Source organism: Pelecanus crispus, chromosome 2 (assembly GCF_030463565.1).
Source record: "Pelecanus crispus isolate bPelCri1 chromosome 2, bPelCri1.pri, whole genome shotgun sequence".
NCBI lineage: Eukaryota > Metazoa > Chordata > Aves > Pelecaniformes > Pelecanidae > Pelecanus > Pelecanus crispus.
In genome coordinates, this window is record NC_134644.1 from 18,955,801 (window position 1) to 19,012,732 (window position 56,932).

At 38.7% G+C, this 56,932-nt stretch overlaps 3 protein-coding genes across 4 annotated transcripts in view; 2 read left to right on the forward strand and 1 right to left on the reverse strand.

Annotated features, from left to right (window-relative positions):
• PTCHD3 (patched domain containing 3) overlaps nt 1-3,518 on the forward strand; it is a 7,525-nt gene extending 4,007 nt beyond the window's left edge. The window contains exon 4 of the mRNA XM_075705168.1: nt 1,918-3,518. Within this exon, the coding sequence (XP_075561283.1) occupies nt 1,918-3,518 (1,601 nt within the window). The remainder of the gene's footprint in view (nt 1-1,917) is intronic.
• A 2,724-nt stretch (nt 3,519-6,242) lies between these two features.
• On the reverse strand, nt 6,243-30,647 carry YME1L1 (YME1 like 1 ATPase). Its single transcript, XM_075705171.1, has 19 exons — nt 30,550-30,647; nt 27,274-27,405; nt 24,570-24,732; nt 22,298-22,396; nt 20,407-20,516; nt 19,192-19,342; nt 18,988-19,095; nt 18,077-18,159; nt 17,111-17,201; nt 15,287-15,439; nt 13,810-13,942; nt 13,245-13,307; nt 12,633-12,745; nt 12,099-12,254; nt 11,225-11,376; nt 10,226-10,352; nt 10,052-10,125; nt 9,338-9,424; nt 6,243-8,166 (listed from the first exon to the last, which is right to left on the reverse strand). Exons 1-19 carry the CDS (start codon nt 30,577-30,579, stop codon nt 8,023-8,025), a joined length of 2,169 nt encoding a protein of 722 aa, XP_075561286.1. The 5' UTR covers nt 30,580-30,647; the 3' UTR covers nt 6,243-8,022.
• Nucleotides 30,648-33,952: 3,305 nt separating this feature from the next.
• On the forward strand, nt 33,953-52,878 carry MASTL (microtubule associated serine/threonine kinase like). 2 transcript variants are annotated; one of them, XM_075705823.1, is made up of 13 exons: nt 33,953-34,141; nt 36,378-36,515; nt 37,949-38,088; nt 39,655-39,743; nt 41,083-41,189; nt 41,526-41,658; nt 42,237-42,409; nt 43,577-44,824; nt 46,447-46,585; nt 48,063-48,077; nt 49,652-49,765; nt 49,857-49,958; nt 52,721-52,878. In XM_075705823.1, exons 1-13 carry the CDS (start codon nt 33,953-33,955, stop codon nt 52,876-52,878), a joined length of 2,745 nt encoding a protein of 914 aa, XP_075561938.1. The 2 variants fall into 2 exon arrangements, with proteins under 2 accessions (XP_075561938.1, XP_075561937.1); XM_075705822.1 differs by lacking the exon at nt 48,063-48,077.
• Nucleotides 52,879-56,932: the final 4,054 nt, after the last annotated feature.

Consider the following 56,932-nt stretch of genomic DNA (forward strand, 5'->3'; position numbering starts at 1 on the left):
TTTAAGAACATCTTGAGAATTAAACAGGAAACTGTTTCTATTAGTTAATTATCTCAAGAACTTTTGAGGCTTCCTGGATACCTTCAAGTTGATTGTTCCTTGTTCTTCTACATACATGGAAGATAGTTGATTTTATCATTTTTTTTTAACAGTCTTTTATTCATTAGAGGACTGTTATTGTGCTGTCTTCCATAGTGTTGAATATTCAAGTATGCAAACAGATTAATATCAAAGAGATGATACAGCCCCTGTCTGGTCCACCTTTTTTCTGGACACTATCTTGCTCAGTAGGGATAGCTGAACTTCACTTAGAGCAGCTTCTGATTTGCTGTATTTTTAAAGCTAGACATAGTAGGGTAACTCCAAGTTTGGAGTTACTATATCAGCCATTATGTTCAGCTGTAGCTGCTATGCAGAATGCAGTTTCCGGAAGAGGTTCAGGGAAGACAGCCAAAGGTAAAAGTACTTTCAGCCACCTGCCACTAATCTACCCATGTTCTTGGACCAGCATCTATCCATATGTCTTTCCTGCTAATGCATTCTAACCATCTTTTGCCCATCATGCTCTTTTCTTAGTTGTTTCTCAACTAGCTCTCCATTTCCTGTCCTTCCTCCCTCCACCCAGGTCTTTTTTGGCCACTTAACCAGTCATTTTCCATTTTGTATTTGTGCAGTACTTTTTTTTGTTTGTTTCTGGAGTACTTTGTTCATTGACTTGCTTTAATTCTGAAAGCAATTAAATTAGTATTTCTCCAGTTTATTTCCCCAGTTTATCAAACTTGCTGTGAATTGATCATACCCCTTGAAGTGCTTGGAACTTTTCCCAGACATCATCAGGAATTTAAATGTATTTTCTGTTTTCTCAGTTAGAACATTGACTAGCACTGTACTAGTGCTTTCCCTGAATGCCTTTGATCAAGACATCTCCCTGGTTTTACAAATAATTAATCTTGGCATGTTTACCGGCAATTGATTGTTCAGGCAGCAGATAGTGATTTCATCTGTTCTTTTATGCTTAGCTACATAATTTTTGCTTGCTCCTCTGTTCATGCCATCTTGCTTCCCTTTTTTGTGCGATTAATTTTCAGGGAATAGAGGAGCCCTTGACATAGTAGTATTGGCAAAATACTGAAAGGTCGGTGATTAAAATCTTGAGAGTTAGCAGAGCTGAGAGAAGCACATTGGCTCTTCCGTTTTGAACTTCAGCTCGCTTACTCTTGTGTCTTAGCAAAAACTAGCCCAGGACCCAGTCTTCCTTGGCAGGGTTTCCCAGGACTCTGGTGGGTAATATATGCAGGCACATCAGTATTAATGTGAAGATAAATGAAGAATAAATCATGAATAAATGCTCAAAGATGAACTGGAGAGAAGGTAAGTGGAGAGCAAAGGGCATAAAAAAGCGAGCTGCTGGAAAACTGGGATCACTGTTCTCCCATGTGATAGCAACTGCTCTCCCCGTCTGCTGAACGCAGAACAAGAAATTACTGATCTAATTTGCTGCAGTGATGAAGAAGAGATTCCAGAGATAGTGAGGGACGGTTCTAGTGATAAGGATAGTTGAGCATCAGAATAAGTGATGTATTTAAATGTATGTAGTCACTGGACACTTGGACAGCAGATGCAACACACTTGTCACAGATGGACTAGGTGTGCTTGGTCCTTCAGCAGAGTAGGGTGAGGGATCAACAACCCATCAGGTCACCAGGAATTTCTGAAATGTAATTAAATTCAGCTCCACACAAAGGATCTGTTTTCCTCTATTGGTTTCACTTGCATCAGCACTAAAGCAATGTTAATAGCCTAACTTTCTTTTTCAAAATTTTATGCAGACCTAAATGTGATTCATTTTGTACTTTTGTTGGGTGTTAGTGGAAGCTGCCATTTGCAATACAGTGTTAACTTTTTCTCTTCCTGCAGGAGTTGGTGTTGATGACATGTTCATCATGATCGCTTCCTGGGAGCAAAGTTCAAAAAAAAAAGGGAAATCTGATGCTAGATCTCGGTTGGCCGAGACTTATGCAGAAGCAGCACTCTCTGTGACCATCACCACTCTCACAGATGTTTTGGCCTTCTTCATTGGCACCTGGACTGCTTTTTCATCTGTGAGATCATTTTGCCTCTACACAGGCACTGCTTTTGTTTTCTGCTATATATATACCATGACCTTCTTTGGGGCAATCATTGTATTAAATCATAAAAGGGAGCAAGGAAACAGACACTGGCTAACTTGTATGCCTGTGGGAGTAGATAAAGATCAGGCTCAGAAGTCCTGCTTGTACAATGCTTGCTGTATAGGCAACTGTTCTGGGCCATCAGCTCAGTCAGAAGATGAACATCCAATGAGCATATTCTTTAGAAAGTATTATGGTCCGCTTTTTACAAATAAATGGATCAAGCTACTTGTGGTGTTGCTGTACGGAGCGTATTTGGGTGGCAGTATTTATGGATGTACTAAGATCAGGGAAGGCATTGATCTTCGAAATCTGGCGAGTGATGGCTCTTATGTTATTCCATACTATGACGACGATGACAAATACTTCTCAGAATATGGACCCAGGGTCATGGTTGTCATTACTAAAAGTGTAGATTACTGGAATGAGACTGTTCGTCTTGACATTGAGAACTGCACACAGAATTTAGAGGCCATTTCCTATATAGATAAGAACCTCTCAGAGTCGTGGCTGAGAGTATACACACAACTTGCCAAAGGGCTTCCGATAAATATAAACAATAAGAGTATTTTCATTGAAAACTTAAATACACTGTTCCAACATTTTCCCAGTTTTAAGTGGGACATTGACAAGACTCGGGATAAAATAGAAGCTTCACGTTTCTTCATCCAGACGGTGAACGTGACCTCAGCCATTGATGAGAAGAATCTTGTCAGTCAGTTAAGGGAGACAGCCAAGCAGTGCAGTATTCCATTAATGGTGTACCACCCAGCATTCATCTACTACGATCAGTACCTGGTAATAGTGCAGAACACCATTCAGAACGTGGTCATTGCTGCCGGGGCGATGCTCGTTGTCTCGCTTTTGCTTATTCCCAACCCACTGTGTTGCTTGTGGGTGACTTTTGCTATAGCTTCTGTTATCGTTGGTGTTGCTGGTTTCATGACATTTTGGAATGTCAATCTAGATTCCATATCCATGATCAACCTGGTCATCTGTATAGGGTTTTCAGTAGATTTTTCTGCTCATATTTCCTATGTCTTCGTTACAAGTGGAGAGTCATCAGCCAATAAAAAGGCAGTCGAAGCTCTGTCCCTGCTAGGTTACCCAGTATTACAAGGTGCAGTTTCTACTATATTAGGAGTAGTTGTCCTGGCTGCAGCAAAAGCCTACATCTTTAGGACATTTTTCAAGATCATGTTCCTTGTTATTTTGTTTGGGGCTCTTCACGGTCTTGTTTTTATTCCAGTGTTTTTAACCTTTTTTGGAAGCCTTGGCACATCACCCCACAATACCCAATCTAAAAAGCTAGAGTTGAGGTTTAGAGATGATAAAGATTGTCCATGACTAAGATAAATGTAATTTATTATATATTTATTATATGTAGATTAAAGTGCAGTGACTTTCGGGGAATGTAAGACATGGAGAAAATGAAGGACAGAAAAATAAATACAACAGGGAAGCAAAGGCTTCAGAAAAGCCAGGCAAGAACAGAAGAAATGAAAATGCAGAGAATGGATTTGCATTTGTCATTTTTGTGTGTGCTTGACTAACACTTTAATATTGTTAAACCTTTTTTGGTGACTTACTGAATGTATTAAAATTATTATAAACACTGACCACTGCATCAGCTTAATGGACTATGTTACAGGTTTGTCAGGCAATGTGCATGGGAGGGAAGAGTAACTCCCCCTGGTTTGCATTTCCTGCCTGCTCACCTTGATGCTGTAACTCAGCCCAGCGCAGAGCCTGAAGACAATTTTCCCCCAAGGGGCTCAGACCTGGAGGTTTTACAGCAGGATTACAAGAGGTCAGAACTGCCTCAGACTGCAGTGATTCATAAGCGTTCAGGAGATGAAGTCTGCTTAGGCTCCTAACGCAGCATGAGAAACCCTTAGGGAAGACAAACTGACTCACATTTTCTGTTCAAATCCTTCTTTTCTTGGTGTCCCGTTTCCTCACTAAGATTAAACATGATGTAGCTTTAAGAAGACTGTGTGTGGCTTCTGTTTGCTGCAGTTTGTGAAGGGATAGGCTGTAGGCGATTGAACTTGTGTAGACCTCCTGGGTAACCAGCATGGAAGACGCTGTGCCATGGCATGACAGGGCAAGGATTCACTAGAGATAATCACGCCCCGATTCAGGACAAAGTGAAAAAGCAACTCAGGTTTAAGCCACTAGTCCTAAAACTCTAAACCCATAAATTCTATTGTGTTCATCAGTGACAACCCATCCTGTGACGTGTCGATAGAGCAGAGGAGCTTTCACTGAGTAAGAGCTAAGAATATATGGGGTGGTCTTTTAACCTGTAGGAACAAGATACTGGATGAAGAGACAGCATGTAATTTGTTACCAATTCAATGAGCTATCTGTTGGAAATCGAATGATGATAACTGATGTTTGTAATTATGGAAAAATTGGTCTAGGAGTTATTAAAACCATTCGGTCCAAATCCGCAGCTGTGGAGTGTTCCTTCCGAGAGATGCAGCAAGCATGACAAAGCCAGGGCCTTCCACGTGGGTTTCTGACCAGTTGCATGAGTCCCAGTAGACAGGGCAGAAACCTTCTATTTCCTTCGTGCTGTCTCTGTTTATGGGGACAACAGACTGGAAGACAAGTCACTCAGAAACTAATTACTAACTTTCAGGATAAACAAAGTACTGATACTAATTTTCAGAGCAGTGAATCCTAGACTACAGGCATTAAACTAATTTCCATTTAGAGTCACTATGAAAGCTACATAACAAAGCTCAAGATAAATCACTGACAGCCACGAAGAAATTGTGCAACCAGTTACTCAATACTGGCTGAATCTGGAATGGAACAAAAGCATTTATCAAAGAACACTAGCAACTTTCTGTCCAAAAAACATTATTAACCAAGTTACCACAAAAAAAGGAAACTAAAATCGAACCCCAAAACTTCTCAGAAAATTTTGATTCTGTGCACACCCTCTCAAATTGAGGGGGCGGGGGGGTGCCAGCAGCCACATGGAGAAACTTTGCTGTGAATATATGAATACTACTTTATGTTAGTTGCTCAGATACTACAGCAATGGATGAAAATAAAACCTTTAGAGAGATGCTCAGAAGAGCAACAACTACAGTTGTCATTAAGACATGTCATATATCCCTTTGTAAAAGCAAAATTTGAAATCAAACATGAAGCTGTTTTTTGGAGGAGTACTTAATGTGCATAAAACCAGAAGTGCTCTCCAGCTGATGTGTTTTTCCATACCTGCTTTCATCCCTAGGTCCTAGAGCAATAGGCTTCTTTTGTTTTGTGGCGATTAAAACAAACAAAACCACCAATCACCCTACCACCCACCCCTCTACCTACGACAGCCTGAGAATTCTTATATGAAATTCTGTGCAAGAGGTATCCTGAACTTTACTGCAAATTTCTATCTCCAAAGAATGTTATGTTTCCTTCTCATCATACTTTTTCTGTGGAACCTTCCTACCTGGAAAGATACTCAAACCAAATCTGGGTGTGTCATTTCATCACTAAGTCAGCTGAATATTCTACTGTGAAAGTAGCTCTGTAATAATGGGTAAATGTTTATCACAAACATTACTGGTCTTGCAACGCTCCAGAGTTGAAGAGCAAGTTTTGTTCACAGAAGGGGAAGCAGTTCTTGAAATAGTAGTCAAAGACTGAAAACTAGTATCAATCTTAGAAGAAATCTGTTCTTGAGGTGGAAGTCAAAAGCCAGTGCTGCTACAGCCCATATGGTACGTCACTGAATTTCAGCATTATAGCCAGCAGCATTAAATTTCCAGGACAGGGCACTAACCACAAAACTAGATTTAAGAAAAACAAAATAGAACTCAAAAAACCCAACCCCATGCACCAGAGTCCTCGCTTCTCCCATTAAATGTGTCCTGAATTTGCGTGGCAAGGTTTCAATAGCTGGGGGGGCTGCAGGGGTGGCTTCTGTGAGAAGCTGCCAGAAGCTTCCCCCAGGTCTGACAAAGCCAATGCCAGCCGGCTACAAGAGGGACCCGTCACTGGCCAAGGCCAAGCCCATCAGTGATAAAGAGTGCAATTTTACCATGATTCTTAAATTTATTTACAAGTTTAAATGTTTTATACACCTCAATTTACATAGTAGGGAACTTGGTATTACATTTCATAACAATTTACAGTGAATAAAAAGAAAACCAATATGCATAATTAAAATTAACCTTTATTACTCCAAAAACAGATGCCAAATATGCAGTATATTCCTGTTTCTGTTGGCATATTTCTAAAATACATGTACAACTGTAACTAGTCTGCCTAGACATTTGGTATACTGTTTTGTAACATTTGGAAGTTCTCCCACACTGCACTGGGATGTCACTGTAGTAAGCTGACAAAAATAGGCAAATAGAAAGTTATCCTGGTTTTGAAAGAAAAAAAAAAATGCATGTGCTCATACTAAAAAACTAGGTTATAATCAAGCATTGCACTCAGAAAATTCTAAAATACTATGTTACTTCTAGTTTTAAGTGTAGTTACCAATTTCCATTCACATTCATTGGCACCAGCCCAACTATTTTAATGTCCAAGTATGGTAACCTTCAACATTAATATGCTAATAAAGGCCCTCTCTGCAACAGAAGTCTATAGTCCCAAGAGTCTACAATTAATTGTGCAGAAAGATTATGATCAAAATGTGTTACTCCTAAAAAACAGTTCCATGAGATCAGAAGAATACTGGCTTATAATTGCTAGCAATCACTTCCACTTGACTGGAAACTGCTTTCGTTTTCAAAAACTTTTTCTTATTACCTTAGAATTTCCACGGATTTCTGTTATGGTTGAGAGAAAAGGTTTTATTTCCCTACTTTTACTGTAGAACAGAACTGGGAATGTTATTTGAAACAACACGTGCGTCAAACATTTTCTGAACTACTCTTCAGTGAGCAACGTTGCCCTCCTTGAAGAAATGATCTGTTGGATTATCAAACGCCCATACATAGTATTAGTAGAAACTAGTTCTGTAGAATCTCCAGCAGTGTAAAAGCACTGTCATCAAAGCACTGTTATCCATCTACTGCAGTAATAAAAAAAATCTAAGAATCTTGTCAGCAGCACATCAGAGGTCACAGGTATTTCTCTTATCCCTGCCATGATTCTGCCCAAAACATGGTCCAAAGAGGCTTAGGCATGTTTAGCCTGTTGTTATTGCATGAAAGTTTCTCTCCCAGCCATACATGTGTGTATTTTAACCCCAAGAGCACTGAGAACAACAACTAATGTTTTTGTCTAACACGGAGCTCCCACAACTCCCTTTAATAGAGATGCACTGTGTAGCCACTTCATTCTTAGAGATGTTTTGTTACATTTCTAAATAAGAAGTCTTCTTTAAAAGTGATCTCTAGCCTCAAACAGAATATGAGCACTAGTGAGACTACATACTACTGTTTTACAAACCAGTCTGTCACTCTCCATAAAACATTCCATAGCGCATATTGTGGGGTATCACTTCAAATGCACATGTAGCGGCATGACCCAGGAAGCTATACCAAAACACACCAGTATATCTGCTTTTTCTTCTCAGCTTCAACACGTTTGACTAAACCAAAGCGCTGAATTCAACCCTGAGATTTATCCTTCTGAATAACTTCTTGTGGGAAGCGTATAGGGAGCAGAGGATGAGGAACTTGCTTTATTTTGTGTGTCTTACTCTGATGAGACACAACAAATAGATGAGTAACAGAAGCTCACAGGAGACAGAATAATATTAAAGTGCCACTAATGCCATACACACATCAGGAAGGGAAAAAAAGGCTATGCTGCATAAGACTACTGCATTGCTAGATGTACATTCTTCGAATTATCAGTTACTGTATCACAGAAGTTATCATCTTACTTCTAGTTTTTTTCCCTCTAGAACAATTTGGATTTCTTTGGCATCCAAAGTCTCATATTTCAATAAAGCTTCTGCTAAATTCTTGTGTTCTTTTGCATGAGTCTTCAGGATGTTCTTTGCTCGCTCATATGAGTCCTAATATTAAAAAAAGTGGAAAGAGATTTTAAGACTTTAGAACAAAAACAGCAGCAAGATTGCACTTTAAAAATTGTTTCCAGGTAAATACAGCTTGAAACAAACATTTAAAGTTGTGCCTTACATTTCACAGCTAGCACAGCTCCTGTCCTACGAAGATTTAAAATCTAGCTGGCATAATTAATTAAAAAAAAAAAAAAACCAACCAAACTTTATGCCACCTTTGCATTTTTCAGAAGTTGAACTAAAAATAAAATCCTGAGATAAACATTAGCATTTTTATGTATGACTCAGAAAAGACTTACTGGATTTGAAAAGTTGCTGATTAAATGAAATATATTTGATTTTACACTATGAGCAGTGCTCCAGCATTCAAGGAATGTTACTCAAAGACTAAAGCATTTAAAAGCTTATAAAACTCTCGAAGTGTTACGTACTTTTAGAAAGCTGAAAGCTATCCAGCAAGTTACCAGTTGCTGCAAGTAGATGCATGTTGATGCATTACCAGCTTCAACTTTTAGTTCTACACAGATAGTTCTTACATGACCAAGTCAGTTCAAAAACAGCTACAGCAGAAGTGTTAATCGTTCAAATGTTACAATATAAATAATTCTCCTGCCTGTACCAAACTAATTCAGATTACCAGAATAGTGATCGGAAGTTCTGTGATTATCGAATGTTACAAATTTCCCTAGCCATCTGATACTGATCACTGTGAGAAACAGGATACTGGAAAAGGCAACTCTCCAATCCAATATGGCCATTCCTGTGATTCTGTACAAAATCATTTAGCTGCAAGTTATGAAACATGTGAGTAACACATTCACATCTGTTCTGAACCAATTCATAGCCATACTTTTTTTCCTGTGAATTGAATAGGCAAAATACAAATCCTGACCAAACGTAAGAGGAAGTGTTAAAGTGTGTATTAAAGAACCTAACACCACCAACTTGTTTCTCACTACTTGTGCATGGCTATCACCAAAAAACTTTGATATGCAGAGATTCAAAGTTGCAGCTACGTTAAATACTTGGGAATACTTCCATCCTGGTGTATTTCCATACTGGTGTATTTTCACCAGTGTACATTATCAAACTGAATAATCAAGGAAGCTGATGCTCCGCTCATCTCAAAATAAATGTATTGGAGCGAAGGGGGAGAGAATCTTACCCGTAGAAGCGTTCTTACTTCCTGTTCAATTGCAGACTGAGTTTCAGGGCTAACTTTCCCTGTGTCAGCATAGGTCATAACACCAAGCTAAACAACAACAACAAAAATGCTTATCTTACCACTGTTGCAGTAATACACATAAAACACTAAGAGCTTCATCACCTATTGCTTCTACGAGCAAACAAATAAAATCATTAATCAAATGCTTGCTGAAGTGCTTGCAACAGAAGCAAAACAAGCCTATTCATCAACTACGTAGTCACTGCAGAGTTCTGTTTCAACAGGTAACAGTACAGATCCCGATTAAGCATTTTCTTATTTAAAACAGAACAAAATCCCCAGACTACTAACACTTGATGGGTAATAAAGATGACTAAAGAAGTTTCTTTAGGAGACTAGAAAACTCAATGCTGTTGTCATGTGTCCCACCCAAACCCCAAGATTATCCTCAATTCCAAAATGTTCGGTTTTATTATAAACATTTTCTGCAGACATTAGTAACTTTCAATGCAATTTTGAGGTGAAGATCTTGCAAGTTAATTTTTAAACTGTCAAACATACAGGTTTTCTAGTTGAGTTCAATATAGCAGAGCCAGTCAGAAGGCTTACTTTCTTTTTTGCCGGAACTACTTAGTCTCTCTGATCACTGACAGCCAAATAGGCATTTAGTTATTTCTTTGTACCATATAAATATTGAACGATTGATGATACTACCTTCTCGCTCATTCCAAATCTAGTCACCATCAGTTTTGCAATTTTAGTAGCATTGTCAAAATCACTGGAAGCACCTAGATAGCAAACAGATGTAAATTATGTTATTGAAACCAAATTAAACATGCCAGTCCGCAAGCTTTGATCAAGAATTCTTTTAACTAACAACCAGCTGACCTGTTGTGATGTGATCACTTCCAAATATGAGCTCTTCTGCTACTCTTCCTCCCATACAGACATCCATCTGTGCAAGCAACTGGGATCTAGTTTCACTCCATCTGTCATTTTCTGGGAGCAAAGATACCTGTAAGATACAGAACTGTGGTCAGGTAACAATAAATGGAAGAAATACCGAAATAATCTGAAAAATATTCTTGTTTATATCCAAAGCAGATATAAAGGCTTCTATGCAACAATTTGAATGCTCTGGGCCTCCTCCTAGTCTACACACTCATCAGGTTTGCTTGGAAGTCCTTAAGTCTACCAGCTGAAATAGCCTCCTACGGGCCGTGACCACCACATAAAATTAAGCAACTTAAACCTACCACCAGAAGAAACAGAATAATCTGTTCTATCCATTTCTCCTTATTCCCTACACTTGTACTGACCACAAATCAACTTGCCCAGAGGATTCAGGCCAATGATTTTCTTTAACTGAAGACACTAACTTGGATGAAGTTCAACAGAAACAAATATTTTTTTTTTGTTCAAATGCTTGGCAGCTAAAGGCAGAATAGAAAAACTTACGGGTATCTATGCTACAAACAAGGTAGCTAACCAATCAGGTTTAGAAAAAGTCACATAGGGCAAAGAACAACTTCATAAAGGATGTTTGTGTTCAAACTACAGCTGAGCAGTGCTTCTACTTTCCAGTCCTTTAGACATTCTTCAGCGGTTTGCTGTTGGGTGCTATTTTAACTGCAGCAGAATCAAACATACTTACATTTCTTTCCTTGTATATGTGAACTGTTACACTAGCATATGCTATTTTTTTTCAAAATGAAGGAAGAAAGCTTTCCATCACACAGAAAAGACAACCAGTGAGTTTTCCTGGAGACTGCTCATAACCGAGTATTTCAACATACTACAATATGCATTAACATAATTACAACAAATAGCATTGCTGGCAAATTCCTCAATAACACTAAACCAACATAAAATTTTAGAAATACTCACATGTCCAAGTGTTGTTCCTCGTGTCATGATTGTAGCCTTGTTGATCGGCATTGCATCCTTAGTATAATATGCAATGATAGCATGTCCAGATTCATGGTAAGCGGTGATGGTTTTGTTTTTCTCATCAATTTCTACACTTCTACGTTCAGGTCCTTAAACAGAGGAACATTAAACAAACTTTTTTGTACAGCTGACCACCACAATCCACACATTACATATACTCCAACAGAGCACAAAGTAGCTGAGGAACTGCATACAAGCAAAATTAAGTAACACTCATTAAGTGCAAAATGTTTATGAGTAGGATTTTAATGTCTAAAATGGACCTCAATATACTCTACACACAAGTTGCTTTTAAAGCAACATTTAAAATGCAGTCTGAGTATCTGAGAAAATCCCGTTTCTTCTCTGAAATACGAACAGACCAGATTTTTAGCGTATATGTCTCAGATGTTTAAGTTTTGTGTTATCACATGACAAGCTACTTAAACAGAAGTTCCAGGTTTCTGGTCATTTATTCTCTCCTTTCCTTTAGCAATGAGTAGAGGAAGGGTAAGAAATCAAGCCTGTGTCTTCCTCTAGGCTCAAGTACAATAAGCAGCATTTTTGATTAAAAAAAAGTATCAAGTCTTAAAGAATGTATTCCATACTAGATTTTACATACTACTCTCTGGTTTCAAAAGGTTCTATTCAGAATAAACTAACAGAAGACTTACTCATTTAAAAAAAAAAAAAAAATCCAAACAACAAAAAACACCAAACCCCCCAAAAAACCCAGCAGCACAAAACCTTCTTTCTCTGTAAAAGTCTTAATTGCACATGAAAACCCCTGTATAATCTAACACATATGTATGTCTTTTGTGTAAAATCCTACCCATTAGAATTTTGTCCTTGGAGAATTCTAGTTCTTTCATGGTTACCATATCTTTTCCATCAACAGCTGCCTTTAAGGCAGCTTGATTTACAAGATTCTCAAGCTCTGCTCCAGAAAATCCTACCGTGCCTCGTGCAATTATTTCTGGATCAACAGCTGTGGGGAAAACCAAAACAAACTTGTCGTTAGGGTCCATATTGCTCCTGAAAAACCTTGTATCATGAAGAAATATCAAGAAATTATCAAATTATAAGCAAGAATCATGTTCTATTAAAAATAATGCATTAAACAAAAAATTTTAAGCTTTAGAAGAAATGAAACCTAATTCTTAAGACACTATGAACTGTTTGGGACTAGAAAGAAACTGCCTCAGAAAACTGTTGTAACATTACATACTAGACAATTTTTGTGTTCTTTACTGAGACACATGGTAAAGCCACAATTGCTGATGGAATAAATGACTAATTCATGAGTGGGCTGATCCAGTATAAAAACTGTTACATAAAAAGATATTACAGTAACGTGTTTACTTACATGGATCATACTTTATTTTATTAAGGTACCACTTCAGAATTTCTGTACGACCTCTTACATCAGGCTTGGGAACTGTAACTTGCATATCAAAGCGACCAGGACGTATTAAAGCACTAAGGGAAAAGACAGTTTAATACATTGACTTAGAAACACTGCAGTAAACTGTTACTAACGTATATAAGGAACAAAAATCCATTTGATATTTCTAAAGAGATCTACATAGACTGTGTCCGATGCGCAGATGCAAAGAATACATTTTTCTTACCTGTAAAAAGACAGATGACAAATGTTTATTACCAACCCATTTTAAAGAGTTTTTTGCATTTGAAAATTTTGCACTGCAAACAAGGAATGCAGCTAGTCAATTTAAGTAGAAAAACTTCCACAAATGTTAGATGCTTAGGAGCATGTTACTCATTTCTCCATATTTAACCCAACAACCTTTTAAATGCCAAAACCTGGTCAATACACATCCTTTTTAGGAGGGAAACCCCAGCTATAACACCGTAATACTTGAAGATTATCACAAGCAACTTAGCTGTTTTTGTGGAGGGTTGGTTTGTTTTGTTTTTAATACATGCTCTGTAGAAATGATCAATACATTATACTCACTTATCTAATGCTTCAGGGAAGTTTGTTGCACCAATAATAACAACACCTTCATTAGGTTTAAACCTGTATGGGAAAAAGAGGGTGAGAATGTTGGGGTTGTTTTGGAGACAGAATTTACACCTTTTTTGTCAATAACTGCTTCTATTTCTTATTTTGGATGACCTCAACTGGCCAGTCAAAAATACACTGTCAAACCACAACATGTGATCCAAGAATGACGACGTTTAACCCAGCTACTGGTTAAGAACGTGCCCTGATCTGAAGGTTGAACTTCTTCCTTTAGATATATAGTCAGTCTAAAAAATGGAGAGATTATTTAAACTAATTGCAGCTATTGTGCTACGACAAAACTCAGAAGCTTCCATATTCTTTACAGTAAGGCCAGTAGTTCTACTGTTGGCAGTATTAGAAAGTGGTCATAAGAGCATCTTAAATTTATATCCTTAAAAGCGTTACAAAAAAATTACAAAAAACATCAAAGCTGTCAAGGAAGAAAAATTCACCCAAATATTCAAAATACCAGTCAGTCAAGCACCTTCTGTGCCCTCAGAATCCACATATTTACCCATCCATTTCAGCAAGAAGTTGATTAATCGTCTGTCTTGAATAGGGATGCATTGGAGATTCAATTCTCTTCCCACCAACAGAGTCCAGCTCATCAATAAATATAACGCATGGTGCATTTGCTTTTGCTTCCCCTGGCAAAAGAAACATAGCAGAAGGACACTTCAACCACACAAAAGAACAGACAGTGTATCATGTAATTTAGGATTCTACTACTTCTATTACTCTTGGATTATAAAGAATTCTATTAGACATCAACAGAACTGTCTTGACTTTAGCCTAAAAAAAATGAAATGTATTTTTGAAATTAAGCGATACAAAGAGAAGCAAGGTTCTTCATCTCCACATCAGCTTATTCTTATCATGCTACAAGAAATTACTAGTAAAATAGATTAAGAAATTCATTGTACTTCCTATCAACTCCCTACAATAGTTTATTTCATAGGCTTGGGTAGAGAACATTGACCTGTTAAATAAAAATAATATGAAATGTGATGGGTCTAAATGCTAACTTATTTTTAGAGAACTTGTTTGTTATTTAACAGTGAAGACCTCACCCTCAAGTTTACAGGTATTAAAAACATAAAATAAAAATGCAATAATAAACTGGTACATGCATACCAGGATGCAACTCATGCACCCAGGTAGACATTATCTGTAACATTGATATTAATGTACAAGTCAGTCATCTAACTTCTGTAGTCAACAGAAAGAAATGCGCATTTTAAGGTACAACACATTACATTTTGTATCCCTTCCACATGAAGCAAGTCACATTTCTTCTACAAATGCAAACTACTTTCTATGTTGTATTTGACTGATGTTATCAATCTTCCATTTAAGAGAGAAGTGGATTTCCTCCTCCTCAACAATATTTATTTGCATACTTAAAATAGAAAGCCTCTTCTGTGAAAGTTATTAACCTAAACATTAATTTTAAAAGTTTCATTATAATGCCCTTTATTCTGGGCCTCTTGATGGGCGTGAGAAAGGAAATCCCACCTTAGTGCTACACTGTGATCCCGTAAAGCTCTAATTCAGAGAAAGAAAAAAGACAATATAAAAATGAGGGAAGTAATTGAGAAGGTTAACACTATATTTTATCTTAAGTTTACATTTTAATTCAAATTTATTTACAATAATTTACGTATGACAGTAAGTAAATTACAATTTAAAATACTCCATTTAGAAACGTAATGTCCTATAAACTAATCAAATTACTTCCATTCTCTCTGGGAGTGTTGTAACACCAGTTATAATTTTTGCTACCATTTCATCTGACAACTAACAAGATTCTACCGTTAATTGATACTCACAAAATTCTGAGATTTACCTACAAAATTAAAGTTTTATTTGTTAGCCTCATACACTACTATTTTCCAGTAACCAGAACTGTACCTAATCAAAGCCTGCAAACAAGACTGAATACTTAAACTCAACATGTTAAAAGATTTCAAAACCACAAATATTTAACTTACTGAATAGGCTTCGGATGCGACTAGCTCCTACACCAACAAACATCTCATCAAACTCGGATCCAGATGCATAATAAAATGGAACATCAGCTTCACCAGCTACAGCCCGCGCGAGAAGAGTTTTACCAGTACCAGGTGGTCCAACTAACAGAATACCTAAAAAGACAAACAAAAAACCCCAAACAACAACAAAACCACCAAACCCACACAGTCTTATTATACAGGTACTGTTTCTTCCATACATTAGAAGAAATAATTTACACTTGGCTTCAAAAAGCAGTTAACATCCCATTTCAGATACTGCTCACTATTCACAGTCTGAAGAAGCTTCCTATAACAGATCTAGATACACTCTGATCCATACTGAAACAACAACAAAGACTTGTAAGATGATCAAATAAAAACAGAAGCCTGAAGTATTTTACAAAGTTACTGCTGAGTTTAGCAGCTGAATCCCTAATAGTGTCTTCTTCAGACTAACATTTTCCTAGCCGTTTCTGAAAGTGGAACTTTTTTTTTTTAAATTAAATAATTCCAAGTAATTGACTTAACAGTGTAGAGCACTAACAGGAAATAGACTTATCAGGTTTACATATTTCAAATTCACTTGGCCTTCTACTATGACCAAGCTTAACCACTCTTTTAAATGAAAACATTGGTTTCTGAACTGTCTAAAGCAGTTAGCAAGCACTAACGGTGCTGAAAGCCACACAGAAGAAGTAAAGGCCTTTTAACAGTTCAGTTACATAAAATCCCTGCCTTTCAAGATAAAGGACTACTGTATAGTAGTTTAATAACTGAAGAAGGCACAGTAACTTTTGTCTAACCCCAACATATTCATTTGCATAATACAGGTTCTTTTTTGGACATTTTTGCATTATCTTGGGTAAGTTTTCAAGACTAAACTTACGTTACGTATCTTTCTCAGATGAGAAAAGGTACAACAGAATTAAAAATTTCGGTGACAGGAAGCTAGTAACTTAGAAAAAAAAAATCCTTATAGGCCTTATAGGGACAGTTAAAGGAGGGGAAAAAATACAGACCTAAAAATCTCTGGGCTACATAAAGCTCCACTCAACGAGGCATTAACACCAATTATGCATAACTTTATTAGTAAATATTTTCTTAATACTATGTTATGTTCAGTGACAAAGTAGAGTTTTTGTAGTTCAGTATGTCATCTCTAAAAGGCTCACTTGGGACTGCAACGAAATACCGATTCTTAACCCTGTAAAGAAGGCTGCTAACAATGATAAACACAGGTTTGATTTTTGAAAGGCTTTTTGCCTGGAATCTACAGCCCACTGCTTTGCACTGTCATAACTTATCACCCCTAATGTTGTTACTGAATTTCTACCAAATGTAGGTGTATCCAGGCATCTTTGCTTCTTCTATGCAAATACCTCGGACACCTCAAATTCTCTGTGTGGGTAGGCAGTAATGACCAATTTTTACATATGGGGAACTGAAGGTATGACAGGAAGCATGCAACATAACTACATTAAGCTCCACACCTCCAATCCCCAAGTACCTCATTTAAGGGTATCGTTTAATAAAGAAGCTTTCGCAACCCTCTTTGAAGATTGATTTATTCCTCAAATATCTTAAACAAACAAGGAAATCCACAGCCTACGTCTAACATTATTTCACTATTTTTCCCAAATAAAAACTAAATACAACTGTAGTATTTACGCCTATTTTGGTTACATACTTTTTAGATTCCCTAACTAAAGGAAAAAAATATTCAGAAGCTAGGTTGTAAGTAATTCATTGAGTATAGAACATGGCTACACGTGATTTTCACTTTTGCTGAGCAACGATTCTTACCTTTTGGAAGTTTACCTCCTAGTACAGTAAATTTATGTGGGTTTTTCAGGAATTCCACAACTTCTTGCAATTCCTGTTTAGCTTCTTCAACCTACACGTTTAAAAACATGCCACAAAATATAACTAAGCATTTATAAAATACTGCATCTTTTTTGTGAGTTTTGTATTGGAGACTTAGACAAGTCTAAGTGTATTGATCAAAAATACACAACAGAAAGAGAAGATAAAAGTGTACTACACAATTTGTGTGGATACCAGGAGTCCATGAGTTTAACTCAACCTATTTCTTAGAACTGTTCACAGGAATAATCAGTAAACACAAAAGTTAATAATACTGAAGGAATAACCAAACAGTTCAAGACCAGACCTAACCAACAAGACAAATACAGAATCAAAAATTCTACATCAAGATATTAGTCTAGTTACTTAAGAAGAGATTAATTCTATCTGTTTGTCCAAGGAGAAGGAGAGAGGGAGGTCCTCATTTTGCCACCGAGAGCCAAAGAACAGCTGAATATAAAAAATAAAGATATCCCATCAGCAGTGACGTGCCCACTTCTGGATTGTGGAAATCTCTCGATCTCCTGTCCCAATATCGGATATCCAAAAGAGACAGTACTAAGAGAAAAATGATCAAATGGCATTACCATCTCCTTGTATTTGTCATTTTCTGCAAAAACCAGATTAACATGGGTACTTATGGCCTGCCTTCTGCTATTCTAGCCTTTAAAAATGTGATTCAACAAGTCCAGAGTGTACCTTTTGCAAGGTATTAAACGCCACAAAGATATAAAATAGAACACAAGTGGTTAAAACCCTCCTTGATCTTGGAGTGGGGTGTGTGTGTATATATATATATGAGGCTTCAGTTCATACAAAGAAATTTCTTGAACAGAGTAAGACATTCTTCAGGCTCACAATGATTAGTTCAGCAAGAACTCACGCACACTTTACTTTTGAACTTACCCCTTTTACATGTTCAAAGGTGACATTTTTCAGCTGGATTGGATCAACTGCTGCATCAAAGATACTTGATGTTCGAAAGCGTACTAAGAGCAAACAGCAGATGATGAATTAATTTACACATGAAGTAATTTCATTCCAAGACTGAATTTTGCACTTGAATGCGTATCATTAAGCCACTAACTTTACACCTGCCCTTTTTTAAAAGGTCATGTTTCCATTTCAATGCGTCCAGTAAGAATAAGTTTTATTAAAAAAAAAAAAATCTTTAAAATATTTTCAGTTAATTCAGTGATTTAAGTGCTTTTTAGTCATTTGTAGCACAGAAAGCCCTGCATCCAAAAGCAGGTGCACAAAGCCAGTTCTTCCTCAGTGTTTCTGCACATACCCTAACTTTCTTGAGACCCAGGTGACAACTTGACATGGAGAATTTCAACTTCATGCTCATTGGCTCAGCCTTTGATCATTCTGCTATTTCTGACAGATTTCTCGAGATGACAGTTTGGCCATGCAAGTACCTAGTTGCTACAAACTGGGCTGTGATTACAAATAAAAACCGAACAATTTTGCCTACTGCTAACCTAGATAATGCTTCATCTAAATTTGAAGACATACATAATTGGTGAACAGTCTGACTTTTTGTCTGACTTTTTCTCTGCTTGGTTCCATGCAGTTGTTTCACCAAATGTATTAAAATAATTGTACTAACAGACAACTTTTTTGTCTCCATAAACATTTTGTCACACTATTGTCTGAAAGGCTGTAGCCAAAAGCAGTAAATAACTCTTCTCTCATTAGTACATTGAAATGTTATCCTAAAACTATCACAATGTCAAAACATTTAATTTGTGCTAAACTTGCTGGAAGAAACAATGCAAGTGAAATGGGGGGGGGGGGGGGGGGGGTTAACTAACCAGCATCAGAAAAGGAGCCTTTCCCAGGTAAAAATGATGAATATATAGCAAGATAAAAACAAAGAACGAAGAGAAAGAAAGAAAGCAAACGTGATCTTCTTAAGGAATCTGTAAAAGAAAACAAAAAAAACCTTGTTTTAAAATGGGCTGAAATAAACTACTTTCTGAATGCAAAGACAAGATACGTGAACTAAAACAACTTACCAAGTGTTTTTTGCAGGAATACTTGTGCTTTCAAAAAGCCTTCTGCAAAACCAGTTTTAAAAGCATCCTGGTGTGCCTCTGGGATGTTTTTTGTTTTCATTAGTGTATCTAAGTTTTCAACATCAATTCTTCGCTTTCTCAGGATAAAGCCCTAAAATGTTTTCCACAGCAGCATTAGTATACACTAAGTGTTGATACATAGTTAACTTACTATCTGGCTAGCATGGGTGAGGGGAAAATAAAATAAAATAAATAAAATAATAAAAAAAATTAAAATAAGAATAAAACTTTCTCCCAAGAGAAAACGCAGCCTAAGGCAGATTTGTACACAGCTAGCTTTGTACACTGGATTCAGTGGGAGTTAGTAGCTTAAGGTTTTTGCTTCATGAGATCAACTTAAATTATTTCCAAATGTGAAATACCCTCATACATATAGTTTTGATAGAGCTTGATCAAATACATCTCATATGCCCTACCAAATTTAAGAGCAGCACTGCATAGAGCTAGCTCTGATTTATCTTCATCCATGGTATACCTAGTCCACAGATGAAATAAACCATGGATGCCTAGAAGAAGGGGAGAGTTCAAAGCTAATTTACACACACAGTAAGATCAAATGCTTTAATTAGCCTGAGTTCTGTACAAACAATTAGAAGCAAAGAGCACCTAGGTTAACTTGGTTTTGTTAAGTGCTTGGCTACCGCAAGCCTGGAGAGTTACCTGCTGAATTAAGTATCTAAGTGAGTTTGTAACCCATAAAACCACAGGAATTTAAAAATTTTGTATCTTAAAAATATACTAGGCACTATTAAGTCTATTCTTAAAGCATCAATCACATGCTGAACTGCTTAAAAAAATATACAATCTTGTACGTTAAACTAGCCGTCTTTCCGTTTAAACAAATACTTCATTTGACTCCAAGCTATTTTTAACAAAGCCACAAAAACAGAATACAAAGAATTTTATTTCTAGAGTTTAAAACTCTGAAACTACTATCCTAAAAAAATGCAAATAATCTTTACATTGATGATATATGAAGCAAACTTGTGTATTAGTAAGAAAAGCAGTATGTTGTCATTAGCTCAAGTGTTAGAATTAAGAAATTTTTTCACACTAGTGAAACACAATACCCTTGGTAAATTGTGAAAGTTCGTTCAAGAGAAAGAGATGGTCTGAATAAGCCAAAACCAACTTCATAATGCTACTTGTATTTACCTTCAAAAGTGAAGAAAGTGAAGGTTTTGTTTCTGTGAATTGTTCAGATGTTGACTGCAGACGTCTTGCTCTTGATCTCAAAGTCTTAAAGGTCCGTGATTGTATGTAAACTTAAAACAGTAATAATAAACAAAAAAGTTTAAAACTACCCATTACTACCCCTACAAAAAAAAGGCCTACGACATTTCACAAACTATTATATGAAAAAGACTATCGTGATGGAACTAAAGATAATCTTCCCAAAATATCCACAGTAAAAAGTGAAGAGAATTGCAAACAGAAATCTGGTTAAGATGCCTGAACAAAAAAGTTAAAAAACAGAAAACTGTATGAAAGACTTCTGGATCTACTAGTAATAAACAGGATAAATAAACCAATAAATTTTAGTACTGTAAATGGATAGTTAGGTGATCATGAACCGTGTTTGTAATCTAAACTTGCAAGCAAACTGCTTACTGTTTCACAATACATTTTTCCCATAATTTTTTTTTGTTAAAATAATCAGGAGTTAACATTATGAATTATAGATAATTGGCCAACCCTATCACTGTCTCGGGGAATGGAAGAGACATACAGCCAAATTAAATCCAGGCAGGCTGACAAACATGAAACATTCAGAAGCTAATCCAGAAGGATGGGAATGAAGGTTCCTGCTCTAAGATCAGCTTTGTCTAGAAGCTCAGATGATAAGGTGCCCTGAAGAGATGTGGAATGGCTGAGGTGTGCTGTTAACTTAGAAACTGACAAAAGAAATGAGACCAATTAAACACATTGAGCTTATAGAACCATATGTCACAGTGACCTTATAGCATTATATGTCATCTTCTATCACATCACAGACCTTGCGATGGAGATGTTATCACATAAATCACAAAAGCCAAGAATCTTCTTTCACTACTATGTTTTAAAATAATCACCAACACCAGTCAATTATATAGTTTTAACTAAGCTTTCTGCTATCACAGAATAGCACCAGATAAAAGGAATTTCTGGAGGTGATCTAGTCAAACCCCGGCTCAAAAAAGGTCTAACTTCAGCATCAGATCAGGTAGCTCTGGGCTTTGTCCTGCCCAGTTATGAAAATCTCCAAGGATTAAGATAACACAACCTCTCCAGACAATCTGTTTCAGAACTTAGCCATTCTTATTGTGCAAATTTTCCAACAGGAATGTCCTTTACTTTTACTTGTAACTATTGCCTCTTCTTTGAGGGTTACAAGACAAGGGTAACTAATATGGTTCCAATAGCAATTAGATCACTCCTTGCCTTCTCTTCTGCTAACTTTAAAACCTCAGAACTTTCAGCTTCCCCTCTATATTAAATGCTTGAAAATCTGCACCCTTCTCTGTGGCCCATCACTGGGCTATCTCCATTTTGTTAGCATCTCTCTCTCAACCGTGGGACACCAAATGAGACACAATATCCAGATGTAGTATCAGAAGAACTGAATAAAGGACAATACCTGAACTCTCTGAGCTCCTGATTATGTTCTTGCTAATGCACCCCTGTTGTTACCCATCATACATCCAGGAGTAGTTTAAACCAGTCACCAAGCACCTTAGAAAGTTCATCTGGATGAATACCAGAGTCAACATATTTATTGATTCAAAAGCACTCAGCTCAGCTATCATCTTTTAAGAATATGATCCACAAATACTGACAACTTTGAACAAGATTCTATAGTTACACCACATTTACAAACTTAACTATGGCAACACTACTCAAATGCAAAAATAACTTCATGATTTAAAGTGATAGTATCAATGTGAAGCTCCTCCTGGAAGTTTACTGGTATTTCCCGAGTGACGCCTATAAGACAAAAGTAAAAATATTTTCCCAGACTAAAAAGATACTATAGAGATTAAGAACAGTGTAGTTTATTGTTTTATACCTGGCCAACACCGAACATCTGAACAGAAATTTTGGAGGGGATTAGGATGCTGTCTGTACAAACAAGATGAGCGTAAAACACCGAAAACATCCACGAAACCTGTAAAAAGATACAGCAAAGTGTAAATACACCCTATATTAAATGGCAACTAAACATTACTTCTTGCATAGGTTGTTTTTGCTTTCTTAAATATTAATTCTATTTTACTATGGTCCCTCAGGCATCTGTAATTAAACAAATTAACCATTACCAGTACATAGATAGTTAGCTTCTTTGCATTAACCTATGTCAGACACTTTGCAATATACCAGAATTTTTTCTCATTAGAACTTCCAAAAAATACTGGTACCCAGAATCTTGAATTTGAGGCTGTATCTGGGAGGGAAAACTCTGCGTATCTGTACAGAGCTGAATAAAGTTATCTAGACTGGACAGGAATCCAAAGACTTTCATGAAGCTGAAGGACCAGCATTCAACCAATCATTCAGTTTCAAAGGCTTTAAAGAACAGCTTGCTCACAGACATTTTAAAACAGACTATGTATAATGTATGAAAACATTTTACACTACACTAACTCTACTTAATTGTACTAGTCCTCCTGCAATACAGAAACGGAGGAAAGAAAGAAAGGAGGAAAGAAAGAAAGGAGGAAAGAAAGAAAGGAGGAAAGAAAGAAAGGAGGAAAGAAAGAAAGGAGGAAAGAAAGAAAGGAGGAAAGAAAGAGCATCATGGTGAAAAAGTTATTAGCAGATACTATTTCAAGCACACTATAGAGTGCAAGACAAAAGGACTGTCAATTTATCTGTTTAGTTACCAAAAGCTCAAAGAACTCATCCTCATTTAGCAGGTAAGAATTATTTAAGAAACATCAGAGACCTGTGGAGGGAGGGGAAGAAAAACTGAGGCGAAGCCTACATATGCTCTCTTCCATAGTAACTCAGAAGCTAATGTAATCATAAAAAGGGTGTGTGGGGGGGAGTGTTTATTTTACATATTCTGAGAAAGTTATTACATCAGTTAGATGTATCTACGACAGTAAAAAAGAACCCTGAAAGTTCGTCCTAAATTTTTTGAAATTATATGATGATAATAGCAGCTTACAAGCTAACAACTGAAATACGGAGGAACTATGGGAAGGAGAAAAAAGATTAGCTATTAATTCTACAATGTTGTATATTCCACAATCTTCTACAATACTGCATATTGGCTAATCTAATACAACATAATTATGAACACATTAGATTAAAAAAAAAAAACACAAACAAAAAAACTCTCCTCACTTTATCCACAAGCGTATGCACAACACTCACATATCAATAGTAAGTCATCCATAGCATGCAGTGTCACCTACACCAAAAGTCCGTTCTTGAAGATTTAGCATCTCCCTTGCCTATGGCAGTTTTCCACCTATAACCTTGCCTTTTCAACTGTGAATCAAACAACCACTGTGGTGAGCTTCCATGTTAATCTATCAAAGCTCTGAAGCATTTGCAACTTTTTTCTTCACATTGAGGAAACTGCCCTGGGCTAGTTTTTTTATATCTCATATCACAATGCAATTTAACTCTTTTTTCTCTAAAGAAAGAGAGCCCTGAGGTATTACTCCTAGGCTCTTTCTCCCAACTGCTATACTATATAGGCAGTATCTCCAATGTCAGCTATATGCTTCTTTTTCTAACATATTCTTGAGCATCCACAAAGGCCTTGCTTCCTGTATTTTAGACTAATCCCAACAAAGCATCTTTAACTGTAAGGAACCACTCTTGGTTTATTTCAGCAATGAAATACTCTACATGGACTGTTAACAGTTCGCCACCGTGAATTCCTTTCTAATTAATGTCCTTGTGTAATGTTGCTTCAAGCAAAAAAGTAGTAACTTAATGTAAACTGGAGATGTTCATGACTGTGGTACATTAGTAGATTAGCAAAATCTAATTTCTTTTATTTGGTGAAAAAATTCATAGCTCAGGTTCATCATTAAGAGACAATGCACTTGTACTATAGCTGAGTTCAGACAACTTTAACAGCAACCAACTTCAAATCTGAATGTGAAGAAACAATTCCAAAATCTGTGTTCAATTTTCTAAAATTCCCAAGATTCAGAAGAACCACTCTAGAAACAACCCATATACCATAAAAAAATACATTAATAATCATTAAAGATTTTTTAAACTATGACTTACCTACAGCACAAGAGATTAAAGAATAACTGTGTTCACCTTTATAATCTAACTCTGCTCAATTTTCATAAGCACTTTACTCTGAAACATACCATGCTTATTTTCAAAGAAGGACTCGGCAGAGATGTACGATGTACGCCACTGTGAAGAGACTTTGTTCTCTGCACAGTAGCCTGGAAGCAATCTGTTCACCAACTCTTTGAACTGGTTAGCTTTCAAATCAGACAATCCCAGATCTCTTAAATTAAGTACAGACTGCAAAACAGAAATAAATGTTCAAAATTTACTTAAGAATACCTTAGGGGAAAAAACATTAAGAATAACTGAGTTATCTTTTTGGCTCGATACAGCATCTGTATTTCACAGTTCACATTGAAATAAAAAATTTCTAAATGAAGATAAATGAATGAAAGGATATGATTAAAGAAAGAGTATTTGCTACTGACAATGCAGAATGACTTTTCCACTTGCACACACTGATATTTTCATTGTCACAGTACATTTATGACAAGTGTATTTTCTTCCCAATTCAGTCTTTTTTAACACCATCCTGCTCCCTGATTGAAATAGGCACAGAAAAAAAATGTGGTTTTCCAACTCTTTCTACTCTTTATGATAGAGCAAACGGAGAGTGTGAGGGGGAAAGATGTGCAGCAATAGCCGCCCATTATGTTTTAGCCAAGTGAGCAAACAGCAAAACGCCTCCAACCTCTTTTTTTTGGCTAGCCTTTTGCAGATAGCGCAGATTTAGCAGCAGCACAAAGACTGGATATTTAGAACTATACCCAGAGTTAAAATCTTAGAAATCCACAAGCTGGGTAGACACCCAGCAAAAGGCAAAAGTTTCTATGGGGAAAAGGGTAAGTACTAGGATTTGGGATTTCCTACAAAGCAAAGAAGCTATGAAAAAACCAAGAAGATAAGGCACATATGCTTGAGTTACTAAAGAAGTAACCTTCATCAAAGTAATTTTAATCTTGTATTTTAGATAGGAAAAAATCTTTTTACGGGAGAGTATGTCTTAAAAATACATATTGGTTTGTACCCTTTAAAATATCTATTAGCTTCTCAATATTGTTTCTGCAATAACATTTTCTTAACTGAGAAGCAACTATTCTATTTGAAATGTATTTGCACAGATACTTAATTTTTGATTGTTAGAACATTATGGATTATATTTTTGTTTATCCTGAATTGTTTTTATGTAAGCTTTATGTTGATCTACTTTCAAGGTGAAACTAGATTTCCAATAAAAAGACATACACGAAAAATACTTGAATAAAATGTCAAAAGAAGCATTTTTAGAACAGATTCCTAGATGCATCCAGAATACCACCATATTCAAAGTTTATAGTTTAAAATGGATTTTTTAAGTAAACAAGGTATTCTGTTTTAAAGGCTAGGGTAGATTGCTTCTGGTCCACATATACTCAAAATAAGTATGAATACATTTTTAAACGTAATTTGACTTTTACACGTGGTTTAAAGGAACAGATCAAGCCTGCCTACTTCAGCTTAATAATTGCTTGGAAAATTACCAAAATGCTAAGAGGGGGGAAGATTAAAAAATATTTTAAAAAAAAAAAATTCTGTGACTTTTCAGAATAGGTTACTACTTCCAAACACAGATTTAACTTCACAGCAGCAAGGCTTCACATTCTCAAATAACGCTTTTTGCCGTTCTAATAGTTCTTCACTATCAGAACTGCATGTACTATGTCAGTATTTGCTGATTTTAAATTTGAGCTTAACCTTTATTTAAACTTAGGTTTATTTTAGTCTAATCAACTTGCTTTAAGAACTTTCTTTTAAAATACTTCAAGAGAGACTTTAATTGTTATCTTTATACTTTTATCATGCAAGGAGGAAGCAAACAGGTGTATGATGAATTAAAGAGAAAATATTAAATGTGAAAAACCCTCTGTATTTAAAAGAGACCATAGTTTCTTGCTGAGTAGAAAGACAAATACAGAACTGAATAAATGAAACACACTTTTAGTTTTGTTCAATAATCCAGGTCTCCCGCCAAAATAATTTTTTATCACCAGAAGCAAATACAGAATCACAAAAAAACCCACAACCAACAATGGAATCACAACACAGGGATGATTAGTACAATCCATGCTGATTTCCAAAGTTCTGCAGTTAGTGAAAGACTCCATGTTTTTCCTCCCAAACATTTTCTTAGTTATAAAACTTGTTGCAAGAAATGAGTTGAAAGATAAGTGGCAAGATCTGATACTACTCTGCACTTTCTGTATTTTGATTTTCAATGTGAAAAAACATAAAATACCTTACGAGAATGAAAGATATTTTAATAGTAAAACAAGAAAACACGCAAACATGCTATTTCATCTCTCAAAACCCCTCAACATATTTTAGGTTACAGTCCGCTTTCTCACAAGCAATAATGAAACAAACTTTGCTAGAACTCAGATATTGAAAAGACAATAAGGGGTTTATTAACAGAAAAGTTATTGTTACTTTAGAGCAAGACACATTAAGCTGAAAGTGAAAACAAATCCCCTCCTCATTTGCAAATTACTACTGAGACAAGCACTAGCTTTTTTTCATTATTAACGCAATACTGTATTTTCGTAGAATCCTTATGGCCAAAGCACCGACTAACTGAAGTCCTGTCAAAAAGTTACATTCTACATATTAACATTCTGTTTCATTTAGTCACATTACATTATTTTATAAAATGAGTCAAATATTAAATTAACTTAAACCGATATTATTCAGATTTAATTCAGTTAAAAGCAAACCACCACTTTTTACAAAGGTTTTTAGTACCTCACTCTTCTGAGGATCATGCTCTGGGGACTTGTCCCTCTGGGCAGGCTGTATGGATGCTGTGCTGGCAGTAGTAGTGGAGCTTTTTGGTGAATGAAAGGCATTGATAAGGTGACTCAGAGGAACAGTAGCCTGGGGGGAGGGAGGAAGGAAAAATCAGATAACAATCTAAGTTTGTTTGAACTATTTAAACATATCTCCATTCCAACTCCTGACTTATAATTGCATATCTTGTACACCGCCTTTTAACTGCGGACTTCATAATAAACCACATGAACTTAGCTTCAACACCACAGTGTTAGCTGATACCTCTGTTTAAAGAAAAAAGAAAGTTTAAGTATGCATGACATTAGAAGCTCACAAATCTTGGGGGGGGCGGGGAAAGAGGCTACATTTCCTGGTTTTCAAACATAAGCACAGTTCAACGAAAATAATCACTACATTTGCAAATACAGAAGTAGGTACAGCTCATCAACACTCAGAAGATGCAAAGACTGCCCTCAGTTTGCACTTAAGACAATATTTAGTTAGAAAGAAAAAAATAGACAGCTTCTTATGGATTGTTCTCAGCTGAAACAGGAAGGAAACAAAATTGCTACTACACTTAATACTTAATTCAGAATATTTTTTCAATTTTTTCTTTTATGTGTCACTTGTTTGCTGTGTTAGGTATGTGCTGTTGCAACCAGATGACAGAACAATAAGGATTGTTGCTGTCTTCTGACAAATATTACAAACTTAACAATCATTTAATGCAAAAATACAAAACTTTGTGAAACTGAACATTTTTCCCTTGTAGTCACCATGCTGCCATCACCATCAATTAACTTACATTCCAAATAGGTGCTTTTTTCCCCACATCGCAATAAAAGATACAAAAAAGGAAACACAATCAGTATGGGGAGAAAAAGAGAGGAAAAACAATAGCAAATTACTTCTACGCTGGAAAGTCTGCAGGTTGATACCACCTCTTGAAATGTTTAAAACCTGTTTATAGTCACTGTCATTCAGGAACTTTCTCTTCTTTGGAAGAAACATTCACTTAAAATAATCCCAAGACTGCCTTGGTGTCCGCCAAGACAAAACTAAGATGACTTCAAAACACGGCTATAGAAGAGAATGCTCTTTAAACAACATGAACAGAAAAAGAATGATATACGAGTGTCCTGGTTTCGGCTGGGATAATTTTCTTTCTAGTAGCGGGCATAGTGCTGTGTTTTGGATTTAGGATGAGAGAATGTTGACAACACACTGATGTTTTAGTTGTTGCTAAGTACTGCTTATGCTAGTCAAGGACTTTTCAGCTTCCCATGCTCTGCCGGGTACACAAGAAACTGGGAGGGGGCACAGCCAGAATAGTTGATCCAAACTGACCAAAGGGCTATTCCATACCATATGACATCATGCTCAGTATATAAGCTGGGGGGAGTTGGCTGAAGGGAGCGATCACTGCTCGGGGACTGTCTGGGTATCGGTCGGCGGGTGGTAAGCAATTACATTGTGCATCACTTGCTTTGTATATTATTATTACTATTATTATTTTGTTATTATTATCATTACTATTTTACTTTATTTCAATTATTAAACTGTTCTTATCTCAACCCAGGAGCGTTTCTCACTCTTACTCCTCTGATTCTCTCCCCCATCCCATCGGGGTAGGGGGAGTGAGCGAGCGGCTGCGTGGTGCTTAGTTGCTGATGGGTCTAAATCACAACAATGAGGTACCCCATCCATTTAGTTGTAGGCCTTAATTTCAGACTTTGATATGAAATATTATAACACAGTAAATTCTAGGTTATCCCTGGACAGATATCCAAGCAAGAGATCTCATCAAGCTGGTTCCCCTTGAACCAAGTTCAACAGAAAGCTCAGCGGCTGCTTTTGAATAGCATTGAATCATAAGGATTTAACAACAGCTTACTAATTCGGAGATCACTCTTCTTAAGTACTACTGACTTCTGTATCATTTTCCAGCCAACATCTGTTTTCATCTATAAAGTAATACTTCAAGTATCTGTATTACTCAGTGACACCACCTCATGAACCAGTACAGAAGCCCAGGTGCACCACCTATCAGGGCTCCTCCCCTAGCACATGGCTATATCTATTGCAAATATACCATACAAATAATTCCAACACTTCCAAAACACCTAAGTCTCATTACATGTCAGTAGGGAAGGCAGTTGGGGTGCAACTCTGGCTGCTGCAACGATACCGGATTGCAGTACCTGATCAAGACTCTGCCTATGAATGCCCTTCCGCAAGAACTTCCACTAGACAGAAGAGAGACAACGCTGTGAGACATGAAAACTGCCTCAGAATTAATTGTCCAAAGTTATAATTAAACTCTGGGAGTTTGTGGTAAAACCGTAAAGCCTCCAGAGGTCAAAACCAGCATCCCAACCGTTAACCAAGCTTTCCTCCTGCATTTCCCACTATGAAACGGTGGAATGACACATTCCTAAAAATATCACTACAAGTTCTGTCACTTCACTAACAAAAGCAATTAACACACTCTCCACACCTGGAAAGAACAATCAAATCCCACTGTGGAACGAGACTATCACATACTAAACCCCCTAACACAAAACATAAAAATAAAACCACTGGTTCAGATCGAAGTCCATAAAACCCACTAGTCCCATCCAACTCACCAGCTAATAAAACATGCCTGCTCAATTGCATCCAGACTGTTCTGTATCACAAATAATTGATGGACTTTTCCTCCACTAACTCTTCTAATTTCTAAGTAATTTCTTTTTGGTTTCCACAACCACCTGTGACAATTAACAGCACAGTTTCACTTCAGCTGTAATAACACCACCACCGCCCTTGATTCTACTATAAAACCCAATACTAAAAAGCGCCATCTCCAGGTAACTTCTTCATTTCAGATTTCGTAAGCTTTTACTGTACCTTCCTCTCTCCTCCATTTACGCACTTTTTTCCTAGATAAAAATCGTAGGCCGCTGTAGCCCCCCACCCCCGCTCTCCGCCCCGCCGCGGCACTCGGTGCCGCCGAGCCGGCAGCCCCCCGCGATGCGCCCGGTCGGCGCTCTCCGAAGCCCCCGAAACGTGGCAGCCAGGATCTCGGCTCCTCCAGCGGAGGCCCGCAACCCGCGGCCATCCCGAGCGCCTCCGCCCGGCCCCGCTGCCTCTACCCGGCCACGAAACGAGCCCCCGACCGCAGCCCGCTGGAGACGGAGCCCCAAGCGCGGCGAACTACGCACCACAACGGCCCGGGGCCGCCGCCGGTGCGCTCCGCGAGCCCCTCACCTGAGGCTGCACGGTTGAGAAGGAAAACATCCTCCCGGCGGGGACGGCGGCGGCGGCGACCACAGGCGCCTCTTCCGCTTCCCAGCCCAGACGCAGAAGCTGTGCCCGCCCGGCAGCCTCCGCCACTCAGTCGCTGTGGCAGCCGCCGCCGCCGCCGCCGCCAGCAGGAGGGCCCCACGGCTCTGCGCTTCGGGAAAATGGCCGCCCCCTTCGGCCGGCGGTGACCAGGCCCGAGGCTGTCCCGGAAGCGGCTGGAAACGGGAGAGCTTCCGGGTCGCCACTTCCTTTCCCCTTGCCCCCGCGCAGCAGCCGCCGCCTCGCAACCCCTGTTTTCCCGCGTTCCCCGGCTACACCGCGTCCAGGATCAACCCGCCAGTCCCGGGGGGGCGAGGGGCAAACCACCCGCCCGGGCAGGCCCGTCGGCAGGCGGGGCCGGGCGGCCGGGACGGGAAGCAGCGAGGCTGGCGGGAGGAGGAGGAGGGGTGCGGGCGCTGCCGGGCCCCGGGGGCGCCCAGGGCGAGGAGCAGGGAGGGCCCCGCGGGGTGTCCGCTGTCAGCCGGGGGCGGCGGAGCTGCCAGGCCTGTCCCAGCCCGGGGCCATCACCGCCGGGTAGCGGCCGGAGCTGGGCCCCTCGGGCAAGTGCCAGGGAGGGGCGATTCGTAACAAAGGGTGGCGGGTGGGGAAGGGTGGCGGCGGGGCCTGCGGTCTGCCAGCTGAGCGGGGCTGGCCGCAGGGCACGCTCGTGCCATGCCTTCGTTTTGACGCCTCTGCAGAAGCAGAGGGTGCTCCGAGCCCGAGGGCTTCCTCTAAACCCTCAAATACCAGGTCACCTGCTCAGACGAAGACTAACAGTGTGGGGCTGTGCGTGGGTTGGAAGCGGGGCAGTCACCCTGCGCCCAGACCGAGACGTGCCTGGGGAGCTGCCGCTACAAGTGCAGGGCAGCGTAGCTGCCAGCTCCGCGGGGCATCAGCAGGAGGATTGCCATCAGTACAACCACTGCACGTGGAACAGATCTGCAAGAACATGTGTCATTTAGATCACGTCCCTTACAATCACTACTCAAGATGCCTTCCTGAAGCACTGAAAATATTTTGCATGGAGTTAGAGCATACCGTATGTATAAAGAAACTTCTACAAATTAAAATATGTTATCAGTAACCTAAATACCATTACTCACATGCAGTTAAAATGTAATCTAAATGAAGATGTTATGGGCACATGCAGCTACATATGGCAGAATTTGGTCTTTGATATTCATCCTCCTTCTATGCCTTGTGCTATTTTTTCCATGTGCTCTCCAATTATTTTGGGGTTTTATTAGCGTTTTGTTTCTTTCACCTGACCACTGTTCTTCATTGTTCTTCCTTTCCTCACGGAAAGTGCCGTCCCACACCATCTTACACAGATTCCGATCAGCGCAACGACAGTGCTGCCTCCCCCTCCTTCATGCGCATCTCTTCGCTAGCACCCTCATGATCACCATCATGTGGCTCAGCTAGCTGATTTAGCAGAAACCTCACCCAACAACAACAAAAACCCCGAAAGGTGATGAACATTTACCTGGATCCACACCATGAAGCAGTTTTCCATACAGCTGTACAATGGCTAGTGTCACCTTGAGAGAAGGGAGAGAATGCACAGGTCCTCTCTTAGATGAGCTCAGGCTGTAGTGGAATGCACGTCGGCTGACAGCAGCATTTCACAACTGGCATAACCTGATGTCGGTGTGTGATGCCACCAAAAGGAGTGATCCCTCCTCTCAGCTGGGCTTCTCTGCTGAAATCACTGCAGACAAGACACAGCTAAACAAATCCTGCAGAGTTAAATGACAAATACAGCCAATGATAAATTGTATTTAGTACCATTATAGAAAGCCAATTTAAAAAATGGTTTCTACAGTTGCTCACTAAATTGCACTTATTGCTGGCATCTGTGGGATAGCAGCATTCCTTCACAAGTACAAGCAAGGCCTCCCTCCCTGTGCAGTATCAGATAGTAAGTGATGTATCTTGAAGCAAAACAAGGGCCCGATGAGGCTAAGCTACTGTGTAGAGCCCATAGATCTGCACTGACCTCTGGAGAGCTAGCTCCTTGCTGATGTAGGGACTGCAACAGAACAATTAAGATCAGTGTGAATGAATTAGGAACAGCAATGTATATGTGAAAGCAACATAAAAGCGGTAAGGCAAGGGTTGAAAGAATGACCGAGAGCACAACTCAGAGCAGTAAAACTGGTCAACACTCTGAACCATGCTGTGTAAACTGAGAGCAGAAGGCCTGCACTCTGATAAGGCGCTGCCACAGATGATTTGTCAGAAGGGCTGTGCTCTGGGAACAGGAGGATGGCAACAAGGTCAGAGCACGCTGTAAATGCTGTTCCTGTTCCCGCTGTCACAACAGGAAGGCAGAATGTAGCCATGGAGATACCCAAAGCAAAGAAACACAGAAAATGGGGAGCACCCCTGCCTAAGATTAATGGAGGCTGAAGTAACCAAGAATTGGAGGGAAGCAACAGGTCATGTTGTTCTAACTCCTGATCATAAAAGACACGCCCAGAAAGAAGTTTGTCATCACCAATCCAGAGGACGCCAAGAGCCAGTAAGGGCTCAACAGCGATAGTAAGGACTAGATAGGTAGCGTACTCTTGCGCACAAGCCATCCTGGCTGCGCCAATTAGACGCGCAGCTCTTGGAGCTTGTGAGTATCCAAGTGTGGGAAAAGGTGAGTGAAGCGCATGAGGAAAGGAAATTTTTAAGGAGTCCTTCTGATCAAGCTGGGAAGGCTGTAATGAGGCAATATGGTCTAGCCAGACATAGTGACAGCCTATCAGAAATACCTGCACTAGAGCAACACTCACAAACCTCAAAGCTAACATTGCCATCAACTTCATTCAGCTTGCCCATGTCAATAGTAAATATTTAACGCCTTCTGCTTGTGAGCAAAACTGAGCACACTGCTCACCAGATACCACCCACAGCAGCACCGCACGGGTAAGACCAGAGGCTGAGCGTCACGGCAGCCGCCACCACGCAGAAGCCTGCGCAGAACGGCAGCCATGGCGTCTCTAAGGGCGGCGGCGGGCGCGCTCCGCAGCGGCCACATGAAGCGCCCCAGCGTTGCCCGGACGCTTGAGCGAGAGGGCTGCCCGCAGCAGGGCCCTCGGCGGCCCGCCGCAGGGGAAGGCGAGGCTGCCAGAGCCCGCGACGAGCCGGGAGGCCCGGCGCCGCACCGCCCGCCCGCCCGCCATCACAGGCACCTCCTCACGGCCCCAACGCTCGCCGCGCCAGGGGTCTCGCGAGAGCACCTCCCTCGCGCCCCGCGCCCGCCCGTTGGCCGGTGGCGCCGCGGGGCGGGGCGGGCGCCGCTTTGAATCGTCGCGGGGCGCCAGGGCCGGGGCGCGACATGGGGACGCTGGAGCCGGCGGCTGAGGCGCGGCCGGAGGAAGGGGCCGCGACCACTGGCGGCCCGAGGCGCATCGAGGTTCCCCGGCCCCCCTCCATCGAGGAGTTCACCATCGTGAAGCCCATCAGCCGCGGCGCCTTCGGGAAGGTGTACCTGGGCCGCAAGGCGGGGAGGCTCTATGCCGTGAAGGTGAGGGGCTGCGCGGGGCGCCTCGCCGCCCCCGACGGCCCTCGGGCCCCCCCCTCCTTGCCTGGTGTCGCGGCGCGGCCGCCCTCCGCTTTCGTTTAACCCCGTGTGGGAAAGGGGCGTCCGGAGGGGAAAGGGAGGCCTGCCCCGACACGGGTGCCCCTGCCTTCGGGCGCTGCGGCTTCTGGGGAGCTGCCGCTCTTCTGGCAGGAGCCCGCTGCCTGGGAGGGCTGTTGTCAGCATGGCTGTGTTGAGCTTTCTCCTCACGTTCCTGTTCGCCCGGAGGCTTTGTTTAGGAGGCATCTGATAACGACAGCTTCTAAATGTCGAGAAAACTACGCCAAAAGCCTTCCAAAGCGTCAGCGCTTTTTGCTGCGTGCTTGTAAATCTTATAACTGAATCTGTTCAGCTGTCGTGCCACTGGGAGGGTGTTCCGCATTTGTTCGTGAATGAAAAGTCTGCTTCTCAGATGTATAAAGATAGCAAATTATAAAAAGGATTTTTGCTGAGTACACACTCAAAACAAAACTTGCATTTTCTATGTTGATACACAAAGGACTAAAAACTGGGCTTGTCAATAGTAAAAACTTTACCAATCCTTTGTGCGAGCTGTACTTTGCAATTAAAAGGATTATAACTGGCTGCATGGTACACAAAGAAAAGGAAATGTAAAAACAGTCATGTAAATTAGATATCGCTCTTCAGAGCTATATTTGTCTATTTACATGATTTTCTTATAAGCATTTTCAGGTGAAAGCTTTTGTATAAATCCTTTATCACTATTGCAGTGAAGTTCATGGATTGCTCGCAGCTACAACACTTAAACATGTGCTAAATATTTGTACAGTTAAGCGCTTATTAAAAGTGTAGTTCTATATATTCTGTGTATGCCTTGGATTTCTTTTTTTTTGTATCAACTTTGATAATAGTGATGGTAGCTGCAGAAACCAATTTTCTACACTTTAGGTGCTGCATATAGAGTGGTTCAATTGCATTGCTTTAGTATCTCACACAAGTTTATTGAAAGTATTGTGCCCTAAAAGCTTTTGTGAAAATCCTTTATCCCTGTTGCAGTGAGAGTTATGGATTATTCAAGCTACTGAATTTAACATATTGTAAATAATTTTAGTTAAGGTCAACAGTGACATAGAAGGTATCAAATTATGCTTCTTATGTCTTGCTATTTTTATATGTTATCAAATTCTGTTATTGAATGGTGGTGGTAGCCGTAGACTCAACTTTTTACAGTTGTGTTGCATAAAGAATGGGTAAACTAAACTTGCTTTAATATCACCATATGTATCTGGACCAAAGATGTTGAAGGTGGGCAAACTTCCAATGTGTATGCAATGCTTGCCTAAATACCTGTCAGCTATGCTATTATTCATCTTCTATTCAAGATTAATATTGAGTGGGCATCAACATATAGTGGAGTAATTCAATACAGCAATTAGAGCCTAATTCACAGTTAAGCTTGTTATTTCTTCATTGTGAGTTGCATACTTTTGAGGCTTCTTCCCAAGGAAACAAATATTTTTTTGGTGACTTGATTGTAAATTTTAAATCAAGAAAAATTCACTTGCTTTCTCTGCAAAGCTAAGAATTAGAGGCTGGAACAGTTGCAGTTTTGCTCTTGAGGATACCAAGATGGGATGGCTTATTGCTGCACTCTATTTTCAATCATCAGGCCATATATTTCAGTCTCTGAAGCAATGGAAAGACTTGCTGACCAAGCATATATCTAAGTATTGAACACTTTTTCCTGGTTCTTAGTTATGTACTGTGGATAAGGATTGACTTAGGGCAGCTTAACTTCACATACCACCTAAACACTCATTTTGTAGTTTGTGCAATTGCAGTAAATACTGGTAGTGTGATTTCCATTCAGGACTGAATTAGAAGGAGAGCAAGGTTCTCTAATAACCTGTGGCTTAAAAATCTGTCTGTATATGAAGTTATAGCTCTCTTATATGTATATATGTATGCAAGTTTGACATATAGAAATCATAGAATGGTTTGGGTTGGAAGGGACCTTAAAGGTCATCTAGTTCCAACCCCCCTTGCCATGGGCAGGGACACCTTCCACTAGACCAGGTTGTTCAAAGCCCCATCCAACCTGGCCTTGAACACTTCCAGGGATGGAGCATCCACAACTTCTTGATAAATGAATTGACTAAAGAACTGTGGGTTGAGCAAAGAAAAGAATGTTTATCTACTTGATTTTTGTTTTGTTTTTCAGGTGATGAAAAAAGCAGACATGATCAACAAAAACATGGTTCACCAGGTCCAGGCAGAGAGGGATGCATTGGCTCTCAGTAAAAGTCCTTTCATTGTGCACTTATACTACTCACTTCAGTCAGCTAATAACATCTATTTAGTGAGTACATAAATGGCTGTGGTGTTTTATGATAGTGTATGGACTAAAGAAACTATATTCATGTCTGAAAACATTGTTATGGTAGTGAGCATGTATTCCTTAGTCACTTTTACTTTCTTTCGCAGAATGGTTGAACAAGTGAAGTATTTCTCTTCCCGTGGTACCTTTAAGATCTTTCCACTTGTGTTCCCTTTTCTTACAGGAGAGTGTTTTCTAATAGCTAATCTGTTTTAGGAATATGTAGAAATCTTAGGGAAAACAAAACAAGAAACCATTCTGTTCAAGCAGAATCCAAGTAACTGAAAGATACCCTGTGGCTCACTCTAAAGGAAAACTGTTTTACCTTGTGGCCTGTGCTCAAAATTCATTATGGTATTTGGCCTAGATGACAAGAGGATAAGTCTACATGGAGCTCTGTGGAGTACAGTAGGACTTGAATATGGTTTTAATACTGTTTCCACATAAAGGTAGTATGGATTAAGACTGTCTACAATGAGTCTAGCGTAATTTGTGTGGTTTGCTGTAAGCACAGAGAGTGAACAGCTTGATTAAATTCTGAGGTGAGGTTGCTATGCACTCCTACAATGCATTTTGAGTGTAAATGAAGGCTTCTTTTCCTGGAATCTCTAACTGCTGTGTGGAGTAGAGGAGTTTAGGGTGAAGGATTTGTAAAGGAGATGTTGGGAGTCATATATATATATATATATATATATGTATATATAAAATAGTGTTGTATATTGGAATACAAGTTCTGGTGAGATTTCTTGATCAAAACCCTATTCTTGTCCTTGAAGAGTGAGTTTCTGAAACTCTGCTGACTTCTTCTATCTTGAATAGGACATGGGCCATAATAATGTGTGTGTTTACATAACTTTTTTGATGTGTGTATTTTTTTTAAACACTCTCATGTCTTAAATGTACAGTTGCTCTCACTGTATACATTTCTGGAAATTTGCACTTATTTCACAAGGCCTGGGTCTGAATTTAGTATTGTCTGTAATCACTTGCAAAATAAAATAATTGTGATACCTCTTCTGTAGAAATCAAAATATCAGTGGTCTTTGGCTTCAGGCCTTGAGTTTCACAGAAGTCCTTTGCAATTTATTTTCTATAATATAGAAATCTTTCAGAAGCTAATTAAAAGCTGACTACAGTAGTTTGAGAGCTGACTACAGAAAGTAGGCTAGGCAAAGAATAGAAAATAAGTAAATGTTCTATTAAAAAGAAAATGTTTCATGTTCTCTGTCATCAGAAGCTTTAATTATTTTATCCATGTGAAAAGTATTGTGTGGGAAATTAAGTTTGCACAAGGAAGCTTCTATCAGTTTCTGCTGTTTGAAATTATATTTTCCTAGGGGTGAAAACTATTTTATATTTTACTTGCAAATTTGAAAAGTGTTTGAAATGTTAAACTTAAAACACTTGAATGGCAGGTGATGGAGTACCTTATTGGTGGAGATGTCAAATCTCTTCTCCATATTTATGGATATTTTGATGAAGAAATGGCTGTTAAGTATATTTCTGAAGCAGCATTGGCTCTTGACTATCTTCACAGGCATGGGATAATTCACAGGTAAAACCTACTTTTTTTTTTTTTTTTTTCCCCTTACAAATAAGTATTTCTTAGTTTGGGTTTTTGATTTTTTTCACTTAAACACATAACCAATCACCATTTCATAACAACAGCTACCTCATTTGCTGGAGCTTCTGGAACCTCTTTTTGCATGTGTACACTGCAGCAATGTCATGAAACAACACCTAAAATAAAACCTGTCCAGATATGTTAAGCAAATATATATACTGCTTTCCTCTGCCTGCATGCTCTTCCCCCAGTACAGTGGTGTATTAGCAGCTATGTTGCATTCTAGGTCCCTTTTCTCTGTGGCTTTTAAATGACTGTTAGTTCAGGAACTCTCTGGATACTGCAAGCATGTATCTGTAGGACAAAGGGACGTTGGCTACTCTAATGCTCCTCCTGTAGTGAGAATTCTTTGCTGCATGTGGTAGTGCTACAGAGAACACACATGAAAACTTTTACTAGAGGTTTGCTTGTCATGTGCACTGTCATGTGTAGGAGCTACACATAAGTAAATGTTGTGATGGTAGTACTAGTGAAGAACACTTGTTAACCTGCTGAAACACGAAATGTGCAACTCTTGTAAAACCACCATGCATGTCACAAGGCCCGAGACATTTGTAGAATCATAGAATCATAGAATGCTTTGGGTTGGAAGGGACCTTTAGAGTTCATCTAGACCAACCCCCCTGCAGTGAGCAGGGACAGCTTTAACTAGATCAGGTTGCTCAGAGCCCCATCCAACCTGACCTTGAATGTTGCCAGGGATGGGGCCTCCACCACCTCTCTGGGCAACCTGTGCCAGTGCTTGACCACCCTCATTGTAAAAAATTTGTTTCTTGTGTCTAGTCTAAATCTATTCTTCTTTAGTTTAAATCATTATTCCTTGTCCTGTCACAACAGGCCTTGTTAAAAAGATTCCCCCCCATCCTTTCTGTAGGCCCCCTTTAAGTATTGGAAGGTCGCAATAAGGTCTGCTCGCAGCCTTCTCTTCTGCAGGCTGAACAACCCCAGCTCTCTCAGCCTGGCCTCATAGGAGAGGTGCTCCAGCCCTCGGACCATTTTTGTGGCCCTCCTTTGGACCCGCTCCAACAGGTCCATGTCCTTCTTGTGCTGAGGGCCCCAGAGCTGGACGCAGGACTCCAGGTGAGGTCTCACCAGAGCAGAGTAGAGGGGCAGAATCACCTCCCTCGACCTGCTGGCCATGCTTCTTTTGATGCAGCCCAGGATACGGTTGGCTTTCTGGGCTGCAAGTGCACATTGCTGGCTCATGTCCAGCTTTTCATCTACCAGTACCCCCAAGTCCTTCTCTGCAGGGCTGCTCCCAATCTCTTCATCCCCCAACCTGTACTGATATTGTACAATACTGATTATATTGTACAATATTTAGTGCTAGATATGTCTAATTATTTTGGTGTATTCCTCCAATTGGAATTTCTGCTGGCTAAGAGATGTTATTGAGAAACAGCTATAATCAATGTTTTGTACTCAGTGTTTCTGGTCAGTTAACTTAATATTGCTCAGTTGTCTTTTTGCTGACTTCAACTATATTCATTTCTTCAGGGATCTGAAGCCGGACAACATGCTCATTTCTAATCAGGGCCATATAAAGTTGACAGACTTTGGGCTTTCCAGAGTTACTCTGAACAGAGGTAAGAGTTGTTTGTATCCTTTTGGTTGCGTTAGAATGTATTTTTGTGTCATGTTCTTATATTCTTGAATGCTTTACATCCCCATAGAGGGCAGCTTTCAATTAAATAAGCCCAAATGTTGCATTAATATCTGATTTCTCATAGGTAATTACTGATAAGGTACATGCTAGTAAAGGGTCTGCTCTATGCATTGCACTTCAGAAGCTAAAATACTTATTCTCTGGGACAAGAGTGTATGAAATATGATCTAGAGCCATTTCTCTTAAGCGGTATGGATTTCAAAGTTTTCTATGAAGTCCACTAAGAGAATTCAAAGGGTGAATGAATAATTCTGGCTTTTTCTTGGTGTTTCTCTGGCTATTTCTGTCCTTCAGTCAAATTTCTCTGTCCTTGTATGTTTTCATTTCCAATCTGAACTGGGACCTTCCAGACATTAATGTGAGGGACAGGGGGAGGTGGTAAGTCTGTAACAGAAGATTATAAGTCAGTGCTTTAATATGAACATACTGGTTTCAAGTAGCAGAAAATATAGCTGAGTAGTCAAATGACTGGCACAGGCAATAGGCTGCAGGGCTTAACGTGAATAGCCAGTTCCTAAACTAGTTTGCACCTCCAAACCCTTAGCCATATCAACCAAACTAATGCTGCATAGCACCAGTTCAGTTTTTTGAGACAGTTGCTAGTGGGTACATCCTTTCTATATAGTTAAAGGAATGTAGAAATTCAGAGTTGTCTGTGGAGTTTCTGATTCATGGTTTTAAGAGGATAGAGGAAAATCCTAAGCATACTGTATTTTCTAGAATATACTGCTTTAATTGATAAGTTCTAATGGGACAGATTATTGATCTAGCTGAACATGCTATGTAAGCTATAAGCCTACTTACCTCTAGTGAGCAAAAAACGGCATCTAAAGTTAAATTTCCACCTATGAAAAATTTGTCCAGCTTTTTTGAGATGTCTTTGAGTGAGAAGGCAGGCTTTGAATCAAATTTACCATCTTAGCCCCTAGGCTGGAATTGCTACCTAAAAAACAAAGCTGGTATCAAGTTAGAAAACGTAACACTTACAACATAGTATGTTGGAAAAGAAATTGGACTTTTACAGTTTCTGTATTTATAAACTGTAACTTTATGATGGGTGTACAGGAAGAAACAGCTTGGGTTGAATAATAATGTATGGGTATGTCTTCTCTTGAATTTGGTGGCTTCTTTTGTTTATTTAAGTACGTGACTAATTTTTTTCCCCTCATGATAAAACTTAAATAAATGCCTGTAACTTTGCTTATTTAATACCAAAAGGAAAACCTGACCTGCTTCATATTTTTTTTGTCTGTTTGTAGAGATAAATATGATAGATATCCTTACTACACCATCAATGGCAAAGCCAAAACAAGACTATTCACGTACTCCAGGACAATTGTTGTCTCTCATCAGTTCTCTGGGTTTTGTAAGTAATTTTTGCTGTCTTGCAAGTACTTCATTATTTTAGTTTACTTACTATCTTAAATGTAATAATAAGAGTGATAAGGCTATTCTTGCACCTCTTCTGCCAGCTGGTAGAATGACGACTTGTGTGTTTCCAGTACCTTGAAGTTCTGAAGTGATTATCTTGGACTATGTTCCAAATTGCTGACTATCAGTTGTGCTTCAAAAAAATTTCATAAATGGGCATGGCTAAGCTCCAATGCAAACGTAATAAAGAATTTGTGAAGTTACACTCTCAATCCTGGATGTCTTGATCAGGTTCCATTAACTTTTAACTATGCTTCTTCCTGCCTGATAGTATACTCCTGTTGGAATGAAAATGCCAGGGCACAATTCAAGTCAGTCATCTGACAGTCTGCATGGAGTGGTTTCTCCCTTACCTATGGTCCAAAAGGAAAATACCCCTCTTTCAACTAAATTATTCAAAACATGTGAGTATATCAAGCCTTGTACTGTGTAATAGTCTGGCTGTAAGGTTGTGGTCTTTTAATTTTATGAGTAGCTTGGACCCACTTGATAAAAGGTGTGCTTCTATCAGTGTCTTGCTGTCTATTATTCCTTTAGTGCTTAAGGTCTGACAGGTTTTCACCTACACTAGTTACGTAATCTTCTGATTTTTTTTTTTCCTAATGCATAACCACTGAATTCAAAATGACCCTTTAAGACTTTACAGAAATAGTGTCAGTTCTTGGCATACTTTCATTAAAAATGATTTAATATAGCAATATGTGCTTTCATTTAAATTGTCTTATCTTGCTGCTTTTTCACTTCTAACCTGAAATGAGAAAGAGGGCTATTATGGTGTTAATGTTCATCTTGCTTTTAAATTCTTGGCAGGTGCCTAATTCAAAAAATGAGTGAATTGACTATGCAGGAAAGATGATGAGAAATTCTGATGTCATGCATAGCTTTCCATAACTTCCTTCGATGTGAAAGCTTGACGTAGTGAGAAGCTGGCTAATACATGTTGCCTGTTTATATCAACATTTGAATTTTTTTCCCTCTCAAGGTCTTGATACTTCTCAATTAACTCCTGTGATGCCAGTAAGAAGTTTAACTCCTACGCTACTTCAGTCAAGAAAAAGGTTTGGTACCTCTAGTACCAGTAGTCAATCACACATGTACCTGTCCAGTATGGAATTGGAATGCTGCAGCAGCTCCAGGTGGGAGAAAGATGTAGAGGTCAGGACTGTTTCATCTTCCCACTATAAATGAAAATTAGCTTGTACTTGTATATGCACTGTTGCAGATCTCTTCTACTTACTTCCCCCAGTTATTTCGAGCGTAGAGAAGCCTTCCTACAGGAGAAGGAGCAGGGGTTGTAATCCTTGCTGAGTAGGAGCTTTGGATCAAACTAGTATTATTTTTTTCTTCAAATGAATAGTAGTCCTGTGCAACATAACAGGCAAAGCAAAGGCCATTTAGCCTGCAGCAAAGGAGTGGAAGAGAAGGCTTCTACTGGGCAGCACTGGTTTAGCCCTATTCTTCACAAGGTGGGCAATGCTGGGAGCACTGTCTGTCTGGAAGCTGACCTTATCCCTATAGCTTTATTAGCTCAGCATGCAGGCAAAAGAATTTCTTTAAAAGGCAGAACTTGGGAAAAATAATAAACAAAATACACTTCAAACTTCTACTAGCTATTAAAAACTGAAAAAAAGTTTAAGGTTTAAATTACTGAAGGGTTTTGTATCAACTAACATAACACCAGTAATTATATCTGTTACAAAATACTTTCTCCTATTTTAAACTGTTAATGAAATTCTGCACAAATACAGACCTAAAAGAAAATGCCGCTGTGCCATGATTCCTATTTAGATTACACACAAACTTATGTTTAAAACAGTTTATAATTCTTTGTTTTAACTGTCAATTTCCCAAGGCCTTGTTTTTAGTATTGTGATACCAAAATAGTAGTAGTATCAGACTTTCTTTTTGTCATCTCTGAAGCATAATATGCCACAGTGTAGTATGATGGAGTTCTCAGTTTCCAAGAAACCCCAAACCAAAGAACTTCTGTAGATTAACTTCTTAACGTAGAATCACAAATATAGCTTTAACTGCTGTATTTCTTCATCCTCAGGCATTTAAAAATACTGCATTTACTATTGTATTCTAGCAAGCTTATTTTATGTTCTTAAAAAGTCAAATTATCAAATTATCCCTAATTTAGTTTTGAATTTTTTTGAATGTGTTAGGTCATGTTTGTCACTACTAGTGGTTATAAAGAATAAGTAATGCCAATTTGCAGTTCTTTATGGAAGTGGAAATAAGGTATTTTAAAGGACACATTTCTATAATGCTGTAATCCTATTTTTCTTGATACTCAAAACTTAATGTGCTCATTTGCAGCAAAGTGAAGATGAACTATGTTCTACAACAGGCAGGACAAGTAACAGTGGGTCAGCTCTCCTTTCGAATGTAGAATTACTGAATGGCAAAGGCAGTAAAGCTTTAAAGAAAAAAGAACTGGAGTCTGCCATTTCTCCCATCAGCAGCAATGATTCTGGCAATAGGCAGAAGCTGGGAAGTGAACATTCTGATATAACAGATACTCCTGTGACCACACTGGATATGAAAGGCATAGTCAGAAAATGTCTTTCTGAAAATAAAATTTGGGAAGAAAAACTCTTTGTAAATAAGAGAGATATGACTAATAAACCAGCAGAAACTTCCAATCAACAACAGTCACCTTCAAGGCAGAGTGAGCCTGTCAAGCCTATCAAAGAGGAAGAAATTTTTGAAAAGCCAGGTGTAAAAAGAAGCTTTGAGTTAGTTGACACTAGTCCTTGTCAAGAATTTAACTATGTTAAAAAAAGCAACGCAGAATATAAACGTGGCTGTCAGATCTCAGAATTTCCAGCAAACGAAAGGACAGGTTTGACAACAGAAATTCAGTCCTTAATGCTTTATGATGATGGATGCCTACGTGACACCTGCAGAAGCACCGAAGAAGTTAAGAATTTTATTGGTAACCAGCAAACAGTAGAAAAATCACTTACTCCAATTATAGCCAAAAATCTTATGTGTGATCTGGATGGAGACTACGAAAAGGATGATAAAAAGGAGTACATGAACTCAAGTTTTTTAGGCACTAACGATGAAAAACCTTTAGGAATCCTCAGTGTAGATTCTGATGTATCATTTCCTGAAATGTCTGTTACAGAAAGTCATTTGGAAAAGCAGCTTTTAGATTTGGACAAAAGTGTTAAAGACCTCTCCTTTGAGGAACCAAAACCAGAAGGCATGCTAGTAACATCGCCAGAGTCCCAAGATGCCTCACAAAGTGCAGAGGAAGTGCATACTGTCCAGGACTGCAAGCCATTGCATCATGAAAAGGATAATGACCAAAAACACATGAAAGAAACTTACCTTGACACACTAGCTTCTCCTTCAGAAAAGACAATGGAAGCACTGAATCTCTTAAAAAAAAATGCTGTTGTTTTTCGAAGTTATAATAGTCCAATTAATATATCCAATGTATCTGAGCCATGTAGCATGGCTTCCTTAGATATAATGGATCTTTCACCTGCTTGTAGTGGCTCTTACCCAACAGCTATTACTCCATTACAGAAAGGAAGGCCGTATAGGGTCTATCAGGTATGTAAGGACACATGTAGAATTTCTGTGCATGCATTAAACATTAGTGACGTGAAATTATTTCAGTTGTTAATTTAGGGGAAACTGAAGTTGTTTGAGGTGGTCTGTCAAAGTGACTTTTGCTGACAGGCTTTCACTTATTGCACTTGTGTGCCCGAAATTATAATTTCTGTAAGAATTTAGTGATAACTGTATGTCTGCTGGCTTGCCTCTGGTTCAGCATGCATTGTCTGTCCACCTCTGAGAAATCCTTTGCTCTTACAGTGAACTGGTAAAGAAAGCTTCTGCTATTTTGTCTCATCCTACTTTTAGTGCAGTGTGGTACTTCCTGTTTGTAATTATATGTCTCCTGATGTAATGGGAAGCCTTTGATTTATTTTTTTTATCCTGCATCCCTCCCAAGACAGTGTGCAAATGCTGTTCAGCTGCTAGTAACTGCTATTGTGCTTGCCACTTTCTTTTTTTTATCCTGGCAAAAGTGATGGTGTAATATATACTGTCAAGTACCAATTACAAGCCTGTTACAAAGATTGATGTAAACAGTAATAACAGCTTGTAGGTTATGAAGTTTTTGCTTTGGCCTTTTTAATCCTTCTGATAGTAAGTAAAAATCTTATTGTCCTAAAGTAAATTAGAGCCCCAATGTGGGAAAAGAAAAAGTATACCTTTCAATCAGTGTTTCCTGTTTCATTTTGGCATAGCTTTACAAGGTGTTGATCCAGTTACTTAGGTTCTAGTTATAGGATTTAAAGCTTTCTGACAGAACTGGCAGTGTGTTGAATGACTTGGTGTACCAAAAAGGGACATTCAAAACATTATTTTTGGGGAGGCCTTTTTTTCTCATGACTTGCCTGAATTGCTAGCTTCTGTTTCATCTGCATAAAACTTTAATTGACTATGAAACTTAGCTTGCATTCAGCTGAAATGGAGTCATAGTAGTATGCACTTCATCTCTTGAGAAATAAATGACCGATGGCATTATGTTTTTTGTAACTTAGACTTGAACAAGAGGATGCCTTTTTTTATATACTTTTGTGATTCTCTTTAAAATCACATTGTGATCTATTTTAATAGTGGATTTAATATTTGTATCTATTTTAATAGTGGATTCTGTAGCCTTTATGACATAGTGATAATGAATTGATCTCTGCTGCACTGAAGTTGGAAACAAAATTATACCAGATATATGGGAATTAAAAGTATATTGAAAAATAAAGATTGAGAGTCTCTGCAAAATAGTTTAGTAGTATCTCCAGGTCATAACAGGAGATTTTTCATTGCAGTCAGCCTATTGGCTGTGAGTATTTATTGATCTCTTTGCAAGCCTGCATATTTTATCTTCAAATAATGTCCCAAATTAATTTCAGAAGGTTTGTGTAGCTGTAAACAGTCACTAAGTCTAACCTGAACAGAACTTCACCTGCAGGCATTGTGCAATCCATAGGGTAGAGGTTAAACAATAAAGCACATTTCACACATACATTTTTCAGGGAATGTACATTTTGTGTCATGTTCTTGACTTGAACTTAAGTATCAACTTTTGTTCCTGTTAGTAAACCTGGAGATGGGAGTTTCTCAGCTGTTTTTGTTTGACATCTGAAATCTTTGTTGCACCTTTTAAGACACCTCATCAGGGAGATGCTGGCACACCATACAGGACTCCAAAGAGTGTAAGAAGAGGAACTGCCCCAGTAGAAGGTGAACGCATCCTAGGGACCCCAGACTACCTGGCACCTGAGCTGCTTTTGACAAAGCCTCATGGTAAGACAAACAAACCATGGAGTTTTAAATACTTGAAAGGTGACATATCTACATTTCTACATGTCTCTAGAGCTCTAAATCCTTGAAGCAATGCAACAGTGAATTCTTTACAAATACCTAGTGCTTAGCTTTTGCCAACATGCATGGCTGTGTGTGCTTCCGCTTCTCTTTCCATTTTTTTTTTTTTTTTTCACATATCTGGAGGGTTTGACTGTCCAGCCTTGCTGTCCAACCAGTCTTGCCTGCTGCTAATCTAACGGTTTGGAAGGTGTACTTAGGTAGCCTGAGACTCATATGTGGCTTAGGAATCACAACTTGGTCATCCTGAGTGTCCTTAAAGATTCTTTGGGGTGGGGAGGAGGAACTTAGTGAAGTTTAATATGAAAGGATTAAGCCTCCAATTATTCTTCGAATGTATTCCATGTTTATAGATATTAGTGTTATGTGTGTCCAGACAAGTTTGTAAAGTTCCATTAAAATAAGTTACTGAGTTGAGTGACCTCATGAAACACTTATGATTTCTGGCAGGATCTTCCATATAGGTGGACAGTAGTAGCCATCAACTATTTTTTTGCAAAATACTGTAAGAAAATAAAATAGCACAACTTTGAAGTGCATATATTTCTTTGGCTCAAATTCCAAGCTCCACCGAGATCAACAAAAAGTCTGAAATATTCTCCTGCTAACTTGCAAGAACCATTAACAAAAATAAATGCAATGTATACCTGATACATTTGTTGTATTTATTACACTTTATTTCCATCTCAAAAGTATACTTTTATTTTGTAGAGCTAGTAGTCTTAGGAAAACTATGAGGGATATGAGATCTTCATTGAGAAATACTGATTAGTAATCTGTGGAACAGCAGAATTCTGCTGTATGCAGCCAATATACATTAACTAAAACTGCATGAAGAGACTTAACAATTTAACTGTAACAACTAAAATTACTAAACATATGTAGTTGTTGTTTTGCACTTCCATTTACAAATCCTTGTTATTTGGCAAGCATTAAAACAGGATAATAGTTTGGAAATGTAATCAATGCTACTTGGACAATGTGAAACTTGGTTGCAAGGTGACTTGCATGCAATTATTGAGTGTTTTCAGGACTTCAGTGATAACTTGCAAAGAGTCTGGGTTTTATGTCAGAAAATGACAAGTCTCCCATTACCTTCAGTGAGGCCAGGGTTTTCTGGCTTTGAAACTCAAAACTTTCCCTCATTAAGTATTTCTGGTGTTGTTAATTTGCTTGCAAATGTAGTTGTAATCCTAAACTAGAATCATGTTACAAAACTACTTTATTTCTGTTTCTAGCTTAGATTTAACATTGCCATCTTTATTGTTGAGTTACTACCTTAAGAAAAAAAATTGTATTCCTGTGCCTTCAGAGATTCATACTTGATGTTTGTATTTGTTAGGGTTATTTTTTTTACAATAATTGTAATGTTCTTGCTTCGTTGTCTTTTCATATGCAGGGACTCTGATCTCTGGTGAGTTTGCTATATACTGTGCAGAAATGGAGTGTTCAGCCATAACTGAACAGTCAAAGTATAACTAGATCACAATTTCCAAGAAAATTGTTTGGATGAACAATTTTTCTATATAGAAAGATATGTCCAATATGCACTCCACGTAAGAACGTGTGCTACTTCTACAGAAGGTTCAGGAAACAGCAGTATCACTGTGACTAGGCTATCAGAAATCACGTTTAAGCCTGTACTTCAGGAGTAAAGTCAGCATTCTTGAAGATACTGTGTAACAGGAAATAAACCAGAGGCACTTTTTCTCATTGCTTCCTTCCACTATGCCATCAGTCTGAGTTACTCTGTGTATGGGTGAAGAAGGCTCAGAGGCTCAAGACCTGGTATTTCAGTTTCTTGCTTCAAATACTGATAGATGTGATTTAGTAGGGATATGGTAGGAGTTAATCTAATCTTTAGTTAAACTTTGAGTGGAGAAAAATTGGTGCCGAAACCTGTGTTACTACGTTGTTCAGAGTTGTGATCTTGTTAGACTTTGACTGAAGCTGGGAATATTTTATCTGAACATCCAAGTACCTCTAACAACAGTGGATGTGTTCTCACTGCTTTGTGCTTAGCTCTGTGGGGCACTCTTACTGCTGTTAAAAGTTGCTAAATTGCATTAGATTACTAGTTAAAAGTTTCAGTTTTCAGCATTTCTAAACTTAATCAATAGTGGTTTTGAAATGGCTCAAAACATTTGTTTTCTTAGCTTGGAGGTGTCTTAATTTTTTTATATGCCAAGAAAAACTACACTCACTTTCTTGCAAAGATCTTTTTGCACCAAGTGTGGTATCTGTTCTTTATACAGTGGAGTGAGCATGGCTTAAAGATGCAGGAAGCTTAGAATGCATGCAGGGGTGTCTGGGATTGCTTTGCCTGCTTGTTTTTAAGTAGTTTAATAAGATGGGTTTGGTTTAAAAAAAAAAAAAAAACCCCAGAAAAACCCTGGAATGTGGAAAACCAAAATTATTTAATAACAAAGGGGAGATAGCTGGTAACTATGCATTGCTCTAATCAGCTTTAGTGTAATGGAAAGTAATTCCAGCTTCTTGTGTGCTGGCTTATTCTGCAAGCTGTCTTCAATATTTTGATATAAACTTAGACAAATTAAAATTAAGTTCAATAGTTTGAATTCTTGGAGTTGTCTCAAAGAACAGAGAAAGATACATGTTACAACATGGAGCATTCATCCAGGCTCTAGAGCAGTTCTTAAAGACAATTCTTTCTTATCACAAAACAATCTTGGAGAAGTCAGGTCCTGGAATTCTCTGTGATGGGAGTTGATAATTAGGTTGTTCTTAAGAGCCCCCTTGCTTTTATCAGTAAACCCTGGTATCATCTATAACAAATTAAGGAGCAGACTGGCTTTAAAAAGCCATTCTGCATGATTATTAAGTACAACTTCTTTTGTCTCTTCCTTGTTTCCAAGAAACTTTGCAGGATTTAACACTCTTAAATTTCTGCCATGGCTGATCTTCAAATCCTTTGCAAATATCATTAAACCTATGTGTTAGTGTAATGACCTGGATTTCTCTTACCAGGTTCTGCTGTAGACTGGTGGGCCCTTGGAGTTTGTCTGTTTGAATTTCTAACTGGAATTCCACCTTTTAATGATGAAACACCAACACAAGTCTTCCAAAATATTTTGAAAAGAGGTAATCCGTTTCGGTAATTGGGGAAAGTATGTATTTCTAACATTTGTTTTATGGTTTGAGTTACTGACACAGCTGCATCTTTTGTCTGTAGATGTTCCCTGGCCTGAGGGTGAAGAAAAGCTGTCTGATAACGCCCAAAATGCAATAGATATTCTTCTGACAATTGACAGTACCAAGAGAGCTGGGCTGAAGGGTTAGTATTAAAATTCTCTTGTGTTCTTTGCAACTAATTAAAAATTTCAAAGTGGTGATGTCTTCCTCCTGAAATGTAGACTAATAAACCTTAATGCCTATTTAGGTTCCATGTATAGTGCTAGAACACTTAACAAGTTGTGTTGTTTTGGTATTTCCTGTGGGATTTTTGCCCTTTTGAATGAGGACATCTTTTGGAGGAGTGTGCTGGTTTTTTATTAAACTTTTGTTTTGCTTTAATGCTGCTTTGCTATGGATGGTCAGTGTTTGACATCTGATGTACCAAAGTTCACTCTTATCAAACTCGGTTACAGGTAATTTGGGGTTTTTGACCTAACTGATTTCAGGAAGCTTGATTAAAAGCCTATAGTTTGGGAGGGAAGCCCCCTACAAAAGTTAATTCAAAGCAGCTTTTTCTTCGGAATCAGCCTGCCTTTACTGAATGTATAGGGGAATACTGAGTTAAGCAATATATACTATACAAAGTCTATATAATTTTTTCCCTTGTAGAAGGACTTTAAACATTTGCTGTTGTAACAGTGACCATATTTTATAGAAAAAACTGATAGCATTAAGAAAGCCTAGAGTGAGATGTTTTGGAAAGAAGAAGAAATCTTATGAGAAAACTGCCCAAAAAATCACTAGAGAAGAAAAATTATTATAGAAATGCTTACTCAAAAGGGACTAAAGGCTAGAAGCTGAAACCAGGCCAATTCAAATTAGAGAAGGCACACAGTTATAAATTAAGATCATGATGTCAATGGGGAATTCTGTGGCTCTCTAATGCCTCCCAAGAAGCATCTAATGTGTTTAACTAAAACACCTTCTAATTAAGACAAGTTATTGTCTTTATTACTGATGAAATCTAGTTGCCTGTCATGCATAGAAATTTAAACTAGATGACATAATGGTTTCTTCCAATCTGGAATTCCTGGAAATTCATTCTTTGTCAGGATCTTTAACTGTATCTGATCTCTTTATCCAATTTATAGGCCACTGAAGTGAAGATGGATGAGTAGCTTTCAGGACAACCATTAAGTAGGACGAGAGGAAATGGGCTTAAGCTGCGCCAGGGGAGGTTTAGGTTGGAAATTAGGAAAAATTTCTTTACGGAAAGGGTGGTCAAGAATTGGAACAGGCTGCCCAGAGAGGTGGTGGAGTCCCCATCCCTGGAAGTGTTCAAAAAACGGGTAGATGTGGCACTCTGGGACATGGTTTAGTCCAGTCTACCCTTGATTGGCTTAGAGTAGACTTGGTAGTGTAGGTTAATGGTTGGACTGGATGATCTTAAAGGTCTTTTCCAACCTAAATGATTCTATAAGTCTTCTTTATTGTAACTGAGTTTCCATCACTGCCATCTTCTCCCCCCTCCCCAATATGCATGCTCTCCCTCTCTCTGTTTCTCCACTGTGAAGCCTAACTTGCTGAGAAATCCCAGTCATGTCCAGTGCTGTGCCCCTGTGAGTTCAGCCTTTCTAGATAAGAGGAGATTTAAAGCAGTATTTGGCAGAGAACACTGGTATCCAAAGTTTGGGTTTGGGTTCTGTGCCCCCCCTCCCCTTTCAAAGTCATGGGCAGGAGCTGACTGCCAGCTATGGTACACATTAATACTTCTTTGAAGACGACATGAAGTCTGCTCACCTTTTCAGCTGAAGACAGCTTTCAGTACGTGAGAACTTAAGAGCAGAACTACATACCATTCTGAGACAGTGGGTCTGTGCAGTGTCCTGCTGCATGTATGGTTGCTGAAGCTATTAGAGTTAGAAGACTAACCCTCTGACTTATTGCCTTTTGTCTAAAATAAACTCTAATATTGTGTTTTATTATTTCTACATTTCCTGATCAAATAATATGCAAATGTTAATGTCTTACTGTCTATCAGCTAAAAGCGTGTGGTATGTGCTTAGAATTAAAATTTGTAGTGGCTGTTTGTCTTCGTCAAACTTCCACCTCCTTCTAAATGTAAATTTTTGTTACCTGTCCTATTATTTTTTCTATTTGCTTTTGATTTTTGTGGTGCAGGTGATAAAAACATGGGTTTGTATCCTACTTGGCTGAAAAGGTGCCTTCTTGGATTAAGTCAAAGTAGCAAAGTCACTTTCATCAGGGAGTGGTGTTTCCAGGAAATGCAAAAGGCACATCAGACCCTGCATGCCAGGAAGTTGCCTTCTGGTCAGAATGGACAGGGTGGGGGAGTTCTCCTTGTGTCTAAGTCTTGCAGCTTGGTTAGCTATCCCAGCTTCAGGCTGTGAAGGAGGAATCTGGTGATCTGTGGTAACTTCACCGTAAGGGTGTTCAGACTTCTGCGTCTGGTGGCAGGCTGAAGGGGACTGTACAAAGCAGAGGAGGACTGCTCCATGAGCTAGCAAACAGCAGGTGGCCTGGAGTGGAGAAGGGTGGGAGTGACCCCCACATGTCTACTCAGGACAGAACTTTGTCAAAATTAAAAACCAACTTTGAAGTGATGTGTAAAATGTCTGTGGTGCTGTATCATGAGCAATGCCCCTAGGGCACCTCTGATCCGCTATGTGTGCTGTCTAGAATAGGTTCCCCAGCTTGGGGATGATGGCTAGTTGGCATGACAACAGTTTGATCCCACTGAGGTTGGGGGTAATCAAAACCCAATTTCAACTTGCACTTCTGTGAATTTCCAAAACAGCAAAATAGAGCAAGTCTACTGACAGCTATGCATCAAGTGAACAAAGTGATGATGGGGCTTGGACAAAAGGAAGTTTATAATGCTTATATGAACTTCTGTTTCAGAACTGAAACATCACGCCCTCTTTCATGGTGTGGACTGGGATAATCTACAGAATCAAACAATGCCATTTATACCTCAGCCAGATGATGAAACTGATACCTCCTACTTTGAAGCTAGGAATAATGCTCAGCACCTGACTGTGTCTGGATTTAGCTTATAGCATCAAGATAAGTGAATTTTCTCCATGCTTTTGCACACTTACAGGTAGTCCTATAACACTAGTTTGTCTTAACTAAGTTTCCTTGCCAAATTTACAGTGTGTTTTAAGTTATCAGCCTGTTTCTATTATCGCATCCTTTATTCTAAAGTGAAACTACTGTACAAAACTTAGCTGGTACCAAGTGCCTTCATGCTACTTCTTATCTCACTTACTGCACCTTACTGAGAGGCCAGAGCATTGTATTTCTTGGAGCTAATAACACTTGGCAATGATGGGGCTTTTTTTAACAGCAATGAGTAACTCCAGTTAGGAGGTGTGAAGTTATTTCCCAGTTCAGCATACTAGGGAAAGAACACAAATGCTTCTTGTATCTAATTATAACTTATCTATTGGTGGTTCAGTGTGATGGCAGTCTTGTTTGGGAGTAGTCCTTTCTGACCAGTTTGGATATATATCTGCTGTGTAAAACTGATGTTTTTATTCAAGGTGGAAAATTGAAATCTTAATGCAGCATTGATACATCTTACTTCTGTTTATCTTATCCCAAGAAGGGTTAACTTTGAACAACACTGTCTCTTTTAACTCGGCTAGATGTGGCATGTGAGATTGACAGTAGTTCCACTGGTTATTATCCTTTCCTAGACAAATGGAATAGGGAAAGGACACTTGGGGCAAGTCTGTTTAAATTGTTGCATTGTAACCATTTACACTATAGGAAGATGGACTGAACCGCATACATTTTAGCAATTGCTTATTTTAAATGGAAAATGCTGAGTAATGTGTTTGAGCTTACTCATGTCAGATGATAGAAAACAAAAAAATCACCTGAGTGTTAGCTAACAAGTGAAGTATTACTCATACTGAAGCTGCTATATATTAAAGACTATAATGCATTGCAAATTAACAGACTGTTGTTCTGTAAACTCACAACCAGTTCTTAGCTTTTACTAGAACTTAAGTTACAAGTGTATATTCAGTATTAAAATCCTAATTAGGGGGAAGTATATTTAAATCTATTTTCAAGTGCAACACACAACTTACATCTGCTAGGTTTTAGAGGTTTGTTTGCAGGTAATTCTGTTTGAATTAGCTTCAGTATTTTTCTTGCATAGGTATCTTTCTCAGCTGACTTACTAAAGATTTTTATTTTCTAGGTTTTTACTTTCTAGATAAAGATCAGTTGTGCTAGATGGTGGTGCCAGCCACAGTGGCTGTGTGCCAGAAGCCAAGCATTTTGATAGCAATTTTTGCCAAGTGGCTTTCAAGTCTCATGAACTTGACCCTTCTTTCAGGGGAAGTGAGTTGTCCCTTCATTGCCCTGCTTCCTGGAAGATGAGATTTATTGATGGAATTCTGAGCAAACAGTGTCTGCTAGGCTTCCTGCTGTCCCCTCAGGTAGCTGGGGAAGGAAGGGGAATAGTGGGGAAAAAGGAAGTTTCCTAGGACCAAAAGAGAGCTAATTCTTAACAGCTCAGAACAACAAATCCCAGCTCTAGGTGTGATAACTCAGAATGAAACAGAATCTGGGCAAGTTGCAAAACATACAGTGACTCTCACCCCCTTTGCTAAGGACTTCAGTTTCAGAAAACTTCTAAATTGTTGAATCTTACTGAAATTAATGCTATGTGAAAAAGGTGCAAGCAATGAAATGTAATACATTACTGAAGCAGTATCCATAGACAACATTCTCTGAATATAAGTTCTTTAAGCATTTTTCCTGTGTATAGTTAGAATATATAAATTAGAGGAGGAGGAATACCTTAATTTAAGTAATCACTGGAATTTTATGCAATTTATTCTTCCATTTTTAGTAATGTGGTTTAAGAAAACTAGTCTTACAACAATGAATCTCAGTTTCATACTGAGGAAAATACCCTAAAATGTGTTAAGAAATAACACATGCTGAACACCACAACAGCGCTTTGTCTTCAGTACTTTACAAATAGTTACAACCCATTCCTATTTTGCAGGATAACACATTCCCTTGAGGGCAGGAAAAAATTAGTTACAGTGGTATGACATTTCAAGGGGTTAGAAGTTATCTTTTAAAATAATTCTTAATCAGCTACAAAGGTCAAGTAAGCTTCTATCTAAACTTCTTGACAATCACAATGAACTACAAGTCTTTTAGGTAATCTAATGCTAGTGTATATAGTTAGAGATGATAGTACACTAAAACATTAGGCATAAAGAATCTTGTTAACTTACTGTTGTTTTTTTTTTTAATAAAAACCTCAAGCCGCCTTATAAAAAAAAAAAAACCCTTATTCTAAAAGAAAATTATGCTTCTACCATAGTTTTATAATGCAATACAAAACCAAATTCTGTAGAACAATAAATAGGCCAACTGACAAATTGGAATGTTTAATGTAAACAGTTACCACTACACTGCTGTCTAGAACTGCTAAATTCTGCACAATTAGCACTGAAGCCTTGCAATATCCCATTCTCTTCAGTATCTTGGATTTATCCTGATCACAGCAAACATGGAGTTAAATTAAAAAAGTTGATAGTTGGGGTTTGTGGTGTGGTTTTGTTTGTTGTGGGTTTTGGGGAGGTTTTTTTGTGGCTTGTGGTTTTTTTTTTTTTTTTTTTTTTTTTTGTTAAAAAGGTGAATCCTAGCTTTATTCTTCAATATGGAATTCCTTGTCAACTCTTAATCCCATTGTTTTTGCCCCACTTATTGCCCGACTTCAAATGCTACAGGGAGAAGTACAAAAAGCTGTAATGTAGTAACTGAAAGATTTAAAGTTTCTTCTCATTAGTAATAAACTACAACTAGTTGTGTAAGCTAGCAAAAATTTCTGGTCCTTAGGAGCTGTGGAATACAACTTGGCAAGTACTCTAGCTGTTACAAGGTGTTTCTTGAAGGCCTAAACTTTCTTTCTCTAAACTCTGTAGCTTCCAGGTTATCTTGGGAGACAGTTTATCTGCACACAAGTGTACTTAAGAACTGTAGAGAACAGTAACTGTCATGCTTATACAGGAATAGCAGTCTTGGACAACTGTTACTACCACTAACTTGCTGTTAGGCTCACCTATACACCGCACAACGTTTGGAGGCCAAGATACTGGAATGCTGCCATGTGTTCTTGAGCTAGTAGGTTCCAGTTTCATCATGATCAGGTTCACTGATGATTACTCTATAACAAAATGCATTCCCTTCCTCTTTACTATGTTCTCAAAAAAACCTTACTTTTGTGTAAATATATAAAATAAAATACTGCAGTCTTGCTGTTGCTTGCTTCTGCATTTTTTTTTTTTTCTTTAAACTGTCTTCCACTTTTGACCCTGCTGGGGGGTTGGAGGTAGATTTTTACACAAAGAAACCTTGACCATTTCTCCCTACCCCAGCAAAGACAGTGATTAGAAGCAAGAAAATACACACCTCTATTAGAGAGTATTAGGTATGCCCTTCAGTTCATAACTTGCTGACACCCTCCTGCAATCTTTGCTACGTGTGTATTGAATGGCAGAAGAGCAAAGAGTCCCTGGATGGTCTGTAACTCCTGCTGCGTGTCTGCTCCCCGGGTAACTAGAAGGAGTCACAGCCAGCCAGTGGCTCCATCAGCACTTACTGCGCTGCTGCAGGACCAGAGCAGGAGAGAAACTGAGGGTGCTGGGGTAGAACAGCTTCCCCTACACACATACACCTGGCTCTGTTCTGGTTCCCTCAGCTGAACACGTGTTTGTTAGTAGGTGGAATGTCTTCTCCATGGTTTCCTCCAGAGCAAACCTATGCTTTTTAGATGAATTTTGATTCACTGCAGGGAACTAGCTGGACACTTGCTTCAAAAGTGCAATTTTGAGCTGGGTCTAGATGTTTCCAGTGCTATGCAGAACTGTTTTGACTGACAGCCCTCCTGAAGAGAGCACCAGTTAGAACAACACATCCCAGTTCTGAGCTCAAATGATCTGCTTATGCCACTTTTTCCAAGTTAAAGCTGCACCTCTTTGTACCTGGGCAAATTATAAAAAGTAAATAATTTTTCCTTACCTTTAAGATGAAATACCAGCTAACTAGAAATCTGTTCAAGTTGGGCTGAGTTTGAGA

Coding starts and splice junctions, on each gene's coding strand:
- YME1L1 (XM_075705171.1), bottom strand. CDS start 30,579: ATGTTTTCCTTCTCAACCGTGCAGCCTCAG. Junction 27,406..30,549: donor TCTCAACCGTGCAGCCTCAG/GTGAGGGGCTCG, acceptor CCCTCCCCCCAG/GCTACTGTTCCTCTGAGTCA. Junction 10,353..11,224: donor GAGGAACAACACTTGGACAT/GTGAGTATTTCT, acceptor TGTATCTTACAG/GTATCTTTGCTCCCAGAAAA.
- MASTL (XM_075705823.1), top strand. CDS start 33,953: ATGGGGACGCTGGAGCCGGCGGCTGAGGCGCGGCCGGAGGAAGGGGCC. Junction 41,659..42,236: donor AACTAAATTATTCAAAACAT/GTGAGTATATCA, acceptor TTCCCTCTCAAG/GTCTTGATACTTCTCAATTA. Junction 44,825..46,446: donor GGCCGTATAGGGTCTATCAG/GTATGTAAGGAC, acceptor GCACCTTTTAAG/ACACCTCATCAGGGAGATGC.